Source organism: Cetorhinus maximus, chromosome 4 (genome assembly GCF_964194155.1).
Source record: "Cetorhinus maximus chromosome 4, sCetMax3.hap1.1, whole genome shotgun sequence".
Classification (NCBI taxonomy): Eukaryota; Metazoa; Chordata; class Chondrichthyes; order Lamniformes; family Cetorhinidae; genus Cetorhinus; species Cetorhinus maximus.
In genome coordinates this window covers 179458877-179530965 of record NC_135882.1, presented here as the reverse complement: position 1 = coordinate 179530965, position 72089 = coordinate 179458877, and the positions used below count along the sequence as shown (strand labels likewise).

The window sequence follows — 72089 nt, the reverse complement described above, 5'->3', positions numbered from 1 at the left end:
AAACAACCCAAGTCTGTCCAACCTCTCTTCATAAATTAAATGTTTCATCCCAGGCAACATCCTGGTGAATCTCCTCTGCACCCCCTCCAGTTCAATCACATCCTTCCTATAATGTGGCGACCAGAACTGCACACAGTACTCCAGCTGTGGCCTCACCAAGGTTCTATACAACTCCAACATGACCTCACTACTTTTGTAATCTATGCCTCGATTGATAAAGGCAAGTGTCCCATATGCTTTTTTCACCACCCCACTAACATGCCCCTCTGCCTTCAGAGATCTATGGACACACATTTTGTTCCTCAGAACTTCCTAGTGTCATGCCGTTCATTGAATACTTCCTTGTCAAATTACTCCTTCCAAAGTGTATCACCTCACACTTTTCAAGGTTAAATTCCATCTGCCACTTATCTGCCCATTTGACCATCCCGTCTATATCTTCCTGTAGCCCAAGACACTCAACCTCACTGTTAACCACTCGGCCAATCTTTGTGTCATCCGCAAACTTACTCAACCTACCCCCCACATAGTCATCTATGTCGTTTATACAAATGACAAATAAATGGGGACCCAGCACAGATCCCTGTGGTACGCCACTGGACACTGGCTTCCAGTCACTGAAGCATCCTTCTGTCATCATTCTCTGCCTCCTACAACTAAGCCAATTTTGAATACACCTTATCAAATTACCCTGTTTCCCATGTGCATTTGCCTTCTTTATAAGTTTCCCATGTGGGACCTTGTCAAAGGCTTTGCTGAAATCCATATAAACTACATCAACTGCACTACCCTCATCTACACACCTGGTCACCTCCTCAAAAAATTCAATCAAATTTGTTAGGCCTGACCTCCCTCTGACAAAGCCATGCTGACTATCCCTGATCAAACCTTGCTTCACCAAGTGGAGATAGATTCTCTCCTTCAGAATTTACTCCAATAGTTTCCCTACCACTGACGTGAGACTCACTGGCCTGTAGTTCCCTGGCTTATCTCTAATGTTGGGGAAGTTGAAATCCCCCACTATTACTACCCTATTATTTTTACACTTCTCTGAAATTTGCCTACATATCTGCTCTTCTATTTCTCTCTGACTGTTTGGGGGCCTATAGTACACTCCCAGCAATGTGATTGCTCCTTTTTTGTTTTTCAGTTCTACCCATTTGATTTCATTTGAGGAGCCTTGTAAGATGTCATCCCTCCTTACTGCTGTAATCAATTCCTTGGTCAATATTGTGATACCCCCTCCTCTTTTACCTCCTTCCCTGTCTCGCCTGAAGACCCTATATCCTGGAATATTGAGCTGCCAATCCTGCGCCTCTATCAACCATGTCTCTGTGACAGCAATGACATCATAATTCCATGTGTTAATTTGTGCCCTCAACTCATCCGCCTTATTCGTCAGACTCCTTGCATTAAAATAAATACCATCCAACCTTGCCGAACCCCCTTGTGCCTTAACTGGCCTATAATTTCTATGCCTTCCAGACTCACTTGCTCTCTCTTCTAATTTTGGCTGTGCATCTCCCCCTGCTGAACCTCCTCTCAGGATCCCATCTCCCTGCCAAGTTAGTTTAAACCCTCCCCAACAGCACTAGCAAACCTACCCGCAAGGATGTTGGTCCCATTCCGGTTCAGGTACAACCCATCTGCCTTGTACAGGTCCCACTGCCCCCAGAAACGGTCCCAATGTTCCAGAAATCTAAAGCTCTCTCTCCTGCACCATCTCTCCAGCCACACATTCATCTGGACAAACCTCCTATTTCTATACTCACTAGCGCGTGGCACCAGAAGTAATCCAGAGATTACTACCTTTGAGGTCCTGTTTTTTAATATGCTTCCTAGCTCCCTAAATTCTGCTTGCAGGACCTCATCCCTCTTTCTACCTATGTCGTTGGTACCAATATGTACCACGATCTCTGTCTGTTTGCCATCCCTCTTTAGAAGGTCCTGCAGCCGTTCAGTGATCTTGACCCTGGCACCAGGGAGGCAACATCCCATCCTTTGAATTTAAACAAAACCTTGGCATGTAACTGTTCCCTGGTACATTCTCCATGGCAATGCATCTGCCAATCAGAGTCTGCTTGCCAGCCAATCAGCATCTATTTTCATGCAGTATAAATTGTTGCTCCCTTTACTATTGGTTTTCTTGTGAATCTGGGCTGATGAGTATAAGACAAAAAGCTTTGACATGTCCCTTTTTCAGCAAAACAGGGTCGATGCTGAGAAGATATTTCCCCTTGTGGAGGAATCTAGAACTAGGGGCCACAGTTTAAAAATGAGGGTTCTTCCATTTAAGACAGAGTTCAAGAGGAATTTCTCCTCAAAGATGGTTGGTCTTTTTTTGGAGTTCCCTTCCCCAGTGAGCAGTGGAATCTGGGTCATTGAATATATTCAAGGCTGAGTTAGACAGGTTTTTCATCTCCAAGAGACTGAAGGCTTATGGGGTGGTCCGGCAGGAAAATGGAGTGGAGGACACACTCAGATCAAGCACCATCTTATTGAATGGCAGAGCAGGCTTGAGGGGCCGAGTGGCCTACTTCTGCTCCTATTAGAGCACTTGGGATTGGGGGTAATATACTGGCATTGGTTGAGAACTGGTTAAGAGAGAGTAGGATTAAACAGGTCACTCTCACGTTGGCAGCTGTGACTAGTGGGGTACCGTAAGGATCAGTGCTTGGGCTCCAGCTGTTCACAATATATGTCAGTGTTTTGGATGTGGGGACCAAATGTAATATTTCCAATTTGATGATGACACAAAACTAAGTGGGAATGTGAGTTGTGAGGAAGATGCAAAGAGACTTCAAGGATATTTAGACAGACTGAGTGAGTAGACAAAAACATGGCCGATGGAATATAATGTGGAGGAAAAATGTGAAGTTACCCACTTTGGTAGGAAAAACAGAAAAGCGGAATATTTCCTAAACGGTGAGAGGTTGGGAAGTGTGGATGTCCAAAGGGACCTGGGTGTCCTTGTTCATGAGTCCCTGAAAGCTAACATGCAGGTGCAGCAAGCAATTAGGAAGGTGAATGTATGTTGGCCTTCATCGTGAGAGGATTTGAGTACAGGAGTCAAGATGTCTTGCTGCAGTTGTAGAGGACCTTGGTGAGACCTCACCAGGAGTACTGTGTACAGTTTTGGTCCTCTTATGTAAGGAGGGGTATACCTACCATAAAGGGAGCGCAATAGAGGTTCACCAGACTCATCCCTGGGATGACAGGGTTATCTTATGAGGAGAGATCAAGGGAAACTGGGCCTGTATTCTGTAGACATTTGAAGAATGAGAGGTGATCTCATTGAAACTTAGAAAATTCTTACAGGGCCTGACAGGGTGGATGTAAATAAGATGTTTTCCCTGGCTGGTGAGTCTAAAATGAGGGACATAATCTCAGGATAAGGGATAGGCCATTTAAGACTGAGATGAGGAGGAATTTCTTCACTCAGAGGGTGGTGAATCTTTGGAATTCTCTACCCCAGAGAGCTGTGGAAGCTCAGTCATTGAGCATGTTCAAGACAGAAATCGTTAGATTCCTGGAGAGTAATGACATCCGGGTATATGGAGATAGCGCAGGAAAGCGGCGTTGAGGGAGATAATCAGCCATGATCTAATTGAATGATGGAACAAGCTCAACAAGCTGAATGGTCTACTCCTGCTTCTATGTCCCTATCTCTTATCATCTTAGGGGAAACATCCTCTCGGAGTCTACTCTCAAGCTGCTCATCCTCTTGTAGGTTTCAGTGAGATCGCCTCTCATTCTTCTAAACTCCAGAGAATATAAATCCAATTTACTCAGCCTCTCACCATAAGACAGCCCCCTCATCCTGAGAGCCAATCTAGTGAGCCTTTGTTGTACTGGCTCCAAGACAACTATATCCTTACTTATATATGAGATCAAAACTACACACATTATTCCAGGTGTTATCCCAACAACTGTAGCAAGACTTCTTTGTTCCTGTACTCCAGTCCCATTGCAATAAAGGCCAACATGCCATTTGTCTTCCCAATAACTTGCTGCACCTGCATGTTAACTTTCTGTGTTCCTTATACAATTGCACCAAAGTCTCTTTGAACTTCAACACTTACAAGTTTTTCACCTTTTAAAAAATATTCTGTTTTTCTATTTTTATGACCAAAGTGAATAACCTCACACTCCCCCACATTATACTCCATCTGCCACCTTGTTGCTCACTCACTGAACCTGCCTCCATCTCCTTGCAGCCTATGTGTCCTCCTCACAGCTTACCCTCCCACCTAACTGTGTATTGTCAGTAAATTTAGATACATTACTCTCTCTCGTCATCTAAGTCATTATTATAGATTGTAAATAGCTGAGGCCCCAGCACTGATCCTTGCGGCACTCCACTACTCACTGCCTGCCAACTGGAAAATGTCCTAATGATGTCTACTCTCTGTTTCTTGTCCATTAACCAACCCTCTATCCATGTTAAAATATCTCCTTTAAATCTGCTCTTAACCTCAGGTCTGAGGAGAACAATCCCAGCTTCTCCATTCCGCAGAAACTGAAGCCCCTCATCCCTTGGAAATCTGGTAAATCACCTCCACACCCAGGACAGGGGGACAGGAGATAGTGCCTGGAATGTGAGAGGGGTTCTGGGATGAGAGATGACATCCGGGGAGGGAGTGAGTCGCTTTTCAACACCTGTACTGACACTTTGATTCCTGTTGTCAGTGATCTGGAAGAATCTGATTGAGAAGAATGGCGGCATAATCACCAGCGCCCTGGATCTAACCTCCTTGGCCAAGATTTCCGATGGGTACACACCGGGTCACCTGGTCCAAGTGGTGAAATCAGTCCTCACTGAGCATCGAATCCATCAGCAGACAAAGACTCCCCTCACGGCAAACAACTTCCTCAGACCGCTCAGCAAAACCGAACCCATCTACCAACAAGAGGAAACTGCACTTGCGGTATGGGGACAGGAGGGGAGAGACAGAGAGAGAGTGAGAGAGAGAAAGGGAAAGAAACAGAGAGAGAGAGTGAAACCGAGATAGAGAGAGAAACAGAGAGAGAGTGAAACCGAGAGATAGACAGAGAAACAAAGAGTGAAACAGAGATAGACAGAGAAACAGAGAGAGTGAAACAGAGATAGACAGAGAAACAGGGAGAGAGTGAAACAGAGATAGACAGAGAAACAGGAAGAGAGTGAAACAGAGATAGACAGAGAAACAGAGAGAGAATGAAACAGAGAGATGGACAGAGAAATAGGGAGAGTGAAACACAGAGATAGACAGAGAAACAGAGAGAGAATGAAACAGAGATGGACAGAGAAACAGGGAGAGTGAAAAAGAGGTATAGGCAGAGAAACAGAGAGAGTGAAACAGAGATAGACAGAGAAACAGGGAGAGAGAGTGAAACAGATAGAGAGAAACAGGGAGAATGAAACAGAGATAGGCAGAGAAACAGAGAGAGAGAGTGAAAGAGAGAGATAGAGAAACAGAGAGAGTGAAACAGAGATAGACAGAGAAACAGAGAGATAGACAGAGAAACAGAGAGAGAGTGAAACAGAGATAGACAGAGAAACAGAGAGACAGACAGAAACAGAGAATGAAACAGACAGAAAAACAGTGAAACAGAGAGATAGAAAAACAGTGAAACAGAGAGATAGACAGAGAAACAGAGAGTGAAACAGAGAGATAGACAGAGAAACAGAGAAAGTTAAACAGAGAGAAAGAAAAACAGAGAGTACAAGAGCAGGGAGGTTATGCTGAATATATATAAGACACTGCTTAGACCTCAGATGGAATATTGTGTACAGTTCTGGGCGCCACACTATAGGAAGACTGCAGGGTTACGAGGAAAAGGCAGGAGATCAAAACAGGCCATGGCTGATCATGTACATCTACGTCGAGTTCCCCGTGCTATCCTCATATCCCCTCAAGTCATTACTCTCCAGGTCTGTTCTGAACATTTTTTTTTATTCATTCACGGGATGTGGGCTTCACTGGCTGGACCAACATTTATTGCCCATCCCTAATTGCCCTTGAGAAGGTGGTGGTGAGCTGCCTTCTTGAACCACTGCAGTCCATGTGGTGTAGGTACACCCACAGTGCTGTTAGAGAGGGAGTTCCAGGATTTTGACTCAGTGACAGTGAAGGAACGGTGATATATTTCCAAGTCAGGGTGGTGAATGATTTGGAGGGGAACTTCCAGGTGGTGGTGTTCCCATCAATCTGCTGCCCTTGTCCTTCTAGATGGTAGTGGCCGTGGGTTTGGAAGGTGCTGTCTAAGGAGCCTTGGTGAGTTCCTGCAGTGCATCTTGTAGATGGTACACACTGCTGCTACTGTGCATCGGTGGTGGAGGGAGTGAATGTTTGTGGATGGGGTGCCAATCAAGCGGGGCTGCTTTGTCCTGGATGTTATCAAGCTTCTTGAGTGTTGTGGGTGCTGCACTCATCCAGGCAAGTGGAGAGTATTCCATTACATCCCTGACTTGTGCCTTGTAGATGGTGGGCAGGCTTTGGGGAGTCAGGAGGTGAGTTACTCGTTGCAGGATTCCTAGCCTCTGACCTGCTCTTGTAGCCACAGTATTGATATGGCTAGTCCAGTTCAGTTTCTGGTCAATGGTAACCCCCAGGATGTTGATAATGGGGGACTCAGCAATGTTAATATCATTGAACATCAAGGGGTGATGGTTGGATTCTCTCTTGTTGGAGATGGTCATTGCCTGACACTTGTGTGGCGTGAATGTTACTTGCCACTTGTCAGCCCAAGCCTGGATATTGTCCAGGTCTTGCTGCATTTGGACATGGATTGCTTCAGTACCTGAAGAGTCATGAATGGTGCTGAACATTGTGCAAACATCAGCGAACATCCTCACTTCTGACCTTATGATGGAAGGAAGGTCATTGATGAAGCAGCTGAAGATGGTTGGGCTGAGGACACTACCCTGCGGAACTCCTGCAGTGATGTCCTGGAGCTGAGATGACTGACCTCCAACAACCACAACCATCTTCCTTTGTGCTAGGTATGATTCCAATCAGTGGAGAGTTTTCCCCCTGATTCCCATTGACTCCAGTTTTGCTCGGGCTCCTTGATGCCACACTCGGTCAAATGCTGCCTTGATGCCAAGGGCAGTCACTCTCACCTCACCTCTTGACACTGTAACTGTCCTTTTTATTCCATGGGCTTCATCTTTGCTGATGAGCCTGTTGTGCGGCACTGTATCGAATGCCATTTGGAAGTCCACCACATCAACAGCATTACCCTCATCAACCATCCATTACCTCTTCAAAAAATGCAAATCCATGCTGAGTTCCCTCAATTCATCAACATTTGTCAAAATTACTGTTAATTTTGTCCCAACTTTGTTGTTGAAGTGACCATGGTATTATAAACTTTCCAATCAGAGCTGGAGTGGATCAGCTCATTGTTGGAGTTCTGGTTAAGCCGGTCTTTAACGTTATGAAGCTGTTTTCTTCACTGTCGCCCGCTTGCTCTTTTTCCATTAATCCTCCCCGTGGTGTTTAAACATTCCAACCCTTCCAAACGGACTTGCCCAAAGAATCCCATTTGTCTTCTGTTGATAATAGCTAAGAGTTCTCTCCTTCCGGCCTCCTTCATTAGCGATTCCCTGTGCCCAGCTTCTCCTCAGGATCCTGCCTAAGCCACATTTCGAAGCTGTGACTTTCTTCTCTTCCTCTTTCCCAGTCTCCCAAGCTTCACATCCAGAATTCATCACTGAACAGACATTTTAGTCCACGGATTCTCGTTCCATGGATTCTCATTATAAGACTCAAGCTGACACTTCTTAGAACGTTGCTTAATTTTGCTTTGTCCAATCCTTTTTAAGATTTCAGTACTGAACCACAGAAGTGTTACAGCGCAGATGGAGGCCATTCAGCCCATTGTGTCTGCACCTGCTCTCCGAATGAGCAATTCACCTAGCACCTTCCCCCACCTTCTCCCCGTAACACTGCACATTCTTCCCCGTCAGATAACGGTCTAATTCCCGACTGAATGCCTCGATTGATCCTGCCTCCACCACACTCTCAGGCAGTGCATTCCAGACACTAACCACTCGCTGGGTGAAAAAGTTTCTCCTCACATCACTATTGCATCTTTTACCAATTAATTTAAATCTGTGGCCTCTCATTCTCAATCCTTCCACCAAAGGGAACAGTTTCTCCCTATCTACTCTGTCCAGACCCCTCACGGTTTTGAATCCCTCTATCAAATCTCCTCTCAGCCTTCTCTTCTCTAAGAAAACAGCCCTAACTTCTCCAATTTATCTTCATAACTGCTGTTTCTTTTGACATTGGATGTTCCTATGCTTCCTGGTCAGTTGAACTGATTGACCTGTTTACCAGGATGTTCCTTTTCCTTCATCATTACCATAGTGGAATTTTTTTTACTTGAGGGTTAGCCCAAATCTACCACTTTCCTTCATGGCTCAATTAGTTAATTTGTTGCTACAGCGGATGTTGTTGATGCCTCACCCTCTTACCTTTATACCATCTACCCCTTGGACTCCTCGAAGAATGCATTCACTGCACAGGGAGAAACGATCCAGTGAGAGAACACAGCCTTGCCGAACCCCTCTTTAAATCATTTTCCAATCACCGAGTTCATTCTCAGATCCGACCATCACTACCTGATTCCAGGAGATATTCCTCATGAATCAAAGATCTTTCCCATTGACGTCAATGTATTCCAGATTTTTCATAGATGATTCTATTGGACTTTCCTAAATGCTTTCATACAATCATTAAAACATAGAAGAGGTCGTTTTGCATTTCAATGGCTTTTCCACAAAGGTTTTAAAAAGGTAGATTGCATTTTATGTTCCTTTATCAACAAATGCACCCTGAGTGATGGAAATCTCTGCTTTGATTTTCTCTCTAACTCTCTCAATGAGGATTCTCAGGATGATCATTATACCTGACTCATTAAGCTGATTGTTTGATTATCTCACATCCTACTCACAGAATCACAGAATCACACAGTGCAGAAGAGGCCCTTCAGCCCATCGAGTCTGCACCGACTCGTGAGAAACACCTGACCTACCTACCTAATCCCATTTACCAGCACTTGTCCCATAGCCTTGAATGTTATGACGTGCCAAGTGCTCATCCAGGTACTTTTTAAAGGATGTGAGGCAACCCGCCTCCACCACCCTCCCAAGCAGTGCATTCCAGACCGTCACCACCCTCTAGGTAAAAAGGTTTTTCCTCACATCCCCCCTAAACCTCCTGCCCCTCACCTTGAACTTATATCCCCTCGTGACTGACCCTTCAACTAAGGGGAGCAGCTGCTCCCTATCCACCCTGTCCATGCCCCTCATAATCTTGTACACCTCGACCAGGTCGCCCCTCAGTCTTCTCTGCTCCAACGAAAACAACCCAAGTCTATCCAACCTCTCTTCATAACTTAAATGTTTCATCCCAGGCAACATCCTGGTGAATCTCCTCTGCACCCCCTCCAGTGCAATCACATCCTTCCTATAATGTGGCGACCAGAACCGCACACAGTATCCCATGTGCATTTGCCTTCTTTATAAGTCTCCCATGTGGGACCTTGTCAAAGGCTTTGCTGAAATCCATATAAACTACATCAACTGCACTACCTTCATCTACACACCTGGTCACCTCCTCAAAAAATTCAATCAAATTTGTTAGACATGACCTCCATCTGACAAAGCCATGCTGACTATCCCTGATCAAACCTTGCCTCTCCAAGTGGAGATAGATTCTCTCCTTCAGAATTTTCTCCAATAGTTTCCCGACCACTGACGTGAGACTCACTGGCCTGTAGTTCCCTGGCTTATCTCTACTACCCTTCTTAAATAGCGGAACCACATCCTCTGACACCTCCCCCGTGGCCAAAGAGGAATTAAAAATTTGGGTCAGAGCCCCTGCGATCTCCTCCCTTGCCTCCCTCAGCAGTCTGGGACACAAATCATCCAGACCTGGAGATTTGTCCACTTTTAAGCCTGCCAACACCTCCAATACCTTGTCACTCCCTATATCAATTTGCTTAAGAACCTCGCAGTCTCTCTCCCCGAGTTCGATACCTTCATCCTCATTCTCTTGGGTGAAGACGGATGTGAAGTATTCATTCAACACTCTAGCGATGTCCTCTGGCTCCATCCATAGATTGCCCCCTTGGTCCCTTATGGGCCCTACTCTTTCCCTGGTTATCCTCTTCCCATTGATATACTTATAGAATATCTTGGGATTTTCCCAACTTTTACCAGCCAGAGCTTTCTCATATCCCCTCTTTGCTCTCCTAATTGCTTTCTTAAGCTCCACCCTGCACTTTCTGTACTCCACTAATGCCTCCGCTGATTTGCTTCCCTTGTACCTGCTAAAAGCCTCTCTTTTCCTTCTCATCGTAACCTGAATATCTCTGGTCATCCATGGTTCTCTGGTCTTGTTACCCCTTCCTATCACCCTAGAGGGAACATGTTGAGTCTGTACCCTCCCCATTTATTTTTTGAACACCCCCCACTGTTCCTCTGTAGATTTCCCCACAAGTAACTGTTCCCAGTCTACCTTGGCCAGATCCTGCCTTATTTTACTAAAATCTGCTCTCCCCGAATCCAAAACATTTTTTTGCAACTTGTCTATTTCTTTGTTCATAACAAACTTAAACTGTACCATGTTGTGGTCACTATCACTAAAATGCTCGCCCACCACCACCTCAGCCACCTGTCCGGCTTCATTCCCGAGAATTAGGTCCAGCAATGCACCGTCCCTTGTTGGACCCTCTACATATTGACCTAAAAAGTTCTCCTGTACACATTTCAAGAAATCCGCTCCATCCAAGCCCTTAACACTATGTCTATCCCAATTAATGTTGGGAAAGTTGAAATCACCTAATATAATTACCCTATTATTGTTTTTACTGCACCAGGTTTCTTTGGCAGAGCAATAAAAACAGGCTTACATCCTCAGAGGTGATAATGCCAGTGCTGTAGATCCTCAGAGGTGATAATGCCAGTGCTGTAGATCTTCAGGGATGATAATGCCAGTGCTGTAGATCCTCAGGGGTGATAATGCCAGTGCTGTAGATCCTCAGGGATGATAATGCCAGTGCTGTTGATCTTCAGGGATGATAATGCCAGTGCTATAGATCTTCAGGGATGATAATGCCAGTGCTGTAGATCCTCAGGGATGATAATGCCAGTGCTGTTGATCTTCAGGGATGATAATGCCAGTGCTGTAGATCCTCAGGGGTGATAATTCCAGTGCTGCATATCCTCAGGGGTGATAATGCTGGTGCTGTAGATCCTCAGGGGTGATAATGCCAGTGTTGTAGATCCTCATAGGTGATAATGCCAGTGTTGTAGATCCTCAGAGGTGATAATGCCAGTGCTGTAGATCTTGTTGGTGATAATAGTCAGTTTTTCAGTTCCTAGCTCTCCTCTGTCTTCAATAACCTCTTCTGTTATTTCATCCATAGAGTCATAGAGGTCTACAACACAGAAGAAGGCCCTTTGGCCCATCGAGTCTTCACCGGTCAAACAAGTACCTAACTATTCTAATCCCATTTTCCAGCACTAGGCCCATAGCCTTGTATGCCATGGCATCGCAAGTGCACATCCAAATACTTCTTAAATGTTATGAGGGTTTCTGCCTCTACCACCCTTTCAGGCAGTGAGTTCCAGATTCCCACCACCCTCTGGGTGAAAAAATTCTTCCTCACATCCCCTCTAAACCTCCTGCCCCTTACCTTAAATCTATGTCCCCTGGTTATTGATCCCTCCACCAAGGGGAAAAGTTCCAGTTCCAGTGCGGAGATTTCCCATTCATCTTCTTCAGCATAAATCCCATATAACCAGAGAAAAGTTACGGTGCAGAAAGAGGCCATTCACCCCATCGTGTCTGTGCTGGCCAAAAAGAAACTAGTCGCTCATTTTAATCCCATTTTCCAGCCCCTGGTCCATAGCCGTGCAGGTTACAGCGCTTCAGGAGCAGATCCAAGTACCTTCTACATTTTCTTGCAAAATTTCTGGGCCTGTGTCTTCATTTCTGATTGGTCGAGCTCCTCTGCCATCGTTGTACAATTCTTGTGATAAATTCACACCATCTTTTCCAGGTTTTACCCTTTTCCACTGAAATCAATCCAGCTTTTCCTTTCAAACATTTACAAACTGTTGTCTTTCCCGAAATTTCATGAACAGCTTAGTTAATCTCCTTAGGATGTGAGTTCTTCGTTGTCTAGATTGAAATGGTTTTGTCATTCAGCCACTTTTCATTCCCTTCTTTTTCCTTTTTAATTTCTCGGTTCAGTCTGTTATATTTATGATTTGGACTGTTTAGTTCCTCGCCTTCCTTCTATCAACTCCATGATTTCTCCTTTCGTTCATTCTTGCTTCAAACACTTTGCTTATACCAGAACCTTAACTCTCTGCACATTCTGTAAAGAACACTTTGAACATGTTTAACTCTTCGACATCATCGTTTTTGCTACCTGTAGCGATGCCTTTACCTGTGCTGGAAATGCTCCTTTAATGACAGAGTCTTTCAACCATTCAACATCCTCAAGATCTTCACTCCTTGGCTTTCTTTTTAGTTCATTAGGAATTTTCAGCTTGATTTTCGTCGTAGCAACCACATGATCACTGTCAGAATCTGTTGCAGGAGAGGTTTTTGACCGTTTAGTGGAGTTTCTGAAACATCTGTGGCAGATGAAGTTCAGCAAAGAAAAATGTGAAGTGATTCATTGAGGGAGGAAGAGCACGGAGAGACAATCTTTTATTGATTCTTTCATGGGATGTGGGAGTCACTGGCAAGACCAGCATTTATTGCCCATCCCTAATTGCCCTTGAACTGAGTGGCTTGCGAGGCCAGTTAAGAGTCAAACACGTTGCTGTGGGTCTGGAGTCACGTGTAGACCAGACCAGGTAAGGACGGCGGATTTCCTTCCCTAAAGGACATTAGTGACCCAGATGGATTTTTACAGCAATCGATGACAGTTTCCTGGTCACCATCACTGAGACTAGCTTTATATTCCCGATTTATTAACTGGATTCAAATTCCACCAGAGCATGAGCCTGGGTCTCTGGGTCACTAGTCCAGTGTCATTACCAAAATGCCATCATCTCCCACTGTAAAATAAAGTGTACAATTCTAAAGGGGGCGCAGGAGCAGCGGGACCTGTGTATATTTGTGCAGAGGTCATTGTAGGGGACAGGACTGGATAAGTACGGTTAATAAAGATACGATCAGTATCCTGGGCTTTATGGACTGCAGCGGTTCAAGAAGGCAGCTCACCACCACCTTCTCAAGGGCAACTAGGGATGGGCAACAAATGCCGGTCTAACCAGAGATGCCCACATCCCATGAATGAATAAAAAAATTAATAAGGGCATAGTACAAGGGCAAGGAGCTGATGTTGAACTTGTATGAGTCACTAGTTCAGCCTCAGCTGGAGTATTGTGTCCAGTTCTGGGCACCACACTTTAGGGAGGATGAGAAGGTAACGGGGAGAGTGTGGAAAAGATTCACGGGAATGGTTCCAGGGATGAGGAACTTCTGTAATGAAGATAGATTGGAGAAGTTAGGACTGTTTTCCTTGAAGAAGAGAAGTCTGAGAGGAGATTTGATAGAGATATTCAAAATCATGAGGGGTCTGGACAGAGTTAATAGAGAGAAACTGTTCCCGCTCGTAAAAGGATCGAGAATGAGACGGCACAGATTTAAAGTAATCAGCGAAAAAAGCAATAGTGAAATGAGGAGAATTTTTTTCACACAGAGAGTGGTTAGTGTCGGGAATGCAGTGCCTGAGAGTGTGGTGGAGACAGGGTCAATTGAAGCATTCAGAGGGGAATTAGACTGTTATCTGAAGAGGAAGAATGTGCAGGGGTATGCGGAGAATGGAACTAGGTGAATTCCTTATTTAGGGAACCAATCCAGGCAGTTCAGCACGTCCCGGAGGCCTAGCGTCGAAGGCTCCTCTGTCAAAGGGAAGGAGGCCATGCCCCCTTTGTTTACGGATCGAGCTGCCATAAGACAGGGAAGTTAAAGGCCCATTGAAGCTTAAAGATCCTTGACAGGCCAGGGAGAAGGTAAGTGTAAAAGGCAAGTGGGTAGGAATTGGGGGGTAGGTGGGGTCAGGTGCACGGGGGGTTCCGACCTTGGACCTCGGGGGACGGTGGAGGGTTTGGGAATGAGAGTCGGGCCTGGTGGACAGGGGGGTGGGTGAAGAGTCCCTGTGGAGGTGTGGCAATCCTGTGGGTTGGGGAGTTCCTGTTGGGAGGTGTATTCCCTTGGGGGTAGGGGGTGTCCCATGGGGGGGATAGTTGGGGTTGCGGGGGGGGTCCTGTGGGGTGGGGTAGTCGTGAGGGTTGGGGAAGGAGACCCCTGGGGGAAGGTCCGGGGGGTGGGGGAGTCCTGTGGTGGAGGGGGATATTTGGGGTGTGAGTGGAGTCCCCTGCCAGGGGGGGTGGTGGTTAGGGGGGCTTGGAGTAGTCCTGTGAGGGGGTGGGGTAGTTGTTCCATTCTCTGTGACCATGTGGGCCAACAATAGCTTGGACACGAGAACTTGCTACCTTTGCACTTGAGACCCCCCCCATGACAATGATGACCCATTGAATGGCCCCTGTTTTCTTGGTTCAGCCAGGGGTTCATAGAAAACTTCAAGGTGCTTACCTGACACACCTTAATTTGGAGAATTATACTTGTACAATGCTCAAGTTGAAAGGTGTACCTGTTACTCTGACAAGGGGAGTTCTCTTGGAAATAGCCCAATACCCTAAAAGGCGCTTGCAATGTTTCTGATGATAGGCCAAAGCGAATCCGTGTTCACAGTTCTCTCCATCCAAGTAGATAATCTCTGTGTTGCTACTTTCCAACTCCCGTCCACCTTACTTCACGGTGATGGTCCAGCTCATACTGAACCAGACATTAGCACAGGGCTTGACTAGGGAAAAGGGTAGCATGAGGTGCTTTCCCATTGCCCTCCCCATGTGTGTGTAAAGTGGACCCTCTTCCCAGAGGAACCTTCACCTAGTGGCAGCCAATCCTTGTCCTGCAATCCTTGCTCACCTGTCTTTACTGCCATAGAAACCATCAGATCCACCATTGGCCATCACTCATAAGCCTGAGCATGGGACCCTTCCAGGGGCTAGCAGCTGGGCCAGTGGGACCGCCAAAGGGTAGGGTCACCCACATCCTGGGGGCCATCGCCTGCTACTACTTGTCCCAAATTATCCTTTCTAAAAACTTTCACATCACCAAAATTAAACTGACTGCCCTGTAGTTTAAAGGGAGAGGGTGATGTAATGGTAATGGTAATGTCACTGGACTAGTAATCCACAGACCCAGGCTAACAGCCTGGGGACAGGGTTCAAATTTAAATTCAATTAATAAATTGGGAATATAAAGCTAATCTCAGTCATGGTGACCATGAAACTATCATCGATTGTTGTAAAAACCCATCTGGTTCACCAATATCCTTTAGGGAAGGAAATCTGCCGTCCTTACCTGGTCTGGCCTACATGTGACTCCAGATCCACAGCAATGTGGTTGACTTCTAACTGCCCCCTGAAATGGCCAAGCAAGCCGCTCAGTTCAAGGGCAATTAGGGATAGGCAACAAGTGCTGGTTAACGAGACGGGCCTAACGTGAGGTCCCAACATTTCCTAGAAAATCTAGCCCAGTGTCCCTCTCTCTGTGTTTCGCTGTTTCTGTCTCTCCATCTCTCTCTCTCTCTCTCTCTCTCCCTCCCTTCCTCTGTCATTAATTCTCTGTCTCTGTTACTCCCTCAGAACTGGGCTGCGAAGACTCCGCTAGCAAAGAAAGCTCTGAAAGCCAAGAAGGAAAAGGAAGCCTTGGAAAAAGCTGCCCAGGAGGCAGCCAAGAAAAAGAAGTGGTAAAGTCTCCGGAATTGGCGCTGTCACTGTTTAGATGTGAGTGCGAAGGCTGCACTCAGAGAAACTTCAGCCCTCCCACTAAACACTGGAACTTGCTGTAACCAATTGAACTGAACTGAAGATGTGGCAGATTCAGAAATAAAGAATTTGAAGAATATTGTGATTGAATTTACTTCCCATCCCATCCCCATTCCAGCACCAGACTCCAGTCCCTCAGACTGTCGGGGAATTTAGAGGCAGTCAGCCATGTTTAGGGTTTAATATCAGCTGGAGACAGTTTCTGCCGCAGGTTTGGTCTTTTCAGTCTAAGCCGGCAGCCTGAGCTGGCGTGCCAGTGAGCATGATGGGAGGCTTTCTCCCAGTCACCGCCCCTCGGGCTTTACCATTGGCAGTTTGTGCCCACACTCTACCCCATCACTGCTATGTCCTCAGGAGGGTGGCTATTCCCGGTGGGTTTCTCACAGCACAGTGTGTCGTGCTGTAAGCACTGGACACTTAATATTCACGGATATAAATGTTCAGAAAAGAACACGATGATTATATTCATCGATCTGGAGAAGGTCTGTGACTGGGTGTCTAAGGAGGAAGTCTGGACACGTGCTCAAATCCGTGGAGTCCCTGAGAAGTACATGCGGTCATTACAGGATGTGTAGAAGGAGAACAAGGCAAGAGGAAGAAGCAATGTGCAGGAGAGAGGGAGAGTCCCAATGTCAAAGTTGGATTACACCAAGGATCGGCACTGAGCCCATTCCTCTTCCTGGTTGCTATGGATGTTCTGACTGAGCAAGTGAGACAGGAAGTGCCATGGTCAATAGAGTTTGCGGATGACCCTGAGCTGTCAGATGGGGACAATGAGAACATGATTGTGTACCTGGAGAACTGGGGAAAAGCACTGGAAGGCAGGGGGGTGAAGGTCAGTAGGCCAAAGGGCCAATTTATGCACTGTCAGTTTAAGCTTAGGGAAGAGGATCAGAGTGAAGGTGTAAAGATTTTGGGTGAAGATTTGGAGAAAGTGAGTAGTTTCTGGGGTCAGTAGCAGCAGGCGGACGTATAGAAATGGAAACTAAGCAACAGGTTAGCTCTGACTGAAGTAATTGGAAGAATCACCAAGCACTCAGAGAGGTTTGAGTTAGTTAAGGATAACCAGCACTGATTTGTAAAGGGCATATTGTGCCTGACTAATGGAATTGAGATTTTTGATGAAGTAACAGAGAAGGTTGATGAAGGGAATGCAGTGGATGTTAACTATATGGTTAACAAAATTGAGCTTCTGGAATAGAAGGGTCAGCCTTAGATAAAAAAATTGTTGTCTGTCCTTAACCTATGAGTTGTGGTAAATGGTTTTTTTCAGACAGGGGGATGGTGGATAGTGGTGTTCCTCAAGGGACACAGTACCAAGCTTTTATTGCTGTACATAAATGACTTGGATCTCGGAATAGAGTAAAATTTCAAAATTTGCCAATGATACCAAACTTGGAGGAGCGGAAACCAGTGAGGATATAGTTCCCTGCAAGATGAGAGAAGGGGAGAGAAGATTTCAGAGGCTGAAATAGTGTGAGAAAGGGAGAGATTACAGCAAGAATGCAGAGAGGTAAGTAGTACAAGAAGGGGAGAAACAGAGCGGCAAGACTTCAGAGCATAAATCAGCACGGGAAGGGAAGAGAGCAGTCAGACTTTGGAGTATAAGTCAGCACGGGAAGGGGAGAGAGCAGTGAGACTTTGGAGTATAAATCAGCACGGGAAGGGGAGAGAGCAGTGAGACTTTGGAGTATAAATCAGCACAGGAAGGGGAGAAAGCAGTGAGACTTTGGAGTATAAATCAGCACGAGAAGGGGAGAGAGCAGTGAGACTTTGGAGTATAAATCAGCACGAGAAGGGGAGAGAGCAGTGAGACTTTGGAGTATAAATCAGCACGGGAAGGGGAGAGAGCAGTGAGACTTTGGAGTATAAGTCAGCACGGGAAAGAAAGAGAGCAGTGAGACTTTGGAGTATAAATCAGCACGAGAAGGGGAGAGAGCAGTGAGACTTTGGAGTATAAATCAGCACGAGAAGGGGAGAGAGCAGTGAGACTTTGGAGTATAAATCAGCACGGGAAGGGGAGAGAGCAGTGAGACTTTGGAGTATAAATCAGCACAGGAAGGGGAGAGAGCAGTGAGACTTTGGAGTATAAATCAGCACGAGAAGGGGAGAGAGCAGTGAGACTTTGGAGTATAAATCAGCACGAGAAGGGGAGAGAGCAGTGAGACTTTGGAGTATAAGTCAGCACGGGAAAGAAAGAGAGCAGTGAGACTTTGGAGTATAAATCAGCACGGGAAAGAAAGAGAGCAGTGAGACTTTGGAGCGCAAGAAGGGGAGAGAGCGAATAGAATCAAAATGAAGAACAGAGTTCATCATCTGAACTTGTTGAACTCGATGTTGACTTACAGCCAGAACGCTTGTGAAAAACAGTGGGGCCATTTCCAGAGAGAGTGTGAGAGGAGTGTGTCTTTAATAGTGAGAGAGTGAGAGGAGAAGCAAGGCCTTTAATAGTGAGACAGTGAGAGAGGAGAGCGGCCATTAACAGTGAGGGTGTGAGAGGAAAGTGGCCATTAACAGATTGAATGTGAGAGGAGCAGCGGGGCCATTAACAGTGAGAGAGTGAGAGGAGCAGTGGGGCCATTAACAGTGAGAGAGCGAGAGGAGTATGAGACCATTAAAGAGCGTAAGAGGGAAAAGAGTGCAGAAAGCAGCTGATTGGTGAGTAGGATTTGGTGAGTATTTCTAGTCTTTAAGGTGAAGTAAGATCTTTAGTTTGTGTTTAGATCTCTAGCCTTTCCTCATTTTTCTTATAGATAGCTTATTAAGTATAAGATTGATACTGGTGTGAATAAAAAGATAATTATAATGAAGTGTAAAGAGAGGAGATACTAGAGTAATCAATTCATAAATTAAATGAAATATGATAGCGATGGCAGGATGGCTGTTGTGTTGCTGCTGCAGCATGTGGGAGCTGCTGGACACCAAGGTGATCCATAGCAAACATATCTGCAGTAAGTGTTCACAGCTCGAGGAACTTCGGATCCGAGCTAAGGAGCTGGAGTCTGAGCTGCAGATATTGCGTCACATCAGGGAGGGGGAAAGTTACCTGGACACTTTGCCCCAGGAGGCAGTCACACCCCTCAGATTAGGTACTTCAAATTTGGTCTATGATCAGGGACAGGAGGGTGTGACTGGAGGTGAAGCAGGTTTGGGGACCCAGGGGGTAGCATTCGAGGAGCCTTGGCCCCTGCAACTGTCCAACAATTATAAGGTTCTTGCAAGCTGTGTGGATGAAAGTGGGGACTGCAGGGAGGATGAGTGAACTGACCACAGCACCGTGGTACAGGGAGACATTCAAGTAGCGGGAGGAAATAGGAACGTAGTAGTGGTAGGGGACAGGATAATTAGGGGGATAGATACTGTTCTCTGCAGCCATGAGCGTGAGTCCTGAAGGCTGTGTTGCCTGCCCAGTGCCAGGGTTAAGGACATCTCCTCAGGGTTGGAGAGGAACTTGGAGTGGGAGGGGAGGGATCCAGTTGTCATTATCCACATTGGTACCAACAACATTGATGGGACTGGAAAGGAGGCTCTGCTAAAAGAATTTGAACTGTTAGGAGCTAAATTAAAAAGCAGAACCTCCAAGGTAATAATCTCAGGATTACAACCCGAGCCACGGGCAAACTGGCATAGGGTAAATAAAGTCAAGGAGTTAAATGCATGGCTCAGAGACTGGTGTAGGAGGAATGGGTTTCAGTTCATGGGACACTGGCACCAGTACTGGCGTAGGAGGGAGCTGTTCTGGTGGGGCGGGCTTCACTTGAACCATGCTGGGACCCGTGTCCTGGCGAATTGAATAATCAGGGCTGCAGAGAGGGCTATAAACCAAATAGAGCGGGGGAGGGTTCTGGAAAGGGGATATGTAGGCTAACATAGCAAAACATTTTGGCAGCATTGTAGGGCAGCTATTTAAGTAATGATACCCAGAATGTGACAGGAAGGGACAGAGTGTACAAACATAAAAAAACAGCAGCAAATAGGGTTAAGAGTGAAAATATGGTTTAAAAAAGGCAAAATTAATGGCTCTTTACTTAAATGCACATAATATTCAGAACAAAATAAATGAATTAACGGCACAAATAGAGATTAATGGTATGATCTTATAGCCATTACAGAGACGTGGTTACAAAGCTGGGAACTAAATATTCAGAGGTATACGATTTTTTGAAAGGACAGGCAGGAAGGAAAGGGTGGTGGGGTAGCTTTGTTAGTACGAGATGGAATAAGTATAATAGCCGGGAATGATCTTGGATCGGAAGATGTAGAATCCATATGGGTGGAGGTAAGAAATAACAAGGGGAAGAAGACACTGGTGTGTGTAGTCTATAGGCCCCCGAACAGTAGCTATACTGTAGGACAGAGAATAAATCAGGGGATAATCAGGGTTTCTAAAAAAGGCAGTACATTAATCATGGGTGACTTTGATATTCATACAGATTGGGAAAATGAAATTGGCAGAAGTGACCACGAGCAAGAATTCATAGAGTGTATTCGGGACAGTTTCCTAGAACAATATGTTGTGGATCCAACCAGGGATCAGGCTATTTTGGATCTTGTGATGTGTAATGAGGCAGGTTTAATAAATTATCTCAGAGTAAAAGATACCCTAGGAAATAGTGACCATAACATGGTAGAATTTAGCATTCAGTTTGAGAGTGAAAAACTTGGGTCAGAAACAACTGTTCTAAACTTAAATAAGGGTATTTAATAAGGGAATGAGGACAGAGTTGGCTAGAGTGGACTGGGATAGGATTTTAGCAGAAACAATGGTTGGTGAACAATGGCAGAGGTTTAAGAAAATAGTTCATGACTTACAACAAAGATATATCCCAATGAGGAAGGGGGATTCAAGGAAGGGGATAAACCAACCATGGTAAACCAAGGAAGTTAAGGGTAGTATCAAATTAAAAGAAAAGACATAAAAAGTGGCAAAGATTAGTGGTAAGCCAGAGGATTGGGAAAGTTTTTAAAACCAACAAAAGATGACCAAAAAAGAATAAAGAGGGAGAAAATAAACGTTGAAGGTAAACTAGCAAGTAATATAAAAATGGACGGTAAGAGCTTCTTTAAATATATAAAATGGAAGAGAGAGATCAAAGTGAACATAGGCCCCTTAGAGAATGAGTCTGAGGAAATAATAATGGAGAACCAGGAAATGGCAGAGGAGCTGAATAAATACATTGCTTCAGTCTTCATGGTAGAAGACACTAATAGTATTCCAATGCTAAATAATCAAGGGGCAAAAGAGGGGGAGGAAATAAATACATTAACTATCACTAGAGAAAATGTACTAGGGAAACTTATGGGGTTAAAGGCCTGGACCTGATGGGTTGCATCCTAGGTTATTAAAGGAAATAGCTACAGAGATAGTGGATGCACTGGTAGTAATCTTCCAAGAATCCTTAGATTCTGGAAGATTTCCAGGGGATTGGAAAACTGCCAATGTAACACCCTTGTTCAAAAAGCGAAGGAGGCAAAGAAATAGGGAACTATAGGCCAGTTAGCTTAACATCTGTCATTGGGAAAATGTTAGAGTCTATTATAAAGGATGTAATAGCAGAGTAATTAGAAATACATAATATAATCAAGCAGAGTCAGAATGGCTTCATGAAGGGGAAATCATGCCTGACAATTTTTTTAGAATTCTTTGAGAAGTAACAAGCAGGATGGATAAAGGGGAACCAGTAGATGTAATATATTTGGATTTCCAAAAGGCATTCGATAAGGTACTGTACGTAAGGCAACTTAATAAGATAAGAGCCCATGGTGTTGGGGGTAGTATATTAGAAGGATAGAGGACTGGCTAACTAATAGAAGACAGAGAGTTGGGATAAGGGGGGCATTTTCAGGATGGCAACCTGTAACTAATGGAGTGCCACAGGGATCAGTGCTGGGACCTCAATTATTTACAATATATATTAATGACTTGGATGAGGGAAGTGAATGTACTATCGCCAAGTTTGCAGATGATACAAAAATAGGTAGGAAGGCAAGTGGTGAGGATGACACAGAGTCCACAGAGAGATATAGATAAGTTAAGTGAATGGGCAAAAAAGTGGCAAATGGAATATAATATGGGAAAATGTGAGGTTATGCACTTTGGCAGGAAGCGTAGAGGAGCTGAATATTATTTAAATAGAGAAGGACTACAGAAAGCTGCAGCACAGAGGGATTTGGGGGTCCTTGTACACGAATCCCAAACAGCTAGAATACAAGTTCAGCAGGTAATAGGTAAGGCAAATGGGATGTTGGCCTTTATTTCAAAGGGAATGGAGTATAAAAATAGGGAAGTCTTGCTAAAACTATACAAGGCACTAGTTAGACCACACCTAGAATAATGTGAACAGATTTGCTTCCCTTATCTAAGGAAAGATATACTGGCATTGGAGGCAGTCCAGAGATTGTTCATTAGGTTGATCCCGGGTATGGAGCGATTTTCTTATGAGGAGCGGTTGAGTAGGTTGGGCCTGTACTCATTGGAGTTTAGAAGAATGAGAGGCGATATCAGATTGATACATATAAGATTCTTAGGGGGCTTGACAGGGTAGATGCTGAGAGGTTGTTTCCCCTCGTGGGAGAGTCTAGGACCAGAGGGCATAATCTCAGAGTAAGGGGTATCCCAGTTAAAACAGAGATGAGGAGGAATTTCTTCTCTCAGATGGTAGTGAATCTGTGGAATTCTTTACCACGGAGGGCTGTAGAGGCTGGGTCGTTAAGTATATTCAGGGCTGAGATAGATTTTGAATCAGTAAGGGAATCGAGGGTTATGGGGAAAAGGCAGGAAAGTGGAGTTGAGGATTATCAGATCAGCCCTAATCTCATTGAATGGTGGAGCAGACTCAATGGGCCGAATGGCCTACTTCTGCTCCTACGTCTTATGGTCTTATGGACTTTGGAGTATAAGTCAGTGCAGGGAGAGGAGAGAGCGGTGAGACTTCAGAGTATAAATCAGCACGAGAAGGAGAGAGAGCGGCGCCTGCAGTGTGACTCAGTCTGTGGACCGACTGCATTTGGGGAAAACCAAAGTGTGACATCACAGGGAAACAGGTAAGTGATTGTTTGGTGAGTATTTTGCTCATTTATCTTTCAAAACTTGCATAATTTATCAATAATTGTAAGGCCTGTAGTAAGCGTTACTGCAGTAGCAAAACTAATTTGAAGTAGTAGGATTTATTAATTATACATTAATTTAGAAAATAATTAATTAATTAACACATAATAGAGCTTGCAGCCAGGTGATGTGTTGTGATTGCAGAATGTGGGTGCTCCAGTTTCAGTGCTATTTAGGGCAAACACATCTGCAGTAAGTGTCTACGGTTTGTGGAGCTTTGGCTCAGAGTTATTGAGCTGGAGGCTGAGCTGCAGACACTGTGGTTCACTGGGGAGGGGAAAATTACCTGGATGTGTTGTACCAGGAGGCAGTCACACCTCTTAGGCTAGGTTTTTCTGATTTGGTCGGGGACAGGAGGGTCTGACTGCAAACGAGGCAGGTATGTGGACCCAGAATATAGAAGTGGAGGAGCCTCAGCCTTTGCAACTGTCCAACAGATTTGAGGTTCTTGCAGCTGTATGGACAAAAGTAAAGCTTCAGGAAAAAGGAGCAAGCTGAATATGGCACCATAGTACAGGAAGCCATTCAAGCAGAGAGAGTTAATAGGAATGTAGTGGTAGTTGGGGACAGTATAGTCCGCGGGATAGACGCTGTTCTCTGCAGCAAAGAGCGGGAGCCCAGATGGCTGTGTTGCCTGCTCGGTGCCAAGGTTCAGGACATCTGCTCAGGGCTGGAGAGGAACTTGCAGTGGGAGGGGGAGGATCCAGTTGTCATGGTCCATGTAGATACCAACGAGATAGGTAGGACTGGGAAAGAGGTTCTGCTTGGGGAGTATGAGCAACGAGGGGCTGAACTAAAAAGCAGAACCTCAAAGTTAATCTCTGGATCACTAACTGAGCCATGAGCCAATTGGCATGGGCTATGTACTAAAGCAGTCCATGTCCAAATGCAGCAAGACCTGGACAATATCCAGGCTTGGGCTGACAAGTGGCAAGTAACATTCGCACCACACAAGTGCCAGGCAATGACCATCTCCAACACGAGAGAACCCAACCATCACCCCTTGATGTTCAATAGCATTACCATCACTGAATCCCCCACTATCAACATCCTGGGAGTTACCATTGACCAGAAACTGAACTGGACTAGCCATATAAATAATGTGATTACATGAGCAAGTCAGAGGGTAGGAATCCTGCGATGAGTAACCCACCTCCTGACTCCCAAAGCCTGTCCACCATCTACAAGGCACAAGTCAGGAGTGTGTTGGAATACTCCCCACTTGCCTGGATGAGTGCAGCTCCCACAACACTGAAGAAGCTGGACACCATCCAGGACAAAGCAGCCCACTTGATTGGCACCACATCCACAAACATTCACTCCCTCCACCACCGACGCACAGTAGCAGCAGTGTGTACCATCTACAAGATGCACTGCAGGAACTCACCAAGGCTCCTTAAATGGTGTAATGAAAGAAGGTGCATGTGACCTCCTGATAGTTTTGCCTGATAATAAGCCAATGTGGCCTGATTACCATGAAGACAGGGAGCCTTGATGAACGGCTACTGAAGTCCATGTGTCAGGTTTGACACCTAAGAACAAAGAACAGAGTATCATGACTGGCCCTTCAATTAAGGGGAACAACTGCTCCCTATCCATCCTATACATGCCCCTCTTAATCTTGTACACCTCGATCGGGTCGCCCCTCAGTCTTCTCTGCTCAACGAAAACAACCCAAGTCTATCCAACCTCTCTTCATAGCTTAAATGTTTCATCCCAGGCAACATACTGGTGAATCCCCTCTGCACCCCCTCCAGTGCAATCACATCCTTCCTATAATGTGGTGACCGGAACTGCACACAATACTCCAGATGTGGCCTCACCAAGGTTCTATACAACTCCAACATGACCTCCCTACTTTTGTAATCTATGCCTCGATTGATAAAGGCAAGTGTCCCATATGCCTTTTTCACCACCCCACTAACATGACCCTCCACCTTCAGAGATCTATGGACACACACGCCAAGGTCCCTTTGTTCCTCAGAACTTCCTAGTGTCATGCCGTTCATTGAATACTTCCTTGTCAAATTACTCCTTCCAAAGTGTATCACCTCACACTTTTCAGGGTTAAATTCCATCTGCCACTTATCTGCCCATTTGACCATCCCGTCTATATCTTCCTGTAGCCCAAGACACTCAACCTCACTGTTAACCACCCGGCCAATCTTTGTGTCATCCGCAAACTTACTAATCCTACCCCCCACATAGTCACCTATGTCGTTTATATAAATGACAAATAATAGGGGACCCAGCACAGATCCCTGTGGTACACCACTGGACACTGGCTTCCAGTCACTAAAGCAGCCTTCTGTCATCACCCTCTGTCTCCTACAACTAAGCCAATTTTGAATCCACCTTATCAAATTACCCTGTATCCCATGTGCACTTGCCTTCTTTATAAGTCTCCCATGTGGGACCTTGTCAAAGGCTTTGCTGAAATCCATATAAACTACATCAACTGCACTACCCTCATCTACACACCTGGTCACCTCCTCAAAAAATTCAATCAAATTTGTTAGGCCTGACCTCCCTCTGACAAAGCCATGCTGACTATCCCTGAACGAAAATAAGTTGCAGCCCACAGTTGAATCTCATCAGCAAGACATGGTTACACTCAAATCATCCTTCCGTGCAGAAGCAAAGGCCCAAACTACAGAGGCCTAAACAGAAAGTTCATCTCAATCCAGGTCTGGAGGTTCATTGCATTGTTGAAGATGGTGTAGCCCTAGCTTCTTATGCTGGCACCACGATCCCATTGCCGAGTGCGGAACAGCCTCACACTGAAGCAAGCATGGAAATGGTACCATTACCCACAGAGAGTGCAAGTAATCCCCCAAGAGTCACAGGGAAGTGTTCATTTCTTCATATCCTGCCATTTGTCACAAAACCCATTGATTGGTGGAGGTTATAACATCCAAAGGTACAGGATGTTCCAATTCTGGTTGCAGTGGTTCCTGCCTAGTAACAAGGGTGGGGCCCTCTGGGAGTGTTTTGATAGGTTCCCATAACCGTTCAAGGGTCAGTGAACAAGGCTTCTTCAGGGAGACAGTTGAGGCAGTCAAGAAGTGTCACAGACACAGGGACAGGAATAGGCCCGTTCAGTCTGTTAAAAGAAGGAAGCAATGAAATAGACGCTGAATTTCATAAAGAGCTGCAGTTAGCAGCCTGACTCCGTACTGTGGGCTGTTGGGGCAAAGGTACTCCTGTAGAGTAGAGGAGTTCAGCCTGGCATGGCCACCGATCTGAAAGTTTGTAAGCTAGTGATGAGGCACTCAGCAATCCAGAGAGAAGGCAAGGTGAGGTGGGCCATCATTAATGCTGTCTGATTAGAAGCAATGTTTGGAGAGAATTCCAAGGCAGGATCTTCAAGGATGGAGAGTGGAAACCTCGTAAGAAAGACAAAGTTTCAGTGAGATTGGTTGACTTACAGTGGGACTAATGTCTGGGTGTTTTCTTAAGAAATTCCATAGACTCTGCCTCGGTTGTATCTGTAATTTGTTCTATACTGTGGTGTGTTCAGCTACAATGTGTGTTAAATTACGTGTACCTCATACTTTTTTTTATTCATTCACGGGATGTGGGCTTCGCTGGCTGGGCCAGCATTTATTGCCCATCCCTAGTTGCCCTTGAGAAGGTGGTGGTGAGCTGCCTTCTTGAACCGCTGCAGTCCATGTGGTGTAGGTACACCCACAGTGCTGTTAGGGAGGGTGCTTCAGGATTTGGATCCGGTGACAGTGAAGGAACGGCGATATATTTCCAAGTCAGGATGGTGACTTGGAGGGGAACTTCCAGGTGGTGGTGTTCCCATGTCTCTGCTGCCCTTGTCCTTCTAGATGGTAGTGGTCATGGGTTTGGAAGGTGTTGAAGGAGTCTTGGTGAGTTCCTGCAGTGCATCTTGTAGATGATACACACTGCTGCTACTGGGCATCGGTGGTGGAGGGAGTGAATGTTTGTGGATGTGGTGCCAATCAAGCGGGCTGCTTTGTCCTGGATGTTATCAAGCTTCTTGAGTGTTGTGGGAGCTGCACTCATCCAGGCAAGTGGGGAGTATTCCATCACACTCCTGACTTGTGCCTTGTAGATGGTGGACAGGCTTTGGGGAGTCAGGAGATGAGTTACTTGGAAAATCTCACAAATGGGAATCAGTAAAATAACCATTTTAGTTATTTAACGTGGTTGGTTGAAGATGAAAGTCTTGAGGAGGGATTGGGCTGGATGTGGGATGATTCTCTGAATGTTCAAAGCACACGCAGGCCTGAAGTATTTGGTGATCAGAGAATGATAGAGCTGAGAGTGAGGCCATTCAGCCCATCGTGCCTGCACTGCTTCTTTGGTCCTCCTTTGCGCAAAGCACTGGAAATCTTTGACTTTCAAATCCATCACACTCCCCTCAGTGTCCCGAGCATTTTCACTGCTGTCTGCTGGGGGTCCCTCTCAGTGTCTGTCTGAGCCGATCTGCATCCCCACCCACCCCCTGATCACCCTCCCAATGCAGCATCTCCACCCACCCCCTGATCACCCTCCCAATGCAACATCTCCAACCACCCCCTGATCACCCTCCCAATGCAGCATCTCCACCCCCTGATCACCCTCCCAATGCAGCATCTGTACCCACCCCCTGATCACCCTCCCAATGCAGCATCTCCACCCACCCCCTGATCACCCTCCCAATGCAGCATCTCCACCCACCCCCTGATCACCCTCCCAATGCAGCATCTGTACCCACCCCCTGATCACCCTCCCAATGCAGCATCTGTACCCACCCCCTGATCACCCTCCCAATGCAGCATCTCCACCCCCTGATCACCCTCCCAATGCAGCATCTGTACCCACCCCCTGATCACCCTCCCAATGCAGCATCTGGACCCGTCCAACATGAGGCTCTGCTTGCTTCCATTTCAAAACCAGGGTCAGAGTGAGGTTTCTTCTCAACTCCCCCATCCTTTCCCCTCCCCCAGTCACCCATGTCCTTTCCTCCATCACTACTGACCCCCCCTGGCATCACCCTCAACCCCCCCAGCGTCACCTACCAACCCGAACCCTTGTCTTTCCAGGAGGTCCAGGTGAATGTGCACATTCCTTACCTTCCCCAGAATCCCACCCCAATCCACATTGACCTCCCCGACCTCCCCCTTCCCACCCCCAGGGTCAGTGTCTACCCCTGAGACCCACCCAATCACCCAATCACCCCCAGCATCACTTCTACTGCTATCGTCACCCCCTCACCCTCCCACCCTCAGCTCACTCTGCCCCCCTCATACCCATCACTCCCTCCTATCACGTCCACCCTCAGTTCGCTCCCCAGGAGGGAGTCATTGACTCCACAGATTCCTCCCTTGCACATTCAGGTGGATAACCCTCTTAATCCCTCCTCCACTCGTACTGCCTCCTGCCTGCCATTGACAGGCAGAGCAGACAATGACTAACTGGTTTCATGACAGCGTAAAACCGATTTTTGGCCTTCTTGCCAAATTGTCCCACTCACACCCGCCTGATGCCAATGGGGGCAGGAAATTCTGGCCTATGGCCTCACACTGAGGGAGTGGGTGTCGTCATTCCAATTCCCAAGTACTGGGGTAGAGTTTGCCTCCTGGTAGATGAAGCAGTCACACTGCACAGTGTCTCTTGTTAACGTGGTGATGTCAGCGTTAATATATTTGCAGCATTTACTTTGGTAAACAAGGTTCCTGCAGGGCTTCCTGGGTTACAGAAACAACAGCTGAACATTTCGGAGCTGAGGGCAGTGACTGGCACCAGCAGAAAGTCAGTGAACTCACCCTGAGCTGGGAGCTGGAACATTATCCGGTGTATTCAGAGGCTGGGAGAGGGATCTTTCTGTGCCTGGCTGGCCATGTCTCGCCACAGTTTTGTTTTCAGCTCCAAGGCATTGCGTTCCCTGGAGTTGGATAGAGAGGCAATGCAAGACCAGGAACTCCGCAGACGCTGTCAGACTTACTGTCTGTCCCGGGGGAGAAGGGCGGATAACCCTGGTCTCTACAGGAAGTGTCGGGGGGTTCAGAAACGCTTGCTGCTGTGTGAGGATCGGCTGATTCACAATGCCTTGTACACAGGAGACATCCAGAGGGTGCAGCAGCTTTTCAGCAGGGGCACAGCAGTGAATCTGGTCATCGAGGGGTCCAGGGAGGAGCTGCAATGGACATCAGAGAGACTGGGTGAGTTCGCCAGACTGTGGCTACGGGCCAGAGGGTCAGACACATGGGAGAGGCTATGAGCATTTACCTTCAAGCTGAACGAGGGCACTTCAGGAAGAAAATCTTTCATTTATATAGCGCCTTTCACAATCTCAGGACCCTGCAAAGTGCTTCACAGCCACTGAAGTGTGGTCAATGTTGGAATGTAGGCAGCCAATGTGTGCACAGCAAGCTCCCATAAACAGCAATGTGATAATGACCACAATCTGTTTGTGATGTTGATTCAGGAATGAATATTAGTCAGGACATCAGGGTGAACTCTGGTGGTTCCAAAGGTTCCCCAAGAAAAGAATTCCAAAGTTATACTGGACTCAAAACATTGGGCAGCATTTCACAGCGTCAGAATCCTCTTGACAGGAAGCACTTGAATCTTGGTCACTTCCGGGCAGAAACTAATCGCTACACCATGGACATCCCCGACCTTCAGTTTGCGAGCTGCTCCGTGATGGTTCACTCTGGACAGGACATTCAAAGGATGCTTGACCTATTCAACGCCAAGGAAGAGGCTTGGCATTCCCTGAATACTGACCCTCCGACAGTGCAGCACTCCCTCAGTACTGACCCTCCGACAGTGCAGCACTCCCTCAGTACTGACCCTCTGACAGTGCAGCACTCCCTCAGTACTGACCCTCCGACAGTGCAGCACTCGCTCAATACTGACCCTCCGACAGTGCAGCACTCCCTCAGTACTGACTCTCCAACGGCGCAGCACTCCCTCAGTACTGACCCTCCAACAGTGCAGCACTCCCTCAGTACTGACGCTCCAACAGTGCAACACACCCTCAGTACTGACCCTCCAACAGTGCAGCACTCCCTCAGTACTTAGCCTCCAACGGTGCAGCACTCCCTCAGTACTGACTCTCCAACGGTGCAGCACTCCCTCAGTACTGACCCTCCAACAGTGCAACACACCCTCAGTACTGACCCTCCAACAGTGCAGCACTCCCTCAGTACTTACCCTCCAACGGTGCAGCACTCCCTCAGTACTGACCCTCTGACAGTGCAGCACTCCCTCAGTACTGACCCTCTGACAGTGCAGCACTCCCTCAGTACTGACCGTCCGACAGTGCAGCACTCCCTCAGTACTGACCCTCCGACAGTGCAGCGCTCCCTCAGTACTGATCCACCGACAGTGCAGCGCTCCCTCAGTACTGACCCACCGACAGTGCAGCACTCCCTCAGTACTGACCCTCCGACAGTGCAGCGCTCCCTCAGTACTGACCCACCGACAGTGCAGCACTCCCTCAGTACTGACCCTCCGACAGTGCAGCACTCCCTCAGTACTGACCCTCCGACAGTGCAGCGCTCCCTCAGTACTGACCCACCGACAGTGCAGCACTCCCTCAGCACTGACGCTCCGACAGTGCGGCACTCCCTCAGTACTGACCCTCGGACAGTGCAGCACTCCCTCAGTACTGACCCTCGGACAGTGCAGCACTCCCTCAGTACTGACCCACCAACAGTGCAGCACTCCCTGAATTGAAGAATGACGATTTTGTAATAGCTCCATGTTAACTCCAGTTAACCCCAAATTCTCCTGCTCAAGACAGTTCCCCAAAATGGTGAATTTCCCCTTAGTCTGTCCATTACCAGGTCTCTGATTAACCTGCACAGGGGATCCACTCTCTGCTCAGTCACTCCGGTGATGTCCCTTCATCCACAGTGTTGTGTGGTTGACAAATCCACCCTGGCAGCATCCCCGAACCCCCGATGCTGTGCCCCTTTAAATCCGATTTCTGGCTCCATTCCACTTTCTGCAGAGTTCCTCCGGACTTTCTCAAAATAGGAGCCTGAGAGCCATGAGTCCTTTTCAAATTCTTCTCTCAGGCACTGCGAGGCAAGCAGATTTCGCAATATTCAGACTGTTTACACAGCTTCTGATGGTGTCTCCTCCTTTAATTAATCAGATTATACAATCCATCAATCTGCACTCAGGAGCTCATCAAGTCTTCTTCAACAGCACCTTCCAAACCCATGCCCACTACCATCTAGATGGACAAGGGCAGCAGATAGATGGGAACACCACCACCTGGAAGTTCCCCTCCAAGTCACTCACCATCCTGACTTGGAAATATATCTCCGTTCCTTCACTGTCGCTGGGTCAAAATCCTGGAATTCCCTCCCTAACAGCACTGTGGATGTACCTACACCACATGGACTGCAGCGGTTCAAGAAGGCAGCTCACCACCACCTTCTCAAGGGCAACTAGGGATGGGCAATAAATGCTGGGCCCAGCCAGAGAAGCCCACATCTCATGAATGAAAAAAAATCAAACTCCATCTCCTGATTCTACACCATTGTTGCTGACTCCATGTACAAGGTTATCCATTGTCCAGGTTGTTGTTCAAGTGCCATTGAAGGCAGTGAGAATTGATTCCTGTCAGACAATAGAAAACAGTTTTTATTTTAATAAACCTAGCCAGAGGAAAAGCACAAAGCAAAACCACAACTACGAACATGGCCTGAGCAGTATGAAAACAAAGTGAAGGAGAGGGGAAAACCAAGTCCATAGTTAATAATATCACTACTGATTACTATTGATTACCTAACTGATTCATTGCTTGGCTTAATCAATGCACAATCACACTTTGTTTTAAATCAAGGTCTACAAAGTAACTTTTAAAAATTCACTGCAGGTTTAATACAGGCCTCTTAAAATCAAGAGCAAAGCAGAAATAAAATGCAAAAATATAACATTGCAAAACTTAGTGATTAAGGCCTCTGGCCTACACTTTCCGGGAATCATGTTATCTGTAAACGGACAAGGGGAGAGTCACAGATGGAGAGACTTGGCAGCGCAAATACACGCCAGGTAAAGTTTAACACTTCTCAGCACTGAGTGATTTATTTTGGTGCATAATCTGTGAAGAGGCATCATGAACTAACTGGTAGAGTTTTAAAAGGTGCAGACTGGGATGTGTGTACACAATTTTTAAGAGATGGCAAGACAATTTGATGAAGCTGTGTAAAAAAAGGCATGCTGGGTCCCCGCTTTGCAAACTGGAAGCAGATAGAGTACAAACCCTTTATCGTAGGATGAGCTGAAAGGGGAGGCGATGAGCAGGGTGGTATTGTCGACTAGTAACCCCGAGAGCCAGGGGAATACTCCGGGGACCCGGGTTCGAAACCCACCACAGCAGATGGTAGAATTTGAATTCAATAAAAATCTGGAATTAAAGGTCCAACGATGACCCTGAAGCTATTGTCGATGGTTCACTAATGCCTTTTAGGAAATCTGTTGCCCCTTACCTGGTCTGGCCACCACAGCAATGTGGTTGACTCTTAAATGCCCTGTGAACAAGGGATGAACAATAAATGCTGGTCTAGCCAGCGACGCCCAAACCCTGTGGACAAATGTTCACCTCAGCTTCTGCAGAAAAAGTTAAGGGAAGATTTAATTCAGGTGTTCAAAATCATGTAGGGTTTTGATAGGGGAAATTCGGAGAAACTGTTTCCAGTGACAGGAGGGTCGGGAATCACAGGGTCACAGGTTTAAAGTGATTGGCAGAAGATCCAGAGGGGGAGATGAGGAGAAATTCTTTCCATAGTGAGTTGCTGTGATCTGGAACACGCTGCCTGAAAGGGCAGTGGAAACAGATTCAGTAGAAACTTTCAAAAGAGGTTTGGATAAAAATAGGAAGGGGAAAATTTCATAGGGCTATGAGGCAAGAGCAGCGGAGTGAGGTTAATTGAATATCTCTTTCAAAGGGCCAGCACAGGAACGATGGGCTGAATGGCCTCCTCCTGTGCTGTATCATTCTCTGATTCGGGTAAGTCAAAGTGTGAAGTTGTGCCCCTAACGTTAATTAACTTTGAGACAAATTCAGGTACCTCCAATTGCCAGCAGTCCTGTGAGATTGGGTGAATGTCCCAGCCACCAGAATGGAAACTGAAGCTCCAGTTTGTCTCAGAGCCAGTAAGAGTCACGAGCCAGGCAACAGCAGAAAATAGAAGCAGACTGGACTGGCCGGGGAGCTGAGCAGAAACTGCAATTCAGCTGGACACAGCCTGGAGGGCTCAGTGTGACCGGAGAAATCTCCAATGTAAAGTCAACAGCATTGTGTGAGCAGCAAGATTGTCGGAAGTTTGAATCATGTCAAATGTTATTGTGACCTCCAAAGCTGAGGGAGCTGCCTGGGAATTATGGCAGGCATTGATGCTCGGGGATGAGGAGACACTTGTCCTTCTGATCACTGACCCTGAGCAAGGTCACCTCCACCCCAATGTTGTCTTTGACACCAGCGATGTAGAACAGTGGAAGAATTACAGATACAACCTCCGAGCGCTGAGTATGTGAGTTGTACAAGCAACGTGTTGAGGGTTGGGGGGTCTGGGAGGGACCGGGCATCTCGGGGGGACGGTGGGGGTTTAGGGGGAATCGGGGGTTCCGAGATCCTAGCGTATTTGGGGTTTTGACTCTGTGAGAGATTGTGTGCTGAAGGTGCAAAGGCATTGGAAATTGGAAAAGCACATCAGCTGTTAAATATAAACTGCAAAGCATGCAGTATTTGCAAAATACTGAAGATGCTGGAAATCAGAAATAAAACAGAAGATGCTGGAAATAGCAGGTCTGGCAGCATCTGTGCAGAGAGAAACCGAGGTAATGTTTCAGCTCATTGATGTGTCATCAGAATCGTACTATCCAGATGAAAGGTCATTGACCGGAAACGCTAACTCTGTTTCTCTCTCTACACCAGGTCTGGCAGAATTTGAGTATTTCCAGCATTTTCTGTTGTTATTTTTGCTTTGACCGAGGTGTGTTAAATGGAAAGAGCGTGTTAAAAGTGTTAAATGGAAGGAGAGTGCTTTAATCTATTTGATTTAGACAAGCAGATCTTGATTAATGCAGCAACTTTCACAATGGCAGAAGACTCCGAAGTACTTTCTGGGATGTAGTCACTGCTGCATTATAGGAAACACAGCAGCCAATTTGTGCACAGCAAGCTCCCACTAACAATGCGACAATGACCAGGTAATCTGTTGATGTGATGTAGGTTGAGCGATGAATATTTGCCTCGGACTCTGGGAAGAATCCCCTGCTCTTCTTCCAAACAGTTCCCTGTCTTCCCTCTCATAGGGAACACAGCACCCGCCACCCCCCGCCCCCAATTCACTCCGGCACCCCCCGACAGTGCAGTAACTACAATTTCTATTTATACATCACCTTTAATGTAACAAAATGTCTCGAGGTACTTCACAGAAATGTTATCAAAGTATGACACTGAGCCACAGGAGATATTCACAGTATCAAAGAGTTGTTATGGTGTAGAAGGAAGCCATTCGGCCCATCATGTCTGCACCAGCTCGCTGAACATTTTAACCCAGTGCCAGTCTCCTGCCTTTTCCTCGTAACCCTGCCCATTGTTTCTATTTAAATCATCATCCAATGCCCTCCTGAAATTAGGTCAGGTGACCAATAGCTTGGTCAAACAGGTAGGTTTTAAGAAGTGTCTTAAAGGAGGAAAGAGAGGAAAAGAGCGGCGAGGTTTAGGAAGGAAATTCCAGAGTTTGGGGACTCATCAACTGAAGGCACAGCCGCCAGTGGTGGAGTGAGTAAAATCAGGGAGGCTCAAGAGGCCAGAATTAAAGGAGTGCTGGTATCTTGGAAGGTCATGATAGGGAGGGGAAAGGCACTGGAGAGGCTTGAGAATAATTATTAGAATGTTAAAATCAAGACGTTTCTTGACCGGGAGCCAATGTAGGACAGCAGGCACAGGGGTGATGGGGGAACGGGACTTGCTGTGAGTTAGGACACGCTCAGCAGTTTTGGTTGGCCTTAACTTTACGGAGAGTAGAGTGTGGGAGGATCAGCCAGGGGTGCATTGGAATCGTCACATTTAGAGGGAACGAAGCTTGTTATGGACAAAGAAATGGACAAGTTGCAAAAAAATGTTTTGGATTGGGGGAGAGTGGATTTTAGTAAAATAAGGCAGGATCTGGCCAAAACTGGGAACAGCTACTTGTGGGGAAATCTACAGAGGAACAGTGGGGGGCATTTAAAAAGGAAATGGGGAGGGTACAGGTTCAACATGATTGCTCTAGGGCGATAGGAAGGAGTAACAAGCCCAGAGAACCATGGATGGCCAGAGATATTCAGGTTACGATGAGAAGGAAAAGAGAGGCTTTTAGCAGGTACAAGGGGAACAAATCAGCGGAGGCATTAGTGGAGTACAGAAACTGCAGGGTGGAGCTTAAGAAAGCAATTAGGAGAGCAAAGAGGGGATATGAGAAAGCTCTGGCTGGTAAAAGTAGGCAAAATCCCAAGATATTCTATAAGTATATCAATGGGAAGAGGATAACCAGGGAAAGAGTAGGGACCATAAGGGACCAAGAGGGCAATCTATGGGTGGAACCAGAGGACATCACTAGAGTGTTGAATGAATACTTCACATCCGTCTTCACCCAAGAGAATGAGGATGAAGGTATCAAACTCGGGGAGAGGGACTGCGAGGTTCTTAAGCAAATTGATACAATGAATGACAAGGTATTGGAGGTGTTGGCAGGCTTAAAAGTGGATAAATCTCCAGGTCCAGATAATTTGTGTCCCAGACTGCTGAGGGAGGCAAGGGAGGAGATCGCAGGGGCTCTGACCCAAATTTTTAATTCCTCTCTGGCCACGGGGGAGGTGCCAGAGGACTGGAAAACAGCTAATGTGGTTCCGCTATTTAAGAAGGGTTGTAGAGATAAGCCAGGGAACTACAGGCCAGTGAGTCTCACGTCAGTAGTAGGGAAACTATTGGAGAAAGTTCTGAAGGAGAATATCTATCTCCACTTGGAGAGGCAAGGTTTGATCAGGGATAGTCAGCATGGCTTTGTCAGAGGGAGGTCATGCCTAACAAATTTGATTGAGTTTTTTGAGGAGGTGACCAGGTGTGTAGATGAGGGTAGTGCAGTTGATGTAGTTTATATGGATTTCAGCAAAGCCTTTGACAAGGTGCCACATGGGAGACTTATAAAGAAGGCAAATGCACATGGGATACAGGGTAATTTGATAAGTTGGATTCAAAATTGACTTAGTTGCAGGAGACAGAGGGTGATGACAGAAGGATGCTTTAGTGACTGGAAGCCAGTGTCCAGTGGCGTACCACAGGGATCTGTGCTGGGTCCCCTATTATTTGTCATTTGTATAAACGACATAGGTGACTATGTGGGGGGTAGGATTAGTAAGTTTGTGGATGACACAAAGATTGGCCGGGTGGTTAACAGTTAGGTTGTCTTGGGCTACAGGAAGATATAGATGGGATGGTCAAATGGGCAGATAAGTGGCAGATGGAATTTAACCCTGAAAAGTGTGAGGTGATACACTTTGGTAAGAGTAATTTGACAAGGAAGTATTCAATGAACGGCATGACACTAGGAAGTTCTGAGGAACAAAGGGACCTTGGCATGTGTGTCCATAGATCTCTGAAGGCAGAGGGGCATGTTAGTGGGGTGGTGAAAAAGGCATATGGGACACTTGCCTTTATCAATTGAGGCATAGATTACAAAAGTATGGAGGTCATGTTGGAGTTGTATAGAACCTTGGTGAGGCTACAGCTGGAGTACTGTATGCAGTTCTGGTCGCCACGTTATAGGAAGGATGTGATTGCACTGGAGGGGGTGCAGAGGAGATTCACCAGGATGTTGCCTGGGATGAAACATTTAAGTTATGAAGAGAGGTTGGATAGACTTGGATTGTTTTCGTTGGAGCAGAGAAGACTGAGGGGTGACCTGATCGAAGTGTACAAGATTATGAGGGGCATGGACAGGGTGGATAGGGAGCAGCTGCTCCCCTTAGTTGAAGGGTCAGTCACGAGGGGACATAAGTTCAAGGTGAGAGGCAGGAGGTTTAGGGGGGATGTGAGGAAAAACTTTTTTACCCAGGGGGTGGTGACGGTCTGGAATGCACTGCCTGGGAGGGTGGTGGGGGTGGGTTGCCTCACATCCTTTAAAAAGTACCTGGATGAGCACTTGGCACATCATAACATTCAAGGCTATGGGCCAAATGCTGGTAAATGGGATTAGGTAGGTAGGTCAGGTGTTTCTCACCTGTCGCTGCAGACTCGATGGACTGAAGGGCCTCTTCTGCACTGAGATTCTGTGATTCTGTGACATGTTTTGCTAATGCTGTTGGAGGGCTTTAAACGAACTCGGCAGGAGTGTGGGAACCAAAAGAAAATATGAGAGAGGGATACCTGGGTGCACAAAATACTGGGAGGGACAGATAGCACTAGTATAGAGAATAGTAAGTTAATAGGTGAAGTCGGGGTGAGGGAGAAAATAACAAAATCTAAATCAGGATTACTATGCATGTATGTGAATGCACAGAGTATAGTGAATAAGATTGGGGAGTTACAGGCACAGATTGCCATGTGGAAATATGATGTTGCGGCGATAACAGAGACCTGGCTCAAGGAAGGGCAGAACTGAGTGTTAAATATTCCTGGGTACAAGGAAAGATAGGAAAGGAAGGAAAGGAGATGGGGTGGCAGTATTGGTTAAGGAGAGCATTGCAGTGCTGGAGAAAGAGGATGTCCCAGAGGGTTCAAGGACAGAATCTATTTGGCTAGAGCTAGGGAACAAAAAGGGGCAATTACATTGCTCGGTGTAGCCTATAGACCAGCAAATAGTGAGAATGGTGTAGAAGAACAAATCTGCAGGGAAATTACAGAGAGATGCAGGCATTATAGAGTAGTTATAATGGGTGACTTTAATTACCCGAATGTAGACTGGGACTGTGGTAGTGTAAAGGATGGAGAGGGGAAAAAGTTCCTAGATTGTGATCAGGAGAATTTTCTACAGCAGTATGTGTCCAATCCAACAAGAAAAGACACACTGTTGGACCTGGCTCTTGGAAATGAGGTGGGCCATGTAGATCAAGCGTCAGTGGAAGGACATTTAGGAGACAGTGGTCATTGTATCGTAAGGTTTAGGATGATGATAGAAAAGGACAGTGTGCAATCCAGAGTAAGAATAATTAACTGGGGGAGAGCCGACTCCGATGGGGCAGGAGCGGAGCTGGGCCGGAGAGACTGGAACTGAAGGATTGGCGGGAAAAACTGTAGCTGAACAATGGGCTACCTTCAAAAAAGAATTGGTTTGGGCACAGTCAAGGTATATTCCATCGAAAGGGAAAGGTAGGGCAAACAAATCCAGAGCTCCCTGGATGAAAAAGGCGATAGAAATTAAGGAAAAATGTGCTTATGGCAGGTGTCAGGTAGAAAATACAACTGAGAACCAAGAGGAATACAGAAGGTTCAGAGGAGAGGTGAAAAAGTATATTAGAGAAGTGAAGAAGGATTATGAGAAAAGACTGGCAGCCAACATAAAGGGGAATCCCAAAGTCTTCTGTAGGCACATAAATAGTAAAAGGGCGGTACCAAGGAGGTAGATGCTACCCAGGCCATGGTGACAGACGAGGAAACTCTGTCACTAGAAGGGTTCAAAATTGTTAAGGAGGAAGTGTTGAATAGACTGTCGGTGCTTAAAGTTGACAAGGCACCGGGAATGGATGAGATGCATCCAAGATTATTGAAGGAAGTGAGAGTGGAAATTGCAGGAGCACTGGCCATAATCTTTCAGTCTTCCCCAGACTCAGGGGAGGTGCCAGAGGACTGGAGAATTGCAAACATTACGCCCTTGTTCCAAAAAGGTTGAAAGGATAAGCCCAGAATTATCAGCCAGTCAGTTTAACTTCCGTGGTGGGCAAGATTCTAGAAACAATTATTCGGGATAGAATTAGCAGTCCCATGGAAAAACTTTTAAAATTCTAAAATTCTAACAGGGCTAGACAGACTAGATGCAGGGAGGATGTTTCCCCTGGTTGGGGAGTCTAGAACCAGGGACCACAGACTCAGGATACGGGGCAGGCCATTTAGGACTGAGATAAGGAAAGATTTCTTCACTCAGAGGGTGGTCAACTTGTGAGATTCTCTACCACATACTATTCTCTGTGGAGTCTGGGTTACTGAGTATATTCAAGAAAGAAATTGATACATTTTTGGATATTAGGGGCATCAAAGGATTAGGGAGAAAGCGGGAGCGGGCTATTGAGTTAGATGATCAGCCAGGATCATAATGAATGGCGAAGCAGCTCGAAGGGCTGAATGTCCTACTCCTGCTCCTAGTTTCTATGTTTCTATATGGGATGATAAGGAAGAGCCAGCATGGATTTTTAAAGGGGGAAATTGTGTTTAACTGATTTGCTGGAGTTTTTTGAAGAGGTAACAGAAAAGGTCGATGAGGGTAATGCTGTTGATGTGGTGTACATGGACTTTCAAAAGGCATTTGATACAGTGCCACACAACAGACTTGTGAGAAAAGTTATTGCTCAGGGAATAAAAGGGACAGTAGCAACGTGGATACAAAATTGGCTAAAAAATAGGAAGCAGAGAGTAATGGTCAATGGATCTTTTTCAGGCTGGAGGAAGGTTTGTAGTGGGGTTCCCCAGGGGTCGGTATTGGAACCCTTGCTTTTCCTGATACATATGAACATCTGAATTAGGAGCAGGAGTTGGCCACTCAGCCCTCGAGTCTGCCCCACCATTCATTAATACATTAATGATCTAGATCTTGGTGTGCAGTGGACGATTTCAACGTTTGGGAGTGTTGTAAACTGTGAGGAAGACAGTATAGAACTTCAAAAGGACATAGACAAGTTGGTGGAGTGGGCAGATAGGTGGCAGATGAAGGTCAATGTGGAGAAGTGTGAGGTGATGCACTTTAGTAGGAAGAACATGGAGAGACAATTTAAAATAAGGGGTGACATTTTGAAGGGGGTGCAAAAGCAGAAAGACCTGGGTGTATCTGTGCCTAGATCATTGAAGGTGGCAGGACAGGTAGAGAGAGCAGTTTTTTTTTTATTCATTCATGGAATGTGGGTTTCGCTGGCTGGACCAGCATTTATTGCCCATCCCTAGTTGTCCTTGAGAAGGTGGTGGTGAGCTGCTTTCTTGAACCGCTGCAGTCCATGTGGTGTAGGTACACCCACAGTGCTGTTAGGGAGGGAGTTCCAGGATTTTGACCCAGCGGCAATGAAGGAACGGTGATATATTTCCAAGTCTGGATGGTGAGTGACTTGGAGGGGAAATTCCAGGTGGTGGTGTTCCCATCTATCTGCTGCCCTTTTCCTTCTAGATGGTAGTGGTTGAGGGTTTGGAAGGTGCTGTCGAAGGAGCCTTGGTGAATTCCCGCAGTGCACCTTGTAGATGGTACACACTGCTGCTACTGTGCGTCGGTGGTGGAGGGAGTGAATGTTTGTGGATGTGGTGCCAATCAAGTGGGGCTGCTTTGTCCTGGATGGTGTCCAGCTTCATGAGTGTTATGGGAGCTGCACTCATCCAGGCAAGTGGGGAGTATTCCATCACACTCCTGACTTGTACCTTGTAGATGGTGGACAGGCTTTGGGGAGTTGGGAGGTGAGTTTCTTGTTGCATGATTCCTAGCCTCTGACCCACTCTTGTAGCCACAGTATTTATATGGCTAGTCCAGTTCAGTTTCTAGTTAATAATAACCCTCAGGATGTTGATAGTTGGGGATTCAGTGATGGTAATGCCATTGAACATCAAGGGGCGATGGTTAGATTCTCTCTTGTTGGAGATGGTCATTGCCTGACACTTGTGTGGCACAAATGTTACTTGCCACTTGTCAGCCCAAGCCTGGATATTGTACAGGTCTTGCTGCATTTGGACATGGACTGCTTCAGTATCTGAGGAGTCACGAATGGTGCTGAACATTGTGCAATCATCAGTGAACATCCCCACTTCTGACCTTATGATGGAAGGAAGGTCATTGATGAAGCAGCTGAAGATGGTTGGGCTGAGGACACTACCCTGAGGAACTCCTGCAGTGATGTCCTGGAGCTGAGATGTCTGACCTCCAACAACCACAACCATCTTCCTTTGTGCTAGGTATGACTCCAACCAGCGGAGAGTTTTCCCCCGATTCCCATTGACTCCAGCTTTACTAGGGCTCCTTGATGCTTTGACACTCGGTCAAATGTGGCCTTGATGTCAAGGGCAGTCACTCTCATCTCACCTCAGTTAATAAAGCATATAGTATCCTTTGGGCTTTATTAATAGGGGCATAGAGTATTGGAGCAACGAGGTTGTGCTGAGCTTACACAAGACACTGGTTAGATCTCAGCTGGAATATTGTGTACAGTTCTGGGCGCCACACTATAGGAAGGATGTGAACACATTGGAGAGAGTGCAGAAGAGGTTTACAAGAATAGTTCCAAGGATGAGAAACTTCAGCTATGAGGATAGATTGGAGAGGTTGGGACTGTTCTCCTTGGAGAGGAAATGGCTAAGAGGAGATTTGATAGAGATGTTCAAAATGATGAGGGGGCTGGACAGAGTAGATAGGGAGAAACTGTTCCTGCTCGTAAAAGGATCAAGAACGAGAGGGCACAGATTTAAAGTGTTCTGCAGAAGAAGCAAATGGGACGTAAGAAAAAAACTTTTTCACACAGCGAGTGGTTTGGGTCTGGAATGCACGGCCTGGAAGTGTGGTGGAGGCAGGTTCAATCACAGAAACACAGAATTTTAATGGCACAGAAGGAAACCATTCAGCCCATTGTGCCTGTACTGGCTCTCCAAATGAGCATTATGACCTAGGGCCATTGCATTAGAGGCATTTGATGATTATTTGAATAGAAACAATGTACCACACAACATGATGGAGCGTATCCTCAATGTGAAGACAGGACTTTGTCTCCACAATGACTGTGTGGTGGTCACTCCTACCGATACTGTCATGGACAGATGCATCTGCGGCAGGCAGGTTGGTGAGGATGAGGTCAAGTATGTTTTTCCCTCTTGTTGGTTCCCTCACCACCTGCCGCAGACTCAGTCTAGCAGCTATGTCCTTCAGGACTCGGTAAGCTCGGTCAGTAGTGGTGCTACCGAGCCACTCTCGGTGATGGACATTGAAGTCCCCTACCCAGAGCAGATTCTTTCATTAAAATTTTTTTTATTCATCTTGGGATGTGGGTGTCGCTGGCTAGGCCAGCATTTATTGCCCATCCCTAATTATCCTTGCTCAGGGGATATGTAAGAGTCAACCACATTGCTGTGGGTCTGGAGTCACATGTAGGCCAGACCAGGTAAGTACAGCAGATTTCCTTCCCTAAAGGACATTAGCCTGACATAATCATATTCATGGAAACATACCTTACAGATAATGTCCCAGACACCACCATCACCATCCCTGGGTATGTCCTGTCCCACCGGCAGGACAGAGCCAGGTAAGTTTTTGCAACAATCGGGAATGGTTTTGTAGTCATCATTAGACTTTTAATTCCAGGAATTTATTGAATTCAAATTTTACCAACTTCCATGGTGGGATTCAGAGCATTATACTGGGTCTCTGGAATACTAGTCCCGTGACAATACCACTGTGCCACCACCTCTGCACCCTTGCCACCCTCAGTGCTTCCTCCAAGTGGTGTTCAACATGGAGGAGCACTGATTCATCAGCTGAGGGAGGGTGGTACATGGTAATCAGCAGGAGGTTTCCTTACCCATGTTTGACCTGATGCTATGAGACTTCATGGGATCCGGAGTTGATGTTGAGGACTCCCAGGGCAACTCCCTCCTGACTCTATACCACTGTGCTACCACCTCTGCTGGGCCTGTCCTGCTGGTGGGACAGGGCATACCCAGGGGTGGTGATGGTGGTGTCTGGGACATTATCTGTAAGATATGATTCCGTGAGGATGACTATGTCAGGCTGTTGCTTGACTAGTCTGTGAGACGCTCTCCCAATTTTGACACTATCCCCCAGGTGTTAGTAAGGGGGACTTTGCAGGGTTAACCGTTTCTGGTGCCTAGGTTCCTTGTGGTTTGGTACAACAGAATGGCTTGCTAGGCCATTAAGAGTCAACCACATTGCTGTGGGTCTGGAGTCACATGTAGGCCAGAACAGGTAAGGACTGCAGATTTCCTCCCTAAAGAACACTGGTGAACCAGATGGGTCTTTGAAACAATCGGCAATGGTTTCATGGTCATCCAGACTTTTACTGAATTCAAATTTCACCATCTGCCATAGTGGAATTAAAACCCAGGTTACCAGTCAATCACTCTGGGTCTCTGGATTAATAGTCCAGTGACCATAACACTACGCCATTGCCTCCCCTAATTAAGTAGCTACTGCTGCTCTTAGAGAGCTTGTACTCCCCAGCTTTAATGTGCAATAAAACTTAATTCCTAACTTAAGTAGTAATTTTTACTTAATGCTCAATTGAAGAAAAAAACTAGACTTTGATTGAAATTAACCCTTTAAAGTCTCTCACTCATCAGCTCACAGTGCAGACTAGAACCGTGCCGAGAAAGGCCTCTCTTTATGCTCCTGTTTCCTGTTTGGGGTACACGGGCTGTGTATACGTCCTGTAGACAGTTTGGGGTACATGGGCTGTGCATATGTCTTGTAGACAGTTTGGGATACACGGAGCTGTGTATATGTCCTGTTGACAGTTTGGGATACACGGGCTGTGTATATGTCCTGTAGACAGTTTGGGGTACATGGGCTGTGCATATGTCTTGTAGACAGTTTGGGATACACGGAGCTGTGTATATGTCCTGTAGACAGTTTGGGATACACGAAGCTGTGTATATGTCCTGTAGACAGTTTGGGATACACGGAGCTGTGTATATGTCCCGTAGACAGTTTGGGATACACGGGCTGTGTATATGTCCCGTAGACAGTTTGGGATACACGGGCTGTCTATATGTCCTGTAGACAGTTTGGGATACACGGAGCTGTGTATATGTCTTGTAGACAGTTTGGGATACACGGAGCTGTGTATATGTCTTGTAGACAGTTTGGGATACACGGAGCTGTGTATATGTCCTGTAGACAGTTTGGGATACACGAAGCTGTGTATATGTCCTGTAGACAGTTTGGGATACACGGAGCTGTGTATATGTCCCGTAGACAGTTTGGGATACACGGGCTGTGTATATGTCCTGTAGACAATTTGGGATACACGGGCTGTCTATATGTCCTGTAGACAGTTTGGGATACACGGAGCTGTGTATATGTCTTGTAGACAGTTTGGGATACACGGAGCTGTGTATATGTCTTGTAGACAGTTTGGGATACACGGAGCTGTGTATATGTCCTGTAGACAGTTTGGGATACATGGAGCTGTGTATATGTCCCGTAGACAGTTTGGGATACACGGGCTGTGTATATGTCCCGTAGACAGTTTGGGATACACGGGCTGTGTATATGTCCTGTAGATAGTTTGGGGTGCATGGGCTGTGTATATGTCCTGTAGACAGTTTGGGTTGCACGGGCTGTGTATTTGTGCTGTAGACAGTTTGGGATATACGGAGCTGTGTATATGTCCTGTAGACAGTTTGGGATACACGGGCTGTGTATACGTCCTGTAGACAGTTTGGGATACATGGGCTGTATATATATCCTTTAGACAGTTTGGGATACACGGAGCTGTGTATATGTCCCGTAGACAGTTTGGGATACACGGGCTGTGTATACATCCTGTAGACAGTTTAGGATACATGGGCTGTATATATGTCCTGGAGACAGTTTGGGGTACACGGGCTGTGTATATGTCCTGTAGACAGTTTGGGATACACAGAGCTGTGTATATGTCCTGTAGACAGATTGGGATACAGGGAGCTGTGTATATGTCCTGTAGACAGTTTGTGATACACGGGCTGTGTATATGTCCTGTAGACAGTTTGGGGTACACGGGCTGTGTATATGTCCTGTAGACAGTTTGGGGTACATTGGCTGTGTATACGTCCTGTAGACAGTTTGGGATACACGGAGCTGTGTATATGTCCTGTAGACAGTTTGGGATACACGGAGCTGTGTATACGTCCTGTAGACAGTTTGGGGTACATTGGCTGTGTATATGTCCTGTAGACAGTTTGGGATACACGGGCTGTGTATATGTCCTGTAGACAGTTTGGGATACACGGAGCTGTGTATATGTCCTGTAGACAGTTTGGGATACATGGGCTGTGTATATGTCCTGTAGACAGTTTGGGATACACGGAGCTGTGTATATGTCCTGTAGACTGTTTGGGATACACGGAGCTGTGTATATGTCCTGTAGACTGTTTGGGATACACGGGCTGTGTATATGTCCTGTAGACAGTTTGGGGTGCACGGGCTGTGTATATGTCCTGTGGTCAGTTTGGGATACACGGGCTGTGTATATGTCCTGTAGACAGTTTGGGGTACATGGGCTGTGTATATGTCCTGTAGATAGTTTGGGGTGCACGGGATGTGTATATGTCCTGTAGACTGTTTGGGATACACCGGCTGTGTATATGTCCTGCAGACTGTTTGGGATATATGGGCTGTGTATATCTCTTGTAGACAGTTTGGGGTACACGGGCTGTGTATATGTCCTGTAGACAGTTTGGGATACACGGGCTGTGTATATGTCCTGTAGACAGTTTGGGGTACATGGGCTGTGTATATGTCCTGTAGACAGTTTGGGGTACATGGGCTGTGTATATGTCCTGTAGACAGTTTGGGATACACGGAGCTGTGTATATGTCCTGTAGACAGTTTGGGATACACGGAGCTGAGTATATGTCCTGTAGACAGTTTGGGCTGCACAGGGCTGAATACTCAGTTTGTGTGCAGGAAGTGATGGATCATTCTGATCAAGTGTTAACCTAGAAGGGTGAGTAATGTGTCAGTCAGTATGAGCCTAGACATGTTGCTAAGACTCTTATTGCAATGCAGCTGTCCCCTACGCCTATTAAATATCCTGTTGTTTCTTCATTCTGCAGGAATCTGGTCCCTCTGTTATAAACAGGAGTTCACGACTCCATTGCAAATCACATCCAGCCGTGGCTATGACAAGTGCCTCGGGCACCTACTGACCTGTGGAGCAGAAGTCGACTTTGCACCAGGAGGGAAGACTGCGCTGCACGAGGCATGTGAAAACGCACAGGCAGAATGTGCGCGGCTGCTCCTGACATATGGAGCCAACCCCAACGCCTTCTCAGAGGATGGTTACACCCCACTGCACCTCTGCTCCTCTCCAGAATCTGTTCAGTAAGTTTTGTCTCTGGCAGGTTGTGAACTCTAGTGGGAGAGGGAGGGCGAGGTGGAAGTTCAAGAGCATAGGAACAAGAAAAGCTCTAAACCAATCAAAACTTTAGCATAGGACCAACCAATCAACCCCCACCTACTGGACCAACCAATCAACCCCCACCTACTGGACCAACCAATCAACCCCCACCTACTGGACCAACCAATCAACCCCCACCTACTGGACCAACCAATCAACCCCCACCTACAGGACCAACCAATCAACCCCCACCTACAGGACCAACCAATCAACCCCCACCTACAGGACCAACCAATCAACCCCCACCTACAGGACCAACCAATCAACCCCCACCTACTGGACCAACCAATCAACCCCCACCTACTGGACCAACCAATCAACCCCCACCTACTGGACCAACCAATCAACCCCCACCTACTGGACCAACCAATCAACCCCCACCTACAGAACCAACCAACCAACCCCCACCTACAGGACCAACCAATCAACCCCCACCTACAGGACCAACCAATCAACCCCCACCTACTGGACCAACCAATCAACCCCCGCCTACAGGACCAACCAATCAACCCCCACCTACTGGACCAACCAATCAACCCCCACCTACTGGACCAACCAATCAACCCCCACCTACAGGACCAACCAACCAACCCCCACCTACAGGACCAACCAACCAACCCCCACCTACTGGACCAACCAATCAACCCCCACCTACAGGACCAAGCAATCAACCCCCAGCTACTGGACCAACCAATTAACCCCCACCTACAGGACCAACCAATCAGCCCCCACCTATTGGACCAACCAATCAAACCCCAGCTATTGGACCAACCAATCGAACCCCAGCTATTGGACCAATCAAAACTATTCCATCCACAGCCCATACTGGATTTCCTCAACCATAGAGCCCTTCCCCCATCAGGAAACCTGCCTCTCTCTGAATTCTGTGTGAATGAGATGTGTTGACCGCTCACTCTCTGTGGGTAGTTCTCGGTGCTGCTCTTCAGAACTGGTTCAGAGGAATCAGGAGCTTTGTCTTCACCTCCTGTCCATCTTCCTTCCTAATTAAACACTCCTGGCCTCACAGAACACCTTCAAATGAAGGTGTCATGGCTGGTTCCTAGGAATGCATGTTCATTCTCATGATCCAATTTGGATGGACAAGAGACAGATCAGGTATGAAGAAGGACATGGGCCCACCGCCCGTCCAGCCCCCAGCTGCTGCAGCCAGTCATTGAGCAGGGACAAGGGCAGCAGACAGATGGGAACATCACCACCTGCAAGTTCCCCTCCAAGTCACTCACCATCCTCACTTGGAAATATATCACCGTTCCTTCACTGTCGCTGGGTCAAAATCCTGGAACTCCCTCCCTAACAGCACTGTGGGTGTACCTACACCACATGGACTGCAGCGGCTCAAGAAGGCGGCTCACCACCACCTTCTCAAGGGGAATTAGGCATGGGCAATAAATGCTGTCCCAGCCAGTGAAGCCCACATTAAAAAAAAGGCATAGATATTGATCTGGAAGAGATTCCTGCAAAACCAGATCACAGCATTAAAAACCAAAGAGTGTATGCTCACTGTTAAAATCTTCAGCAAAGCCTTCTATCCACTCAACTGGTCAACTGTCCTGCCCACAATCCCACAACACAGGCTGAATGGACAGTCACTCACACTGACATCTGCACTAACTCACCACCCATTTCTTTCCCACCATGAACTTATTTCACAGGAAATCACTGTGGCTCATGCAGGATGTGGGTATTAGTGTTGGGTCCATAGCTTCAGGGTGGATAGGGAGCAGCTGTTCCCCTTAGTTGAAGGGTCAGTCATGAGGGGACATGAGTTCAAGGTGAAGGGCAGGAGGTTTAGGGGGGATGTGAGGAAAAACCTTTTTACCCAGAGGGTGGTGATGGTCTGGAATGCACTGCCTGGGAGGGTGGTGGAGGCGGGTTGCCTCACATCCTTTAAAAAGTACCTGGATGAGCACTTGGCACATCATAACATTCAAGGCTATGGGCCAAGTGCTGGTAAATGGGATTAGGTAGGTAGGTCAGGTGTTTCTCATATGTCGGTGCAGACTCGATGGGCCGAAGGGCCTCTTCTGCACTGTGTGATTCTGTGATTCTGTGATTCATGGGCATGTCTGCTATCATTGGACACCCCTCTAATACTGTGGCTGGCTGCCCATGGGAAAGGTGATGAGGTGATTTCCACTGGTAAGCAAGGCATCAGCCCCCTGCTTGATACATCCGTGAAGTGCAGATTGATTGAAGCCTTTGATGTGCCCTAAGCAGCTCAGGATGTGCCAATCCCACTAAAGCCCCTGTAACAGGCACCTGCCAATCCCGCCCTGTGGTGGATGTCACACTCCAACTAATGGCACTTTCTGCTATTGCCTCCCCAGTAAAGTGCAGACTGCAAAGGAAGCTGCCCTTCAGCCTTTCCAAGTAGGATTGTCTGTCTTAGATAAGGCTTCACGGGGTAGATCAGGACCTGCCACTGATGTAGTCGGACTTCTTTATCCTACAGTAACACATAAATAGAGGAACTCCCCTGGAATGCCCAGTTCCAGAATTCTTAATTGTACAAAATCAAATTCTGGCAGGAAAATCTCTTCAAAAGAAAATAATGGCTGCAGTTTGTTATTGCATCTGATGAGCTGTGATTGGCTGCAATAGGTTGTGTTAATGAACTCTGATTGGTTGCTGAGGTATAACTGCAGCTGTTGTTGACAGATGTGCCATGCATTTATTGAAGTTTGGCGGCCACGTTAACAGTCGGACAGAGGATAAAGACGACACAGCTCTTCACATTGCAGCCAGGTTCGGTCTGGAGGAGCACGTGACCTTGTACCTTAAACATGGAGCTTCCATCAACAGGATGAATGACTGTGGACAGACGCCACTGCATTCTGTGTGTGCCCAGTCCCAAGGCAGGGAGGATGAAGAGAGATATTTTCGGGTGTGTAAACAGTTGATTGAGCATGGAGCCAGCGTCACTGCACTGGATGAGGAGAAGCAGTCTGCACTGCACCTAGCCTGTCGCATAGCCAACTACAGGATGGTGGACCTCCTTCTCCACAAGGGAACCGATGTCAACCGCATGGACTATGGCGGGAATTCCCCTATGCATAAAGCATTACAGGCTGTAGCTTACAAGTTAGAGCATGAACCTGAGCGCACTGTCCGATCCCTCTTAAACTATGGATCAATACGCATCTGGCCAGGAGCTCTTCCTAAGGTGAGATAAAAACCCCTTGGGATTGGTCAGTGTAAGTATGCCTATAGTGACTGATATGTGTGTGTTTGATGTGTCGATGAATATGTGTTCGTGGATGTCTGTGTTTCTCAGCCAGTGTGGGCAAAATAACCTGAGAAGAGCTCAGGAGAATTTTTTCTTTATACAGCAAGTTGTTATGACCTAGAATACACTGCCTGAAAGGGTGATGGAAGCAAATGAAGAGTGCACTCAGTAGAGGCAGACCTCTACCATTCTGTGTTGACTCAACGCTATTACAGTTACGCAGCTCTTCCTTGAGGATTTTCCCTTGCTGGTTGATGCACTGTAACAACAAAGCTGAAAAAATAAATCTTTTTATTAAGAGCATCCATCTCACTGAGGAGGCTTCAGGTCAATCCATACTCAACAACCTGCTCTGAAAACTCTGCTCACATTTTGGCAGCTGTGAAAAATTGCACCACAACATTCCAAAACAATCAACAACATTCTAAGTAAAAGCCAATTGCCCTCTCTCCCAATGTTAATGGACTTTAAAAAAAAATCCAAGAACCGAAGATACTGAGGGAAGTGAGAGTGGAAATTTCAGAGGCACGAGTGATAGTCTTCCAATCTTCCTTAGATACAGGGGTGGTGCCGGAGGACTGGAGAATTGCAAAGGTTAAGCCCTTGTTCAAAAAAGGGTGCAAGGATAATGCCGGCAACTACAGACCAGTCAGTTTGACTTCAGTGGTAGGGAAACTTCTGGAAACTACAGTTTGGGATAAAATCAACAGTCACTTAGACAGGTGTGGGATAATTAAGGAAAGCTAACATGGATTCATTAGGGAGAATGATATTCAACTAACTTGCTGGAATTTTTTGAGGATGTAACGGAGAAGGTTGATAAGGGCAATGCTGTTGATGTGGTGTATATGGATTTTCAAAAGGCATTTGATACAGTGCCACACAACAGACTTGTGAGCAAAATTCTGGCTCATGGAATAAAAGGGAAAATTGGCTGAATGACAGGAAACAGAGAGCAGTGATAAATGGTTGTTTTACAGGTTGGAGGAAGGTTTGTAGTGGAGTTCCCCAGGGGTCAGTGTTGGGACCCTTGCTCTTCCTGATATATATTAATGACCTAGACTGTGGTGTGCAGGGCATGATTTCAAAATTTACAGATGATGTGAAGATTGGAAATGTTGTCAACTGTGATGGGGATAGTCTTGAACTTCAAAACAACATTGACATGCTGGTGGATTGGGCAGACAAATGGCAGATGAAGCTCAATGTAGAGAAGTGTGAGGTGATTCGTTTTGGCAGGAAAAATATGTTGAGACAGTATAAAATAAAGGGAGAAACTCTAAAGGAGGTGCAGGAACAGAGGAACCTCGGTGTATATGCACATAGGTCAGTGAAGATGGCAGGGCATGTTTAGAGAGCAGTCAATAAAGTATATAGTATCCTCGGCTTTATTAATAGGGGCATTGAATACAAGAGTAAGGAGGTCATGTTGAACTTGTATAAGACACTAGTTAGGCCTCATCTGGAGTACTGTGTCCAGTTCTGGGCACCATACTTGAGGAAGGATGTGAAGGTATTGGAGAGAGTTCAGAGGAGATTCACAAGAATGATTCCCGGGATGAAGAACTGTAGCTATGAGGGTAGATTGGAGAGGTTGGGACTGTTTTCCTTGGAGAAAAGAAGGCTGAGAGGAGACTTGATATATTCAAGATCCTGAGGGGTATGGATGGGGTAAATAGTGAGAAACTGTTCCCACTCTAGAGAACATCAAGAACTAGAGGACACAGATTCACAATAATGGGTAAAAAGAGTAAATGTGATGTGAGGAAAAGTTTTTTCACCCCGAGGGTGGTTGGAGTCTGGAACAAACTCCCTGAAAGGGTGGTGGAGGCAGGTTCAATCGAGGTGTTCAAAAAGGAATTGGATTGTTACCTGAAAAGAGAGAATGTGCAAGGTTACAGGGGTAAGGCAGGGGAGTGGGACTAGGTAGAATGCTCTTTCAGAGAGACAGTGCAGACTCAATGGGCCGAATGGCCTCCTTCTTGACTGTGAAGATTCTGTGATCTGGATCTGTATCCTCGGTAAAAATGAATCAGTTCTTCCTTGGACCACAGCCTATCCGTGCATGAAGTTTTGTTGAAATGTGCCCATTCGTTTTTGGAGACATATAGTGTTTACAGGCAAACAGGTTAACAAACAGTTTCTAAGACATTGCCTTAACCTAGAAGAATAACTTTCAAAAAGGGAACTGGGTAAACATTTGGAAATGAAAAATGTATAGCACTTTGAGGAACAAACAGGGGAGTGAGATGAATTGTGTACAGAAGAGCCAGGACATTAGACTGAATGTCCTCCCATGTTGCACCATTTTCTGATTCTACATAACCCCCTGGCTCTCAGCTTCATCCGTTGCTATTTCAATCCTATTTGTGATGAGTGTTGCCAATTTTTTCCTTCCTATTTGCTGTTGTAATAAATTCCAATTGCTCTGCTCACTTGCCCATCTTCTACAACTCAGTCTAATTTCTCAGCTTCCTCCAGTACCACCCCCAACCAGGGAAGGAGTATGGGACAAGGCGAGAGATTGGTCAGATCCACCTTGGACACTGAATCCAGTTCTGCTCAGACCCACAGTTGCATACGGACATACAAACATACTGACGAACATACAAACATACTGACGAACATACAAACATACTGACGAACATACAAACATATGAATTAGGAGCAGAAGGAGGCCACTCAGCCCCTCAACCTCGCTCCGCCATTCAATAAGATCATTACTGATCCAGTTTGGTGAAGGGGAAGTGATGGCATAGTGGTATTGTTGCTAGACTAGTATTGCAGAGATCCAGGGTAATGCTCTGGGGACCTGGGTTTGAATCCTGTCACAGCAGGTGGATGGAATTTTAATTCAATAAAAATCTGGAGTTATAAGTCTAATGATGACAATGAAACCATTGTTGATTGTTGTAAAAACCCATCTGGTTCACTAATGCCCTTTAGGGAAGGAAATCTTTACCTGGTCTGGCCTACATATGACACCAGACTCACAGCAATATGGTTGACTCTTAAATACCCTCTGAACTAGGGCAAGTTGGATGGGTAATAAATGCTGGCCTGGCCAGCAACACCCACATCCCATGAATGAATATAAAAAAATTCTCTTTGTCTGTTTTAAATGAGCAATCCCTTATTTTTAAACAGTGACCCCTAGTTCTAGATTCCCCCACAAAAGGAAACATCCTCTCCACATCCACCCTGTCAAGACCCCTCAGGATCTTATATGTTTCAATCAAGTTGCCTCTTACTCTTCTAAACTCCAGCAGGTACAAGCCTAGCCTGACCAACCTTTCCTCATAAGATAACCCACCCATTCCTGGTATTAGTCTAGTATACCTCTGAACTGCTTCTAATGCACTTACATCCTTCCTTAAATAAGGAGACCAATACTGTACACAATACTCCAGATGTGGTCTCACCAGTGCCCTGTATAACTGAAGCATAACCTCCCTACTTTTATATTCAATTCCCCTCAAAATAAATGGTAACATTCTATTAGTTTTCCTAATTACCTGCTGTACCTGCACACTAACCTTTTGTGATTCATGCACTAGGACACCCAGATCCTTCTGAAGCTCAGAGCTCTGCAATCTCTCACCATTTAGATAATAAACTTCTTTTTTATTCTTCCTGCCAAAATGAATAATTTCACATTTGCCCACATTATACTCCATTTGTTAGATCTTTGCCCATTCATTTAACCTATCTATATCCCTTTGTAGCCTCCATTTGTCCTCTTCACAACTTACTCTCCTACCTATCTTTCTGTCATCAGCAAATTTAGCCACCATACCTTGCTCCTCCCTTCATCCAAGTCATTTATGTTAATTGCAAAAAGCTGAGGGCCCAGCACTGATCCCTGCGGCACACCACTCGTTACATCCTGCTGTGTGGATGAAAGTGGGGACTGCAGGGAGGATGAGCAAACTGACCACGGCACCGTGGTACAGGGAGACATTCAAGTAGCGGGAGCAAATAGGAACGTAGTAGTGGTAGGGACAGGATAATTAGGGGGCTGGATACTGTTCTCTGCAGCCGTGAGCGTGAGTCCTGAAGGCTGTGTTGCCTGCTCAGTGCCAGGGTTAAGGACATCTCCTCAGGGTTGGAGAGGAACTTGGAGTGGGAGGGGAGGGATCCAGTTGTCATTATCCACATTGGTACCAACAACATTGATGGGACTGGAAAAGAGGCTCTGCTAAAAGAATTTGAACTGTTAGGAGTTAAATTAAAAAGCAGAACCTCCGAGGTAATAATCTCAGGATTACAACCTGAGCCACAGGCAAACTGGCATAGGGTAAATAAAGTCAAGGAGTTAAATGCATGGCTTAGAGACTGGTGAAGGAGGAATGGGTTTCAGTTCATGGGACACTGGCACCAGTACTGGGGTAGGAGGGAGCTGTTCTGGTGGGGCGGGCTTCACTTGAGCCGTGCTGGGACCCGTGTCCTGGCGAATTGAATAATCAGGGCTGCAGAGAGGGCTATAAACCAAATAGAGGGGGGGGAGGGTTCTGGAGAGGGGATATGTAGGCTAACATAGCAAAACATTTTGGTAGCATTGTAGGGCAGCTATTTAAGTAATGGTACCCAGAATGTGACAGGAAGGGACAGAGTGTACACACATAAAAAAAAGTAGCAAATAGGGTCAAAGGGGAAAAAAATGGTAAAAAGGCAAAATTAATGACTTTATTTAAATGCACATAATATTCAGAACAAAATAAATGAATTAATGGCACAAATAGAGATTAATGGATATGATCTTATAGCCATTATGGAGATGTGGTTATAAGGAGATCAAAGCTGGGAACTAAATATTGAAGAATATGTGACTTTTTGAAAGGACAGGCAGGAAGGGAAGGGTGGTGGGGTAGCTTTGTTAGTACGACATGGAATAAGTATAATAGCAAGAAACGATCTTGGCCTAGAAGATGTAGAATGCATATGGGAGGAGGTAAGAAATAACAAAGGGAAGAAGACACTGGTGGGAGTAGTCTATAGGCCCCATAACAGTAGCTATACTATAGGACAGAGAATAAATCAGGAAATAATGAGGGCATGTAAAAAAGGCAGTATATTAACCATGGGTGACTTTAATCTCCATGTAGATTGGGAAAATCAAATTGCCAGAGGTAGCCACGAGCAAGAATTCATAGAGTGTATTCGGGACAGTTTCCTAGAACAATATGTTGTGGATCCAACCAGGGATCAGGCTATTTTGGATCTGGTAATGGGTAATGAGGAAGGTTTAATAAATTATCTCAGAGTAAAAGATCCCCTAGGAAACAGTGACCATAATATGGTAGAATTTAGCACTAAGTCTGAGTGAGAAACTTGGGTTGGAAATTACTGTGCTAAACTTAAATAAGGGTAATTTTAATGGAATGAGGGCAGAGTTGGCTGGAGTGGACTGGGAAAGGAGTTTAGCAGAAAAGACGGTTGTTGAACAATGGCAGACGTTTAAGAAAATAGTTCATGACTCACGACAAAGATATATCCCAGTGAGGAAGAAGGATTTAGGAAGGGGGGTAAACCAACCGTGGTTAACCAAGGAAATTAAGGATAGTATCAAATTGAAAGAAAAGACATACAATGTGGCAAAGATTCGCGGTAAGCCAGAGGATTGGGAAAGTTTTAAAAACCAACTAAAATCACCAAAATATAATCAAGAGGGAGAAAATAAACTTTGAGGGTAAACTAGCAAGTAATATAAAAACAGACAGTAAGAGTTTCTTTAAATATATAAAAAGGAAGATAGAGGCCAAAGTGAACATAGGCCCCTTAGAGAATGAGGCTGGGGAAATAATAATGGGGAACCAGGAAAGGGCAGAGGAGTTGAATAAATACTTTGCTTCAGTCTTCACAGTAGAAGACACTAATAGCATTCCAAAATTACTAAATAATCAAGGGGAAAAAGAGGGGGAGGAAATAAAAACATTAACTATCACTAGAGAAAATGTACTAGGGAAACTAATGGGACTAAAGACCGATAAGTCCCCTGGCCCTGGTTGCATCCTAGGATATTAAAGGAAGTAGCTACACAGATAGTGGATGCACTGTTTGAATTTTCCAAGAATCCTTAGATTCTGGAAAAGTCCCAGAGGATTGGAAAACTGCCAATGTAACACCCTTATTCAAAAAGGGAGGGAGACAAAAAACAGGTAACTATAGGCCAGTTAGCTTAACATCTGTCATTGGGAAAATATTGAAGTCTATTATAAAGGATGTAATAGCAGAGCATTTAGAAATTCATAATATAATCAAACAGAGTCAGCATGGCTTCATGAAGGGGAAATCATGTCTGACAGATTTATTAGAATTCTTTGAGGAGTTAACAAGCAGGATAGAGGACTGGCTAACTAATAGAAGACAGAGAGTTGGGATAAGGGGGCATTTTCAGGATGACAACCGGTAACTAGTGGAGTGCCACTGGGATCAGTGCTGGGGCCTCAATTATTTACAATATATATTAATGATTTGGATGAGGGAAGTGAATGGACTATCGCCAAGTTTGCAGATGATACAAAAATAGGTGGTAAGGCAAGTGGTGAGGATGACACAAAGAGTCCACAGAGGGATATAGACAGGTTAAGTGAGTGGGCAAAAAATGCGGCAGATAGAATACAATGTGGGAAAATGTGAGGTTATGCACATTGGCAGGAAGAATAGAGGAGCTGAATATTATCTAAATGGAGAAAGACTGCAGAAAGCTGCAGTACAGAGGGATTTGGGAGTCCTCGTTCATGAATCCCAAAAAGCTGACATACATGTTCAGCAGGTAATAGGGAAGGCAAATGGAATGTTGGCCTTTATTTCAAAGGGAATGGAGTATAAAAATAAGGAAGTCTTGCTAAAACTATACAAGGCGCTAGTTAGACCACACCTAGAATACTGTGAACAGTTTTGGTCCCCCTTTCTAAGGAAAGATATACTGGCATTGGAGGCAGTCCAGAGAAGGTTCACTAGGTTGATCCTGGGTATAGAGGGGTTTTCTTATGAGGGGAGGTTGAGTAGGTTGGGCCTGTACTCATTGTAGTTTAGAAGAATGAGAGGCGACCTTATTGAAACATATAAGATTCTTAGGGGGCTTGACAGGGTAGATGCTGAGAGGTTGTTTCTCCTTGTGGGAGAGTCCAGGACCAGAGGGCATAATCTCAGAGTAAGGGGTCATCCATTTAAGACAGAGATGAGGAGGAATTTCTTCTCTCAGATGGTAGTGAATCTGTGGAATTCTTTACCACAGAGGACTGTAGTGGCCGGGTTGTTAAGTATATTCAAGGCAGAGATAGATTTTTAATCAGTAAGGGAATCAAGGGTTATGGGGAAAAGGCAGGAAAGTGGAGTTGAGGATTATCAGATCAGCCATGATCTCATTGAATGGTGGAGCAGACTCGATGGGTTGAATGGCCTACCTCTGCTCTTACGTCTTATGGTCTGCCAACTAGAAAAAGATCCATTTTTGCCTACCCTCTGTTTCCTATTAGCCAGCCAATCTTCTATCCATGTCAATATGTTACCCCCTACACCATGAGCTTTTATTTATCTGCAATAACCTTTGATGTGGCACCTTATCAAATGCCTTCTGGAAATCTGAGTGTAGTACATCCACCAGTTCCCCCTTGTCCAGAGCAAATATGACTCCTTCAAACCACTCCAATAAATTGATTAAATATGATTTCCCTTTCACAAAACCATGCTGACTCTGTCTGATTGCTTTGAATTTTCCTAAGTGCCCTGCTAAAACAGCTTTATTAACAGCTTCTAATATTTCCCCTATGACAGATGTTAAGCTAACTAGCCTATAGTTTTTTTCTAAAACAAAAAAAGAATTACCTGGAAAAACTCAGCAGGTCTGGCAGCATCGGTGGAGAAGAAATCAGTTAACGTTTCGAGTTGATTTTGATTTCTTCTCCGCCGATGCTGCCAGACCTGCTGAGTTTTTCCAGGTAATTCTTTTTTTTGTTTTGGATTTCCAGCATCCGCAGTAGCTTTTAGCTTTTTGTTTTTAATGTTTTTTTCTTTGTGTCTCCCCCTCCCTTTTTGAATAAAGGAGTGACATTTGCTATTTTCCAATCTCATGGAACCTTCCCGAATCTCGGAAATTGTCAAAAATTCAACACATCAACTATCTCACCAGCCACTTCTTTCAAGACCTGAGGGTGAAGTCCATCTGGACCTGGGGATTTGTCAGCCCCACAGCCCCAACAATTTGCTAAGTATCACTTCCCTGGTGATTGTAATTTTCCTGAGTTCCTCCCTCCCTTCCATTTCCTGATTTATACCTATTTCCGGGATGTTACTTGTATCCTCGATAGTGAAGATTGATGCAAAATACCTGTTCAATTCATCTCCCATCTCCTTATTTTCCATTACCAATCCCCTGGATGCTTTCTATAGGACCAACACTCACTTTGTTAACTCTTTTCTTATTTAAGTATCTACAGAAGCTCTTTCTATCCGTCTTTATATTACTTGTTAGTTTTCTCTGATACTGTAATTTTTCCCTCCTTATTCATCTTTTTGTCATTCTTTGCTGTTCTTTATATTCTTTCCAATCTTCTGACCTGTCACCTGTCTTTGTGTAATTATATGCTTTTTCTTTAAGTTTGATAGTGTCGTTAACTTTTTTAGTTAATCACAGAAGGTGGACCCTCCGCTTGGGATTTTTCTTTCTCATTGGAATGTATCTATTCTGTGTATCCTGAAATATCCCTTTAAACGTCTGCCTCTGAACCGCTATTGACCTATCCCTTAACCTCATTTGCCAGTTCACTTCAGCCGGCTCTGCTTTCATACCCTCAGAATTGCCATTTTTTTTCTTTCTCTACCTTATCTAACCCTGTTATCATCTTGTCCCCCTCTATCAAATCTCCCCTCAATCTCCTTCACTCCAAGGTGAACAACCCCAGCTTCCCCAACCTAACCTCGTAGCTAAAAACCCCTCATCCCTGATACCATTCGGGTAAATCTCCTCCGCATCCTCTCAAGAACCCTCACATCCTTCCTAAAGCGTGGTGACCAGAACTGGACATAATTCCCGAATTGTGGCCTAACCAGAGCTTTATAAAGGTTCATCAAAACTTCCCTGTGTTGGTACTCGCTGCCTCGATTTATAAAACCCAAGACCCGGTGTAATGTATCCCCACGCACTCCTCACACTCCCCCCCCCGACCTGGGTGGCACATATACCCTCCCCCCCCCACCCAACCCGCCCTGCACCAAGTGACCCCAGCCTGCCATGCCAATCTTACACTTTTCTCTGTCTTGGTACCAGGTGTTGAAGTTCTGCTCAAAGTCTCCACGGACGATCGAGGTTCTCATCAATGTTTATGATCGGCTCAAAGTGACGGACGACTGGGTGGAATCAGTGCCCCTGGAGGTGCTCCAGGTACAACCTGTATCCAGAGTTTGAATAAGATTGAACAGGAAACCAGCCCATGAGCCTGAATTCCAGTGAGCTGCACGAGGAGGGCTTTGTGCTTTGGTGCTCCATGTTTAAAAGGAGGATGTTATCTGTGGCCACTGAATAATGACCACTGGCTCCTGCAGCAACAATAACTTGCATTTATGTAGCACTTTTAATGTAATACAATGTCCTAAGGTGCTTCAGAGGCGTTATCGGAGTGTGACACCGAGCCACACAGAGATATTCGGTCATATAACCAAAAGCTGATTCAAAGAGGCCAATTTTAAGGAGTCTTAAAGGAGGAAAGTGCGATAGAGAGGTGGAGAGGTTTAGGTGGGGAATGCCAGAGCCTGGGGCCCAGGCAGCTGAAGGCATGGCCGCCAATGGTGGAGCGATTAAAATCAGGAATGTGCAATTAAGGAAGGAAATCTGCTGTCCTTACTTGGTCTGGCCTACATGTGACTTCAGGTCCACAGCAATGTGGTTGACTCTTAAAATGGCCTGTGAACAAGGGCAATTGGAGATGGGCAATAAATGCTGGCCTAGCCAGTGATGCCCACATCCCATGAATGAATAAATAAAAAAAGAGGCCAGAATTAGAGGAGAGATCTCAAGGGATTAGAACAAAGAACAAAGAACAAAGAAAAGTACAGCACAGGAACAGGCCCTTTGGCCCTCCAAGCCTGCGCCGATCATATTGCCCGTCAACTAAAACATTTTGCACTTCTGGGGTCCGTATCCCTCTATTCCCATCCTATTCATGTATTTGTCAAGCTGCCTCTTAAACACCACTATCGTACCTGCTTCCACCACCTCCTCTGGCAGCGAATTCCAGACACTCACTACCCTCTGTGTAAAAAACTTGCTCCACACATCTCCTCTATAGTTTTCTCCTCTCACCTTAAATCTATGTCCCCTAGTAATTGACTCTTCCACCCTGGGAAAAAGCTTCTGACTATCTACTCTGTCCATGCCACTCATAATTTTGTAAACTTCTATCAAGTTACCCCTCAATCTCCGTCGCTCTAGTGAGAACAATCCGAGTTTCTCCAACCTCCCCTCATAGTTAATAACCTCCAGACCAGGCAGCATCCTGGTAAATCTCTTCTGCACCCTCTCCAACGCCTCCATATCCTTCTGGTAATGTGGTGAGCAGAATTGCACGCAATATTCCAAGTGTGGCCTAACCAAGGTTCTATACAGGTGCAGCATGACTTCCCAGCTTTTATACTCAATACCCCTGCCGATGAAGGCAAGTATGCCATACACCTTCCTGACTACCTTATCCACCTGCGTTGCCACTTTCAGTGACCTGTGGACCTGTACACCCAGATCCCTCTGCCCGTCGATGCACTTAAGGGTTCTGTCATTTACTGTGTAATTCCTGCCTGTATTAGACCTTCCAAAATGCATTACCTCGCATTTGTCTGGATTAAACTTCATCTGTCATTTCTCCGCCCAAGTCTCCAAACGAACTATATCCCGTTGTATCTTTTGACAATCCTCTTCACTATCTGCAACTCCTCCAACCTTAATGTCGTCTGCAAACTTACTAATTAGCCCAGTTACATTTTCCTCCAAATCATTTATGTATACCACAAACAGCAAAGGTCCCAGCACTGATCCCTGCGGAACACCACTAGTCACAGCTCTCCATTCAGAAAAGCACCCTTCCACTGCTACCCTCTGTCTTCTATGACCAAGCCAATTCTGTATCCATCTTGCCAGCTCACCTCTGATCCTGTGCGACTTTACCTTCTGTACCAGTCTGCCATGAGGGACCTTGTCAAAGGCCTTACTGAAATCCATGTAGATAACATCCACTTGCCCTTCCATCGTCGATCATCTTTGTCACTTCCTCAAAAAACTTGATCAAGTTAGTGAGACACGACCTCCCCTTCACAAAACCATGCTGCCTCTCACTAATACACCCATTTGGTTCCAATTAGATTGTGGGTCTGGTGGAAGTTACAGAGATAGGGAGGAGCGAGGCCATGGAGGGATATGAAAACACGGGTGAGAATTTTAAAATCAAGGCATTGTCGGAGAGAGAGCCAATGTCGATCAGCAAGTTCAGGGGTGATGGATGAACAGGACTTGCACCAAGATAGGCTACTGGGCAGCAGAGTTTAGGATGAGCTCAAGTTTGCTGTGGGTTTAAGATGGGAGGCTGAGCTGGAGAGCATTGGAATAGTCAAGTCTAGAGGGATAGATGAAGGTTTTAACAGCTGAGGGTTTGAGACAGAGGCAGAGACAATATTACAGAGGTGAAAATAGATGGCTCTAGTGATGGAGCGGGTATGTGGTTAGGAGTTCAACTCAGAGTCAACCTGGATGCCAAAGCTCCAAACAACCTTGTTCAGTCTGTCGCAGAGGCCTGGGAGGGGGAAGGAGTTAGGAGTTTGGAATCTATCTTATCAAATCACTTTCTCATTTTAAACATCTGGATCAGATCACACCTCACCCTGCGTTATTCCAGGAAATAAAGGGCGGAATGTTTTGTGTCTGCTGGTGATGGGCATGCTCAGCTGTGTGAGCGGACAATATGGTGAGAAGGCCAGAAATCAGTTTCACAACGTTGTGAAACCAGTTTCTGGTCGTCCACTCAGCCCATCGATAGCAGGCTGCATTCCCCACCCCTGGACATGGGGAGCCTCGTTCTAACACATCAGAATATGATTATAAGTCCCGCCGGACTCATCCCCGCCCCCCACTGGATTGGCTGGCCCGCCGGTGTGATTGCTCACCAACATGTTTCACAACAGCATATACCAGGTGTGCACTTGGTGGCTGCACTTTGAGGGGAACCTGGAGGTAAATGCACAATAACTTTGTGTAGCACTCACGAGGAACGCCTGTCTGACTTCAAGGTCAAGGCAACTTGGCAGGGGGCAAGGGCTGCCCTGTGGTTGAAGGTAGGGCACAAGCATGTGGGGGTTGGGAGGGAGGGAAGTGGCCATGCATTAGGGAAACCTGTATAAAGTGACCATTCCTCTGCAACTGAGACAGTTCAGGCACAGCCACACTGATATGATTGGGGTTGAGCCTCTAGCTTCTCTGCCCCCTCAAGCAATGCAGAGATATCAAAGTTCCAACAAGTGCTCCGGAGCTCTTCACCCCTCGGGCACAGGCTGCAAACTAATGAGTGTTTTATTGGACTGCAGAACAGTTGGATGATTGGGTACATTGTACAGTCTCCTTGCTAAAGCGGCCATGGATCAATCACTGGTGGAGATGCTCACAGCCCCTTACAATGTCATCATCCCGGTTTGGACCAGTCTGCCCCATGGTTCAAGCTAACAGTGCAGCCTTGCAGTGTGGGTTAGGAGAATGCCTGTGCCTGAGCTGAGAGCACAGCCTGCAGTCCAATGGGCAAAGCTACCGCCAATCGGTCAGGTGGAGTGGGGTGGAGGTGGGTGGGGTTTTGGGCAGCCATGCAGCGCACTGAAGTCTGGCCATCCAAGTGGTGGCCAGGAATCTCCGGGATGCGTTAAGGGGCTTTCAGACTTAACCAAGACAGGTTCTTAGCACACCCATGCAAACTCACGTGTCTCTCTTTCATCCTGCAGGAGAACATCAGGATCATGGAGCCTGGCGACCTGGCGGTATGCCCGATGGCTTACACGGAGCGAAGACGACGGAGAAGAGAGCGACGGAGGTGCCAGGCAGGGCAGAGGCAGGAGCAGCAACCTCAGGAAGAAGGGGCAGCAGGGGCTCCCGCACACACTGCCCTGGAGTGACAGTGAGCCGTGGCTGGTCAGTGCTTAGCAACACCCAGGGTCTATAGACACCACATTTCATTCCTGCAGATGACCTAGAGCCAGTGTTGCCGATGACTGCACATGTCTAGGGAGCTGGTCGTTCACATCTGCCACTTACTGCAGGACTTGGTGCCAAGGGGACATGGAGGGCATCCACTGCCAGTGGCTGTGAAAGTGACTGTGGTGCTCAATTTCTACGCCAGTGGCTCCTTTCAGGGCTCCACAGGCGACCTCTGTGGGATTTCACAATCCACCACCCACAAATGTATCCATGAGGTCACGGATGCATCTTCTCCATGGTACACAACTTTGTGCATTTCACCCGGGACCGGGACAGCCAGGATACAAGGGCCATTGGATTTTCCCTGGTCTCGGGATTCCCACAGGTGCAGGGTGTGATTGACTGCACTCATGTGGTGCTCAGATCCCCATCGCTACACTCGGTGACTACATCAACCACAAGGGCTGATGTGTGTGACCACCAGAAACACATCCAGGGAGTGAGCACGACTCCCACATTCTCAGTCGATCACAGATCCCTGGAGTCTTCCAGTGTCCACAGAGGCTGCAGGGTTGGCTCCTCGGGGACAAGGGCTACCCACAGAGGCCGTGGCTGATGACACCCGTGCAGCGGCCTCAGACTGCAGCAGAGCGACGCTATAATGAAGCTCATACTGCAACCTACAACTTGGTGGAGCAGACCATCGGGATGCTGAAGATGTGGTTCCGGTGCCTGGACCGGTCTGGTGGGGCCCTGCAATATCGTCCACAGAGGGTGTCACACATCATCACCGTCTGCTGCGCCCTTTACAACCTGGCACTGCAACGGGGAGAGGAGCTGGCTGAGGAGGAGATGGAGGAGCTGGAGGTCTCCTCCAATGAGGAGGATGTTGATGGGGATGAGGGTGAGAGGGTCCTCAGTGGTGATGATGATGGGGATGAGGCCCTGGCACTGACCAGACAAGGTAGGCACACTTGGGAGGCCCTCATAGCTGCCAGATTTGTGGAGGATGATGAGGACATGCAGTGAGGTGTCCCCGTAGATCCTCACATCACAGTTGTAAACGTGTGACTCCAGTCTGGCTTATCTCAGCACCAATACCCTCTGTGAGAATGCTCCTGTCATGGAGATGCAGTGGAGGCCCTAATAGTCGCTCGATCACAGGAGAATGATGACAACATACAGTGAGGACACTCCATAGCTCTTCACATTGTCTCTGAGAATGTCTGACTCCTGTCTGGCCGAGGGCAGCTCCCTTGCGCTCCATGATCAGGGCCATCTCAGAGACGCAGCCATGAAACTTTAGACACATCTGATGCTGTGTCCACCTTCAGCACCTCAGCCCTTCAGGAGCTGGTGCACAGCATCACTGGTCACAGATGCTGAAGGGATGGGGACCAGCCCCACCTTAAAGGTGCTGAGAGCACACAGAGAGAATGAGGGAACTCTGTGGCACCTGCCCACTACATTCTGGCAGCAATGACTAGCACCATCGAGGTGCAGGCATCAGTAATGTGTCCAGGGAGTGAGAGGCTGGACCATCACTGTGGCCTGAAGGCTGCACAGACACAGGGAAGAGGCCCTGGACTGAGACACCTGCCTTTATCTTGTACAGAAAGGTTTCACATCTGAGTGACAAGAACACTGCTCATCAGAACAAGGAGCCATAGGCAGGGAGACATTCTTGGGGGTTTATTGACAATAGTGAACATTATGTACAAGTGATTAACACTCGTACCCAGGCTGTGCAACTACTTTTACCTAACTTTCCTAACCCTGCCGCTGTGTCTTGGTGCTCCCCGGACATCCACAGTGGAGGTGGAGGCAGCCTGCTGACTGTGACGCCCTGTCTGTGATGACCTTGGCGGGCGTCCTCTGGAGGGCCGAGACTTGGAGGGCCCCGGCCTGCTTTCGGGGTCCTGCTGTGTGGCAGTGACACCCTCCTCAGCCTGTGGAGCTGGAGCTGCTGAGGTCACAGGAAGAGGGGATTTGGATGGGCCGGACACTCCCAGAGTCACCTGGATGGATGGTCCCAGAGTGTGGACCTGCTGATCCTCCTCCCTATGGGTGCCCGAGGGCCCCTGGCTGACTCTGTGAGGAGAAGGGGTAGCTGGAGTGAGACTGATCTTCCCCACACCCCTCTCACATACACACTGTTGGAGGCCAACTATGGCATCAGCGATGGAGTTAAGCCCGTGCAGCAGTGCAGGAGCGATGTCCTGGACCAAGGTCTCCACGGCGGCCACCATCCTGCCAGTGTTGACCTCGGTGCGTTGGCAATGCCGGCACTATCACCTCAGCCTGAAGGCAGACAGACTCCTCCATCGTGCCTTACAATCTGAGGAGTGCAGCGGACATTCCTTCCTGATGTTCCCGAGCTTGTCTTTGCAGCTCCAGCAACTGTGACATGACCGAGTCCAGAGGCTCATCATCTGTCTCAGACTCAGCAACGTTCTGGCCTCCAGCAGCTCCTCCGAGTGCCGGGGATCTGGGAAGCCCCTGCCTCCGCCTGCTGTGGATCAGACAGTGCGATGTGCTCACCAGATTGTGACCCCGAAGCTACTCTAGAACTAGATCCCACCGAGGTGTGTGTCTCTGCGCTGGTGGAGGGTGTGGGTGAGGCTGTGACAGGAGAGTGTCTCCAGATTCCTCTTCAAAGGTTTCTTCGGAGCTTGACTGGGGGCCCTGGGTCATGGACTCCATTGGCTGCTTCCCAGATGTGCCTGTGAAAACAAGGAGAGATAGTTAGTACATGGCAGTGGCCTGTGAAACAGGACACATCACTCACAGCCTGGTTGTCTGATGGATGTTGCACTGCTGGATCCTCACTTGGTAGAGCAACGCCGACCTCACCGTCAGCACAGGACCGGCCCCGGTCATTGCCGGACAGCTGGATGGCTCTGTTTTCAAAGTCCATAAGGACCTTGATGTCGGGCATTTCTCCACCAGCCTGCGACCTCTACCTGTTGTTGAGTGCCAGTTTGACCTGCATGAATAGAGATGGAGAGAATGTACGTGGGACACCTGCCAGGCCAGATGATAAGTGTGCCCAGCCTGTGTGGGTGGTGAGTGGTCCCATGGACGGGATGAGGACAATGACAGTGAGTGTGAGAGACCGAATGGTGATGTCCCTCACACTGACAGTGAGTGAGGGCCCTGTGGGTGTGTGATGGGTTTGTGAGTCTGTGAGTTGGGAGTGATGAGAAGAGTGACTTACCCTGGGGAACGGAGGAGATCATTCATCCTCTTGTGGCCCTGGGTGGCTGCCCTCCTCTGCAGGGCGTTGGCGCTGCCCAGCACTGCCTCCACCTCCCAAGCCGGGTTGGTGAATTTGCTGCCCATCCTGCGGCCAGAGTGGGGGGGATAGAGGACATCCCAGTGGACGCGTTATTGAAGCTGCCATTCGGGGCTATGTCTCCTTTGCAGCAGTCCTGGGCTGGAAGCACTGAGAGGTGTGCGTGTGGCTGGATTTTAAATATGGTGCCCGGTGTGTAGAAGCGATGAGGTGATGGCGTGGCGGGCGAATGAGAGTCCGCCTGCCATGGAAACGGCCTGTTTCCCAGGAATGATAATGAATGCGGCGGGATTGGGACGATACAGCGCGAGAAGCCGCCAGTGTGGCTGGCGGGTAAAACGTCATTTTCCACTCCCGCCACTGCACCTAGTGCACATCTGGGATGATTCTGCCCAAAGTCTATGAAACCTGGTCCTGTAAAGCTGCTATCATTGCGATGAATCTGCTCTGCACCCCTCTGCCAGGTCAATATATTTCCTCAGGCTGTCGAGTGCCCAGAACTGAATATTTACTCCACATAGGGTCTGACCAAGGCTCTATAAAGCTGGAGAACAACTTCCTCCTGTAAGACCGCTATCAACTACTTGTTACAGACAGGGGGGAGAGACAAACCTGATCTCCTTTACTTATCTCACCACCTGTCCACAAGCAGAAGCGGTTTACTTTTTGAAACAGGCTGAGGCATGTTTCCCCAAATCATCTGTTTGTGGAGTCAATTTTTAAAGTAACTCACAGCAAATTCTCTTTAGGGTTAAATCAGAAGAATAGTTTATTCACACATTCAAACCCGGGATGGTCGTTACAACAACACACACACACAAGCAGATAGCAAAGAAAAGAGTTTTACAACTAGAAATAACTTAGAACAAAACAATCAAAGACATGGATATTAATTCATGTGAATGTCAGAGTCCAGTGAGGGTTCTTTCAGGTCAGAGTTCAAGTTCAGGTGGGTTCAGTGAGCTGCAAACAGGAGTTGCTGAATTCCTTCAAAGTTGGTTATAGCGCGGTAGGATGTGGTTAGTATCCAGAGACTTGGTCCACTCTACAGGTGATGGCAGGAATCTTCCAGAGAACCAGGCTTTGAGGTGGTTTAGTCTTGAGGCAGGCTTTGTTGTCAGTCTGGAGGCCGGCTTTGGTGTTGACAGGCTGGATGTTAATGGTGGACTGACCTGGGAGCCCAGGAACGTGACATTAAATTTTCCAAAAGCCAAAAGAGCTTTAGTCATGTGGTTTCCCACTAATGAGTCAGTTTCAGGTTAACCATCAGCTTTGATGTCTCTGGTCAAAATTCATTGTTCACCTTAGGAGATAGATGGTGGCTATTAGTGCCTCCACAGGTATAATGAGTTTTGCTGGCTCTCTCTTTGTAATAAGTCCAGGCTGGGGAGAGAGACCATTTGCTGCTGCCTTGTTTCAGTGATTGTAATGGGTCCACACAATGATAGGTGTGAGATTCCACGAAGATGAGGGTTGACCCTTGCCCTGTAATTACTGTTGGAAGTTTCCAGAACTGTAGCCAACTTGCAAATCGTGTGATCTATAGCAGCCATGTTTTTTTGGTCCAGCAAAGTCCATTTTAATTAATCAGAAAGTAATTTTGATTTAACCAGTTCATGACCTTTTTCATCTCTTATGGACATGACACACTTTAAAATTTTAGTGTCACGGCTAATGTTCCCTTTAAAATCAAGTTATTTCTGCGGGACCCTTTTTTCTCTTCAATGCAAGGTTCCATTATTGTTTTTGCATGGCCCTGCATGTGCATTACTTCTCCTAGAACAAGGTCTATGTGGTAGCTCTCAGGCCTCTGTGTGCCTGTGCACCAATGCAGCTTCGCAGGAACATTGGTAATGCAGAGATAAAAACAAAAAATTGCGGATGCTGGAAATCCAAAACAAAAACAGAATTACCTGGAAAAACTCAGCAGGTCTGGCAGCATCGGCGGAGAAGAAAAAAGTTGACGTTTCGAGTCCTCATGACCCTTCAACAGAACATATTGCCTCAGAGTGAACAATCATTGACACAAACCCTTTTTGATGGCCTAGATTTTGAGAGTGGAAAATCCTGAAGGCCACTGAAATGAAAGGACAAAGGATCCCTGACCAACATGGGGAACACGCTGCCCATTGGCACCTCCTGCTAACGGAACAGTCAGGCCCACACTGTCTGGTCATTTCACTGATGCTTAAGGGAATTTGCCACGTGCAAGTTGACGATTGGGTTTACCAGCCAGTTGTTCATGTGGAAAGTGATGAGGTTAACAAGGCATCAGTCATCTGCCCAATACATCTGTTCTTTGCAGGTTAACTGAGGTTACTGATGTCCCCTTTGTACTTTGGGATGAACCAATCATACCATGAACCAGAGGAACCATAGGCTGTCTCCGATGCAGTCTGACCTGTCTTATGTCCCAGCTTTCAGAATTTGTTAACAATTCTTCATAGGACAGATATGGGGACAAAGAGTGAAAGAATCAATCGTGACCTTGCTAACAGCACCCAAATGTGGAGCAGAGGTTTTAAGGGGAGCTCATGGTGTCGTGGTGATGTTACAGGCCTAGTCACCTGGTGATCCAGGCTAATGCTCTGGGGGTATAGGTTCAGATTGCACCATGGGATTTTTAATGTAAATTTGAATTCAATTAATAAAATTGGAATATAAACCTAGTGCTGAATTTTGCCGTCGGTGAGCAGGGGGGCGGCGCCCGCTCGCCGATGTGTAAAGTGACGCGGGATGATGTTGGGCGGAACCCCCGATGTCATCCCGCCCCATTTAAATTTTCAGGAAGGCGGGAGCGCAGCAAAATCAGCTGTGGGCCCGCTGACCTGTCCATGGCCAATTCAGGCCATTGACAGGATCAATTAAAGGACCTGCCCGTCCAACCTTAAGGTTGGCGGGTCGGCCAGGAGCCCCGGCGGGGAATAGAAAAAACATTAAACCTTATCCAGCGGCGGGATGAGGCTTCATGTCGGGATTTAAAAAGTTCAATAAAGTTTTAGTGTAGATTATGAACATGTCCCATCTCATGTCACATTGTCACATGATGGGGGACATGGTAAGGATTTTTTTTTCTATTTTTAATCTTTTTCAACGTGTAAGCGATTTCCCTGAGGCTGCACTTAGCCTCAGGGAGATGTGCGCTCTTCCGTGTGCATGCGCTCAGAGCACACTCTCGCTTTTGGGGAATCCCCACCCCCTGCACAGGGAGTGCATAGCACTTCCCGCCGGAATCTTACCTGGTCTGGTCTACATGTGACTCCAGACCCACAGCAATGTGGTTGACCCTTAAATATCCTCTGAAATGGCCCAGCAAGCCACTCAGTTCAAGGGCAATTAGGGATGGGCAACAAATGCTGACCTTGCCAGCGACACCCGCATCCCGTGAAAGAATTTTTTAAAATAACTTAAGGCATTATTTTCACTGTCAAGAATATAGAAAGAAATATGAAAAATGAGCAAACTGCCTTCAAATGCCAGTCCAGGAAGAAGCTGCCTCATCAGCTGTTAGTACAGTGAGGGTAGCACTGTACTGAACAGCAGCCAAACAAATATCCCACTGAGGCCACAGGATTGCAGACACACCCCATGGGGAAGTGAGTTGTCACCATTTAAACACCTTTCCAGTTTCTTCATGCCTCAGATGTTCCAAAGGTTAACCTCTTTCTAACTCTCTGTTTTGAGCCCCTCTGCCCAGATGAAGGGGTTCGATCAGGTGACCTGTTGTCCCTTGGGTGGTGGGGTCCAGGACAAGGAGCCATCAGTATAAGCTGGTCATCAAAAAAAAAGTGCATTTATATAGCACCCTTTACAACCTCAGGACATCCCAAATTGCTTCATCGCCAACGAAATATTTTGACGTGTAGTCACTGTTATAATGTCGGAAATGTAGCACCCAATTAGTGCACAGCAAGATCCCACATGTGCTAATGACCGCCGATCTGCTTTTAGTGATATTGAGGGGCTGGATGGAGATAGAGGGATAGTGGGTTGGGGGTGGGGGCGGGTGATGGTGTGCAGAGGTAGTTAGAGTGTGAGGGGGGGCTCGTGTTGGGCATAAACACAGTCACAGACAGGTTTAGCACTGAATGACCATTTCCTGTGTTGTAAGTTCTTGTAATTCCATGTCATTTTTCTTCCAGGAACACCGGGAATTCTATGACTCTCTGTTCGCACTCTCCCATACACCACGTTCTCTGCAGCACTTGGCACGGTGTACAATACGTAACCAGTTCCAGGGACACCTCCAGGACCTGATCCCTGAGCTCCCACTGCCGACTTTCCTTCAAGACTATCTGTTGCTGCAGTTCCAGGATTATATCAGTTAGGGAGCGGAACAGGCAGCTGACCATCAACAGAGGGGAGCCAGAGTAGAGCAGTCCACCCTGGAACACCATGCAGTTCCCACCCAACCCCAACTCCATTTCACCATCACTCCCCCAGCCCTACTGCACAAAGCAGGCTTTCACATAGGATGGTCATGTGGTAAAAAAGGAATATGAAGGAGGATGGAGAGAGAGAGAGAGAGAGTAAGGAGAAGAAAGAAAAATGCAATGAGAGGGGGAAAGGTTTCTCAGGAGTAAGAGATCAAACAAAGCTGGTAAAATTAACTATTCAATTGTCACCTTTTTTTCTAACTTGTCCAGGCTGACTTCCCACAGTATTAGGTCAATATACAGAATGCAGCAAGTCTGATTTCAGCCTCAACAAAAACAGAATTACCTGGAAAAACTCAGCAGGTCTGGCAGCATCGGTGGAGAAGAAAACAGTTGATGTTTCGAGTCCTCATGACCCTTCGGCAGAACTGTTCTGCCAAAGGGTCGTGAGGACTCGAAACGTTAACTGATTTCTTCTCCGCCGATGCTGCCAGACCTGCTGAGTTTTTCCAGGTAATTCTGTTTTTGTTTTGGATTTCCAGCATCCGCAGTAGCTTTTAGCTTTTTGTTTTTATCTCTGATTTCAGCCTCCTCTGTCTAATGCTGCTATCATGAGCCTGGGATATGTGGGAGTTAATGGGCATAAGGGTTTGAGTTTAAATCAGGCCTGGGATCCACTGTATGCAATGGTTGACTGTGATGTTTCTGCAGATGGTCAGACTCTGGGATCCAAGTAAATTCATGACCACAGTTTGTGGCCTGGGTGTTAATATAAAGGAGTCAGTGTGTAACTCATTGAGCCTACAGCACAGAAACAGGCCATTCGTCCCAGCGAACCCATACTCGCGTTTATGATCCACACCAGCCTCCTCCAATGTTCACCTCACCCTCTCGACAGACCCAGCTCTCCTCTCCCCTCTGTTTATCCAGATTCATCTTAACTGAATCTATACTATTTACCTCAACAAGTTCCACATTCTCACCATTCTCTGGGTGATGAAATTTCTCCTGAATTCCCCATTGGATTTATTAGTGATGCTATGATCCCCATAGAGACCGATAACTTTTAAAAATATATTTTTGCTCCCAGTGACTGACTTAAAGGATCACCTTTTTTAGCTTTTACTGTAACAAACCAACTAAAATCATCATGAACTAAACATTATTTACTAGGCAAATAATACACTCAACTACATAAAAGACACCCCTTATCAGCTTTTTAACACACTCAAAAACCCCATGCTGCATTTAAATGTTACAGCACAATCTCCACAGAATTGCAGTCTTTACAAGACACAAGAACATAAGAAATTGGAGCAGGAGGAGACCACACGGTCCATCGATCCTGATCCACCATTCAATACGATCATGGCTGATCTTGGGCTTCAACTCCATGTTCCTGCCCATTTCCCATATCCTTTAACTCACTGCGAGACCAAAACTCTGGCTCTCCCAGCTTTAAATATGGAGCATCCACAATTCTCGAGGGTAAAGAATTCCAAAAACCCACAATCCTTTGAGTGAAGAACTTTCTCCTCATCTCAGCCCACTATTCTGAGGCTGTGCCCCATATTCTAGATTCCCCAGCCAGCAGGAATAACCTCTCAGGTCTACCCTGTCAACCCTGTTCAGAACCTTTGCTGTGCCATTTCCAATGCAAATATATCCTTCTAAA

The 72089-nt window shown here is 46.6% G+C and overlaps 2 protein-coding genes across 2 annotated transcripts in view; both read left to right on the top strand.

Moving 5' to 3' along the window:
* Positions 1-15985, top strand: part of LOC144679401 (dynein regulatory complex protein 11-like) — a 181258-nt gene extending 165273 nt beyond the window's left edge. Inside the window, exons 16-17 of the mRNA XM_078539758.1 lie at positions 4690-4928; positions 15731-15985. Coding sequence (XP_078395884.1) covers positions 4690-4928; positions 15731-15838 — 347 coding nt within the window. The 3' untranslated portion in view covers positions 15839-15985. The remainder of the gene's footprint in view (positions 1-4689; positions 4929-15730) is intronic.
* Positions 15986-28872: 12887 nt separating this feature from the next.
* On the top strand, positions 28873-70424 carry asb10 (ankyrin repeat and SOCS box containing 10). Its single transcript, XM_078539749.1, has 6 exons — positions 28873-29194; positions 33355-33522; positions 45988-46255; positions 49011-49515; positions 58850-58963; positions 70181-70424. The coding sequence occupies exons 1-6, from the start codon at positions 28873-28875 to the stop codon at positions 70364-70366; spliced, it is 1563 nt and encodes a 520-aa protein (XP_078395875.1). The 3' UTR covers positions 70367-70424.
* Positions 70425-72089: the final 1665 nt, after the last annotated feature.

Bases quoted from the DNA above. Each gene is read 5' to 3' on its own strand.
- asb10 (XM_078539749.1), top strand. From the start codon at position 28,873: ATGTCTCGCCACAGTTTTGTTTTCAGCTCCAAGGCATTGCGTTCCCTG. The intron at 46,256-49,010 runs GTAAGTTTTGTC...TGTTGTTGACAG, and splicing joins TCCTCTCCAGAATCTGTTCA to ATGTGCCATGCATTTATTGA. The intron at 49,516-58,849 runs GTGAGATAAAAA...TCTTGGTACCAG, and splicing joins GGCCAGGAGCTCTTCCTAAG to GTGTTGAAGTTCTGCTCAAA.